This window comes from Trichomycterus rosablanca, chromosome 4 (assembly GCF_030014385.1).
Source record: "Trichomycterus rosablanca isolate fTriRos1 chromosome 4, fTriRos1.hap1, whole genome shotgun sequence".
Taxonomy (NCBI): domain Eukaryota; kingdom Metazoa; phylum Chordata; class Actinopteri; order Siluriformes; family Trichomycteridae; genus Trichomycterus; species Trichomycterus rosablanca.
Window position 1 is genome coordinate 53,426,163 of NC_085991.1, and position 72,089 is coordinate 53,498,251.

General features: G+C 40.9%; 3 protein-coding genes and 1 pseudogene across 7 annotated transcripts; all 4 read left to right on the forward strand.

Moving 5' to 3' along the window:
- Positions 1–2,649: 2,649 nt before the first annotated feature.
- LOC134312534 (nuclear factor 7, ovary-like) lies at positions 2,650–28,285 on the forward strand. Of its 4 annotated transcripts, none has more exons than XM_062994547.1 (6): positions 2,650–3,252; positions 14,238–14,333; positions 14,442–14,675; positions 14,771–14,918; positions 27,610–27,636; positions 27,738–28,285. In XM_062994547.1, the coding sequence occupies exons 1-6, from the start codon at positions 2,671–2,673 to the stop codon at positions 28,283–28,285; spliced, it is 1,635 nt and encodes a 544-aa protein (XP_062850617.1). In that variant the 5' UTR covers positions 2,650–2,670. The 4 variants fall into 4 exon arrangements, with proteins under 4 accessions (XP_062850617.1, XP_062850613.1, XP_062850616.1 ...); XM_062994543.1 differs by having other exon boundaries at positions 2,671–3,252; positions 14,771–14,906; positions 27,607–27,636; XM_062994546.1 differs by having other exon boundaries at positions 2,671–3,252; positions 14,568–14,675; positions 14,771–14,906; positions 27,607–27,636.
- Positions 28,286–43,285: 15,000 nt separating this feature from the next.
- LOC134312015 (E3 ubiquitin-protein ligase TRIM39-like) lies at positions 43,286–45,745 on the forward strand. Its single transcript, XM_062993660.1, is given in 6 exon segments — positions 43,286–43,867; positions 44,190–44,285; positions 44,512–44,637; positions 44,733–44,880; positions 45,067–45,093; positions 45,195–45,745. Coding segments are annotated over 6 exon segments (1,530 nt in total).
- A 9,455-nt stretch (positions 45,746–55,200) lies between these two features.
- On the forward strand, positions 55,201–60,990 carry LOC134311775 (E3 ubiquitin-protein ligase TRIM39-like). 2 transcript variants are annotated; one of them, XM_062993445.1, is made up of 6 exons: positions 55,201–55,794; positions 59,450–59,545; positions 59,625–59,858; positions 59,949–60,096; positions 60,188–60,214; positions 60,313–60,990. In XM_062993445.1, the coding sequence occupies exons 1-6, from the start codon at positions 55,213–55,215 to the stop codon at positions 60,861–60,863; spliced, it is 1,638 nt and encodes a 545-aa protein (XP_062849515.1). In that variant the 5' UTR covers positions 55,201–55,212; the 3' UTR covers positions 60,864–60,990. The 2 variants fall into 2 exon arrangements, with proteins under 2 accessions (XP_062849515.1, XP_062849514.1); XM_062993444.1 differs by having other exon boundaries at positions 55,213–55,794; positions 59,949–60,083; positions 60,166–60,214.
- A 5,914-nt stretch (positions 60,991–66,904) lies between these two features.
- Positions 66,905–70,441, forward strand: LOC134312016 (E3 ubiquitin-protein ligase TRIM39-like; annotated as a pseudogene).
- The last annotated feature ends 1,648 nt before the right edge of the window (positions 70,442–72,089 follow it).

Consider the following 72,089-nt stretch of genomic DNA (forward strand, 5'->3'; position numbering starts at 1 on the left):
ATACTGACACTTTTACCCATTATTACATAATAAAAACCAGATTTTTATTCATAATTTCAACAGCATTTAAAGTATTTATTATATTAATAACTTCAATAGCTTTAAAAATATGCATCAAATTGTTCCAAAACAAGTTGTATTTTATCAAGTGTAACCCACATTACATACTACAACTCTTATACTGACACTTTATTACACTCTTATAATACCCTTTATTACATAATAAAAAAACAGATTTTTATTCATAACTTCAATAGCATTTAAAGTATTTAGTAAATCAATAACTTTAATAGCTTTTAAAATATTCATGAAATTGCTCCAAAACAAAATGTTTTTATCAAGTGTAACCCACATTACATACTACAACTCTTATTTCACTTTTCGTCCATTCAATTGAATTTGATTGATGATGATAAAACAAATAAATGTTTGCATTGATTTTACCTCTGTTTATGTCAGAATTATCACATGAATTGTTTGAATTAGACCATCATAGAAAATGTTATCAGAGTGATTTAGATATTGTTTTTAATGAATGGTAATGTCTGAGGGGGTTGGGGGGTTCAAGACTGTAGTATATTAGAATTGTGTTTGGTGATTTATAACTGTAAGTTAGTTAACGGTTAGAAGGTGGCAGTAAATAGTCTTGAGAATATTAAACTGACAAAAAAATGACAAAATAACGCTGACGGAACGTTCTAATAAAACATTCATACAACCAAAATGGAACGTTAAGGGAACGTTCAGAGAACCTTATTTAAAATGTTCTTAGAACATTCCAAGACAACGTTTCCAGAATGTTAAATTATGGTTGCAAATGAGGTTTAGGTAACATTCTATGAACGTTTTCATAACATTAAAAAAACGTTCTGAGAACATCAAGAAAACTGGACAAAATAACGTTAAGGGAACATTCCAATGCAATGTTCCCACACCCAAAATGGAACGTTTGGGGAATGTTTTCAGAACGCAATTTTGTTAGCTGGGTACAAACTAAATGACGTCTAGTAGAGTTACACCTCATATTTACGTGAACATTCATACCTGTTACGTATAAAACCAGAAAAACCAGAAGAATCATTGTACAGAACACACCCACATTCAAACTAATTGTCATTAGGTGTGTGTGTGTGTGTGTGCGTGTGTGTGTGTGTGTGTGTGTGTGTGTGTGTGTGTGTGTGTGTGTGTGTGTGTGTGTGTGTGTGTGTGTGTGTGTGTGTGTGTGTGTGTGTGTGTGTGTGTGTGTGTGTGTGTGTGTGTGTGTGTGTGTGTGTGTGTGTGTGTGTGTGTGTGTGTGTGTGCGCTCTGTGATAGAATGGTGACCTGTCTGGGGTATTTACTGCCTTTTGCCCAATTAATTTCATCCCAGAATAAGATGGGTGGTTACACAGACAATGAATAAATTAATATATGAATCATTATGGTGTCTCTGTATCTCCTCTATCAGTCATGGCCTCCTCCAGCAGTTTCCTGTCTGAAGATCAGCTCCAGTGCTCCATCTGTCTGAATGTGTTCACTGATCCAGTCTCTACTCCATGTGGACACAACTTCTGCATGATCTGTATCAAAGAGTGCTGGGACACCAGTTCACACTGCCAGTGTCCAGTATGTAAGGAGGAATTTCCCTAAAAGACCTGAACTACATGTTAACACTTTCATCTCTGGACTGGCTGCTCAAGGATTACATCTGTCAGAAACATGAGAGACCTCTGGAGATGTTCTGTAGAGACGACCAGACGTGTGTGTGTCAGAGTTATTGTGAATAACTCTGCTCTTTGTCTTAGAGTCACTTCCATCACTACACATGTAAGAGAGCAGTGAGGGGGCAATTACTTTATCACAGCACTGAATGTGTTTGGGTGAATTTCTGCCACCTGGCGGTTAAAATGTGTAAATGCGGTACAAACAGTGGGCGTGTCCTCATGACGTCACTCAGGTGAAACGAAACTTGTTTTCTTTCAGCAGTTTAAAGTCTCCAGTCTGAAGCTTCTACAGCCTTCAAGCAGCTACAATCACTGCAGGTAAATAATAAAGGGGGTAAAAATGTAAAAAGTGCAGCAGGGGAGGTAAAGTGGAGCAGTGCTATAACCAAGTTTTGGGGAAGTTCCACAGTTTGTTTTCTTTATGTTGGTAGAATGAGGAAACACAGTGTATAGAAATGATCTGCGGTCGTGTCTCATATGTAACTCGATTTAACATCAAGTGCACTAGAATTACAGGGAATTGTTTTATATAGTGCACATTGTAAGGGAAGTGCACACAATTTGGGACAGCGCAGTATTTTGACTGGAAATGTACTTACAAATTTAAAACTTTACTGTAAATAAAACATCTTATAACAAATGTGACGCAGTAAAGTTGAAGATAAAATGTTGATATCAGGGTTTTTATTATCAGTGGTTTATAAACACTTGTACTACAGAAGTGAGACGTAAATATTTTAATCAGGGTTTAATTCTTTTATCAGATATATTTTATTCTTCTTTTTTCTATACATTTGTGTTCTCATATTCTCTGTGCTGTACAATAAATGCAGTAATTAATAACTACTGTCTACAAACTAATTGGCATCTAGTATGGTGAAAACCACGTCAATATTTACGTAAAAGCAAGCAGGGTTATAATGTGTATATGAATCATTATGGTGTCTCTGTATCTTCTTTATCAGTCATGGCTTCCTCCAGCAGTTTCCTGTCTGAAGATCAGCTCCAGTGCTCCATCTGCCTGGATGTGTTCAAGTATCCAGTCTCTACTCCATGTGGACACAACTTCTGCATGACCTGTATCAACAAGTACTGGGACACCAGTTCATACTGTCAGTGTCCAGTATGTAAGAAGAAATTTCCTCGAAGACCTAAACTACAAGTAAATACCTTCATCTCTGGACTGGCTGCTCAATTCAATATGACAGTTCAGATCATATCAAGCAGCACTGCAGGAAAACCTACCAAATCTCAGGTGTTTTGTGAGGTCTGCAGTAAGATGAAATGTAAAGCTCTGAAGTCCTGTCTGATCTGTGTGGCCTCTTACTGCAAGATTCACCTGGAACCTCATCAGATAGTTCCTTTATTAAAGAAACACAAACTAATAGATCCTGTGGAGAACCTGGAGGATTACATCTGTCAGAAACATGAGAGACCTCTGGAGATGTTCTGTAGGGACGACCAGACATGTGTGTGTCCGTTCTGCAGTAACACAGACCACAAGAACCACAACACAGTTCCTATAGAGGAGGAGAGTGCAGAGAAGAAGGTGAGAGCACCCTTTGGCACCTCTGGTAAAGATGATTTTAAAGGCTGAAAATGTTTGTGCTTGATTAATTTAATCTCAGACTAAAACTTAAATAGAAAATCTATTTGGCTTGTTGTTCAAGAAAAAGTGCCCAAGGGGATTTCTCATAACTGGTGCAATAATGACCTCTGTGGGCTGATTTATGGCCCTTCACAGAGACAAGGGATAATATGGACTGAAAAGATGCAGTTGGCTACTGCACACGTGTCGTGGGGGATGTGTGTAAGTCTCAGCTCTTCTAAGTCAGAGTGGCAATTGGATAAAACTAGACTGGGAGAAAATTGGGGGAGAAGTGCAAAAAAAGTTAGATTGAAATGCAAAGTACTGGTGGGATTGAAACAAAGTCTTTAAATATTAAACTATTAAATTTTAAATATTAAGTAAATATTGACAAGTACATGCACTTAGTGTGGCTTTCTGTACACGATACATCTCTGTATGTGAACACAAAACAGGAGGTGATCAGAAGTGACCACAGAATGGACACATGGGGGGGGGGGGGTGATTGATTTGGCTCTTGGAAATGACTGGATTGGCAATAAATTGTTTCTGACTATTACATTGCAGACAGTATGATCCTGAAATATTTCATGTTCTGGTCACATTTATTTTATTTGTTTTTATAAAACTGATAGTTCCGGTCCTAAAATCTGATTGGCTGAGCCGCGTTCGAAGCAGTTGTAAAATTCCCGATATACGCACACCTATGACCATCTCACATAATTCCATATTAATACACCACTGAAAAGAAAAAGTACAAACTTGGTTGAACACTATTTTAAGTCATGTACTATACATGGAAATGTCCAGATGAATATACAGTGGGGCCAAAAAGTATTTAGTCAGCCACTGATTGTGCAAGTTCTCCTACTTAGAAAGATGAGAGAGGTCATCATAGGTACACTTCAACTATGAGAGACAAAATGAGAAAAAAAAAATCCAGGAAATCACATTGTAGGATTTTTAAAGAATTTATTTGTAAATTATGGTGGAAAATAAGTATTTGGTCACCCACAAACAAGCAAGATTTCTGGCTCTCACAGACCTGTAACTTCTTCTTTAAGAAGATCTTCTGTCCTCCACTCGTTACCTGTATTAATGGCACCTGTTTGACCTCGTTATCTGTATAAAAGACACCTGTCCACAGCCTCAAACAGTCAGACTCCAAACTCAACCATGGCCAAGACCAAAGAGCTGTCGAAGGACATTAGGAAGAAAACTGTAGACCTGCACCAGGCTGGGAAGAGTGAATCTACAATAGGCAAGCAGGTTGGTGTGAATAAATCAACTGTGGGAGCAATTGTAAGAAAATGGAAGACATACAAGACCATTGATAATCTCCCTTGGGGTCAAGATCTCATCCCGTGGGGTCAAAATGATCATGAGAACGGTGAGCAAAAATCCCAGAACTACATGGAGGGACCTGATGAATGACCTGCAGAGAGCTGGGACCAAAGTAACAAAGGCTACCATCAGTAACACACTACGCAGAGAGGGACTCAAATCCTGCAGTGCCAGGCGTGTCCCCCTGCTTAAGCCAGTACATGTCCAGGCCCGTCTGAAGTTTGCCAGAGAGCATATGGATGATCCAGAAGAGGATTGGGAGAATATCATGTGGTCAGATGAAACCAAAATGGAACTTTTTGGTAAAAACTCAACTCGTCGTGTTTGGAGGCTGAGTTGCATCCCAAGAACACCATACCTACTGTGAAGCATGGGGGTGGAAACATCATGCTTTGGGGCTGTTTTTCTGCAAAGGGGACAGGACGACTGATCCGTGTTAAGGGAAGAATGAACGGGGCCATGTATCGTGAGATTTTAAGCCAAAACCTCCTTCCATCAGTGAGAGCATTGAAGATGGAACATGGCTGGGTCTTCCAGCATGTCAATGATCCCAAACACACTGCTCGGGCAACGAAGGAGTGGCTCCATAAAAAGCATTTCAAGGTCCTGGAGTGGCCTAGCCAGTCTCCAGACCTCAACCCCATAGAAAATGTGTGGAGTCCGTATTGCCCAGTGACAGCCCCAAAACATCACTGCTCTAGAGGAGATCTGCATGGAGGAATGGGCCAAAATACCAGCTACAGTGTGTGCAAACCTGGTGAAGACTTACAGGAAACGTTTGACCTCTGTCATTGCCAACAAAGGTTATGTTACAAAGTATTGAGTTGAACTTTTGTTATTGACAAAATACTTATTTTCCACCATAATTTACAAATAAATTCTTTAAAAATCCTACAATGTGATTTCCTGAATTTTTTTTCTCATTTTGTCTCTCATAGTTGAAGTGTACCCATGATGAAAATTACAGACCTCTCTCATCTTTCTAAGTAGGAGAACCTGCACAATCAGTGGCTGACTAAATACTTTTTGACCCCACTGTAAACAGTAATCCTAATCATTAAGCGGGTTTTCGTCCAAGAAATATAGTAATGGTGTTTGTGGAGGAATGTTTATTGTGAATGTGCTATTAACAAACTACCTGGGGTCGTGGAAGAATGCTTTTTGTAAGTGTTTTTTGTAAGTAAAAACATTTATAAATTGAACATTGTTGTATTTTATTATATTTTATGTTGACCGCCATTTTATAAAGGCAAAAAGGCGTCTCTCGTGGCTTATTGCTTAAATATTGTCGTGGCGAAAATGCTTTTCCGCGATAATAACCAGACCAGACCAGTTTGCCTTAGGAATTAAGAATACCCTTTATTCTTAAGAACGTAACGCCGGCGGGAAGGCTTCAGAACAGATCTGACAAAACCTTCCCCGAGCTGTTAACACTTGTGTCTTTTATACTTCCAACATGAAATACATTCGGGTTCGTATCTCATTGGCTAATTCCCCATGCATTGTTCAAAAGAATCAAACCCCCCCCCCCCCCCCCCCCCCCCCAGGGTGAAACAGTTGTTAAACTTTAAAAACGAGCCCAGTTGTAAAAAACCTGCCCAGTTGTAAATTCCAGACCCCTCCCATGAGTGTATCCTGTTCTTAGTGTCGTAAACTTCAGTTGTAAACTATTCGCTAGTTCCTAAATTACCCCAGACACATCACAACAATTACAACAAATCTAAAAGCACACAAGTTAATACACACATATATATATATATATATATATATATATATATATATATATATATATATACAAATTATTATTATATACATAAAATCTACCGGGCGGCACGGTGGCTAAGTGGGTAGCACTGTCGCCTCACAGCAAGAAGGTCCTGGGTTCGAACCCCAGGTGGGGCGGTCTGGGTCCTTTCTGTGTGGAGTTTGCATGTTCTCCCCGTGTCTGCGTGGGTTTCCTCCGGGAGCTCCGGTTTCCTCCCACAGTCCAAAGACATGCAAGTGAGGTGAACTGAAGATACTAAATTGTCCATGTCTGTGTCTGATATAACCTTGTGAATCGAATAAACTTGTGTGATGAATAACTACCGTTCCTGTCATGAATGTAACCACTGTGTAAAACATGACGTTAAAATCCTAATAAACATAAAATCTACCCACAAATTCCTCCATTTTTTTATTTTTATTTAGGTAACTAAATGTTACTAAATTTGCTTGGGAAAATAATATGTTGCTCCGTCTTCATTTTCTCTGTTGCATGAATGATGTTAATTAGGACCATCCATAGACAGATGTACACCAACATAGTCATCCTCAGCCACTTCAGTTCAGGTGTGTGAACCTTCCTGCAGTATGAACAGTGAATCCAAGAATCTCTTTTAGCTACTCGAACCGCAGTCTGAGCAGTTAGCAGCACTTGAAATAGTCCTCTCCATCTTTCCACGTTCTACCCGGTTCATCTGAGATAATTCACAATTCACCACTACCCGGTCATCGGTTTCAGGCTATGTAGAAGTCCCTCAGCTGGTTTGGGTAAAGAATAGAAATAGAATAGAAAACAAAGTGACAGTAACCAAGCATTAAATTTTCCTTTTGGCCTGTGTCCAATTGTTCAGAATTATTTGATCCTATGCCTGTGTAGGGGTCATCCAAATAGAATTTCAAAAGGCCTAAAGCCATGTTTCGGTGTTTATCTCATCCTCATCTGCATGAGAATTATTGAAAAAGCCTTTGTCCTCTGTTTGTTAGTTTCAGCACTTGGTCAATTTTATTTTATTTTATTACTATTACTATTATATATATATATTTTTTTTTTTTTTTTAACGGTGCCAATTTCCCTAATCCACAGCTCCTCTAATAGCTGGGTGATAAACACAATGGTGTCTCAGTTCAAAAGGTTTATCAGACCCTACACATGGGTCAATTTGGTATAGTACAGTAAAGTAATTTAGGAAGGCATGTTTTCCCTCTGAATGTATTTCTCCTGTTGGAAAACAGGAGCTGCTTTGTCAGCACTGTCAACTCTGGCATTGTCCTGTGAAATTGGGACAAAAACATTAACATTTACAAACAGTCATTTGTTTGGGCCATAGAACTGCATCCACAAGTTATGCAACAAGGTAATGGTGGGCATTTTTCAAAACTAGTCAAAAACCTCTCTCTCATCAAATACAATTGTGTTCAATTCCTATGAAAACTTTAGTTCATAAACACGTAAGCAGTTTTTTGCTTTCTCTAGTCTATAAGCTGTCATTAAAACCTGTAGTTCAGCAGCTTGAGCCAATAAATTGAATAGGAGGGGCAAATGATATAAAATATCATGTGTTAAAATTTCAGCTAAGCCCACTTGTTTTCCTGTCTGTTGCAGCATCCGTGGAAGCAAATCTATCCACAAACAGCTCCAATTCAGTATTCTAATCAGGCCTAGAAAAAAATAAGATTAGAATAATACAGTCATAAGGTTCACCATCTCCTGCAATTAGTGAAAAGAGTGGTGGGATTAAGCACATTAAGGCATAGGAAAAATAATGTTTATTTTAGGGACTACACTATAGTTTTTACTGTTAAGTTGATAAGTGAAAAGTTCTCCTTTTAGTTAAAAACAAAAACATAATTACCAACAGGGTTTAGATATGCGTAACCCTCATGATCACATGGTATAACTAAAGCCCTTTCTGTAGCAGACAAAGAGAAAGTTTACACAAAAAAAATAAAACTACTAAGTTATCACCATGAAATTGTACAAGGACAAAAACCATGGTCCACCTTTCTTGAACAACCTTTTCAGCTTCAGGTGTTCTTTGAATATGACTATGGGCTTTTAGGTCCAATGTCACATAACAGAGCCTCAAGAACATAAAAATAAAAATATGGCACCAAAAAGAGCACAATGGCACCAAAAAGAGCACATACTCAGAAAAGTATGTCAAGTATGTAAATATCATTTTACCCTGAAAAAATATCATCATCCATAAAAGATTTTTTTTTTTCTTACTTTCTCTTCTTTTTCCCTTTTTTTTTTTTTTTTAATTTCTTTTACAGGTTTCTGAATTTCCCATTTAAACTAAATGCTACTCAAAATTAACTATCCTTGTGCACAGGAATGTTAAAGACCTTAGCTTGACCATTTGCTATCTTTTATGATACCTGACTGAGAATGGTTCACAGATTCTCCAGAGATAATAACAGAATTTACTGCCTGTTTATTGCACTCAGGGATAAGAATCAGGTTCCCCAAGGGCAACAGTTTTTTTTTTTTTTTTTTTTTTTTTTTTTTTTTTAATTTGAAACAATGCTCAGGTTTGATTTGCACCGGTGCAGCCCCTTTTTACAAATTTAAACAATATTCCTCTTGTACCCATTAATAATAGTGTTTCCATCATTGGTGGACATCTTGGGATCTACTAACTTGCGCTCAACATGCACACAGTAAGATAATTTCATTCTTGAAACCCTGCATTCAAGGTGATATTTAAAGACGTCCATCAGCCACATTTAAAATCCAAATAATCACTTCCCTATCTCTTTCCACATTGGTGTAGTCAAAAATGTGGTTAGTGGAATTAGTCATTAACTCAAAACAAACAAAACACAAAAACTGGCCAAACTTCCAAAGCATAAAAAACAATGATTGCTTTAATTTTACTGAGGAAGCAGTACTGACTTTCAATCAGAAAAAAAAAAATGTACATCAAAAATTAGATGTACACTGGTCAATAAACCAGGAGCGCTCAAAAACTTAATCTGGTCCTTTATGCAAATAAGCAGTACAATAAGCAAGCTGTTATCTTTACTGGAAACACAGTTCTTATTCCTTCCAGTAGTCCTCTGACCACATCTCTATAAGCTCCATCGTTGTCCTCTTGAGCCTTTTCCTCAGGCTGGTTAGATGTGTCATTTCATCCCTGATATCAGCAGTAGTCCATAGTCTGTTGATCAAAATCATATTCGCTGGACCAAAACTCCATCTCCAGCAATTGAAGAATCACATTCACCTTTCCCATTTTGTCTGCCCCCACTGGTGAGTTTGTCATCTGCTTCCAAAACTGCAGGCCAGAACGTGTTGCTTATGATGATAACAGCCTCTTTGATCTCTGAGTGGTAACAGGGAGGTGAAGTTTGATTCTGTGGTACCTCAGAATGGAATGCTGGGTACTGACTTCATGGCTTCTCCTGTATTTCCTCTATTTGCTGCTGGTTTCTTTTCCTGGTTCTTTCTCCTTCTAGCAGGGCAGGAGTCCAGATGAGGTTTAACCTGTAACTTTACTTAACACATAACTTGGTTAAGCTTGTCCCTAAACTTGTGTTCCTTCTTATCATTTTTACTTTTCTTTATACTTTTAACTCTTTTAGTTGTCTTTTACTAAAAACCACTTTTTTTTTTCTTAAAACCCACTTTTCTCTGCCCACCTTGCAAAATGTAAAACAGCATTTTTGTCATAGTTTCAACATAAATATAACACTAATGTGTGTACACATAATCTTAATTTAAACATGTATTTGTTTTTCCACAAACTTTTACCTTCCTTTTACTTTTACCCATTGTACTGCCCATTGTACTACCCATTGTTCACCTGGACAGATTATTTAAAATTTTATGTAAAATGTTAGTACAAGGACACACAGTTACAACACAAACAACAAAAGCAACACAAGTATCTAACTCCTCCTACATCTTACTTACTATCAAACATACAGGGGTTGGACAATGAAACTGAAACACCTGGTTTTAGACCACAATAATTTATTAGTATGGTGTAGGGCCTCCTTTTGCGGCCAGTACAGCGTCAATTCGTCTTGGAAATGACATATACAAGTCCTGCACAGTGGTCAGAGGGATTTTAAGCCATTCTTCTTGCAGGATAGTGGCTAGGTCACTACGTGATGCTGGTGGAGGAAAACGTTTCGCTCCTCCAAAACACCCCAAAGTGGCACAATAATATTTAGATCTGGTGACTGTGCAGGCCATGGGAGATGTTCAACTTCACTTTCATGTTCATCAAACCAATCTTTCACCAGTCTTGCTGTGTGTATTGGTGCATTGTCATCCTGATACACGGCACCGCCATTGAATGCACATGGTCCTCCAGAATGGTTCGGTAGTCCTTGGCAGTGACGCGCCCATCTAGCACAAGTATTGGGCCATGGGAATGCCATGATATGGCAGCCCAAACCATCACTGATCCACCCCCATGCTTCACTCTGGGCATGCAACAGTCTGGGTGCTACGCTACTTTGGGGCTTCTCCACACCGTAACTCTCCCGGATGTGGGGAAAACAGTAAAGGTGGACTCATCAGAGAACAATACATGTTTCACATTGTCCACAGCCCAAGATTTGCGCTCCTTGCACCATTGAAACCGACGTTTGGCATTGGCACGAGTGACCAAAGGTTTGGCTATAGCAGCCCGGCCGTGTATATTGACCCTGTGGAGCTCCCGACAGACAGTTCTGGTGGAAACAGGAGAGTTGAGGTGCACATTTAATTCTGCCGTGATTTGGGCAGCCGTGGTTTTATGTTTTTTGGATACAATCCGGGTTAGCACCCGAACATCCCTTTCAGACAGCTTCCTCTTGCGTCCACAGTTAATCCTGTTGGATGTGGTTTGTCCTTCTTGGTGGTATGCTGACATTACCCTGGATACCGTGGCTCTTGATACATCACAAAGACTTGCTGTCTTGGTCACAGATGCGCCAGCAAGACGTGCACCAACAATTTGTCCTCTTTTGAACTCTGGTATGTCACCCATAATGTTGTGTGCATTGCAATATTTTGAGCAAAACTGTGCTCTTACCCTGCTAATTGAACCTTCACACTCTGCTCTTACTGGTGCAATGTGCAATTAATGAAGATTGGCCATCAGACTGGTCCAATTTAGCCATGAAATGTGTTTCAGTTTCATTGTCCAACCCCTGTATATTGCCACATACAACACAGACACACAAACACACCAGTTCAATAAATTGTTCAATCAAGTCACCAATCCCCTTCTCTTTTATATTTTGATTAATAGTAATAGTAATTAATAATATTAATTATATAATATTAATAATAGAGTAATCATTTAGCGCTATTATAAATAATATTAATATCACACCTTTATCATTAGTATCTGGACAGTACTGTAATATTTATGTATTAAGCCAAGACGTGTATATATATATATATATATATATATATATATATATATATATATATATTCCTGAATCTTCAGGTTCCTATGAACCCGGGTCCCTTGTCTTAGAATCTTCGAATTCTTTAATGAATTCGGATCCCTTCACCAATTTTCTAGTTTGCACAGCCCTGAGATATAATTATTCCAAAACCTTGTCTTGGAATCTTCGAATTCGTAACAAATTCGGATCCCTTACTAAATTATTCCAAAACCTTGTCTTGGAATCTTCGAATTCGTAACAAATTCGGATCCCTTACTAAATTATTCCAAAACCTTGTTTTGGAATCTAACTTATTTCAAAACCCTGTCTTGAAATCTTCGAATTTGTAGCGAATTCGGATCCCTTCAAAATCTCTAGCTTAAACAAACATGAAAATGAATTATTCTAAGACCTTCGAGTTAATTTGACTCGGATCCCTTTGATACGGCGTCCCGTATCCCTACCTTAAGATACAGCGTCCTGTATCTTCCTTTATATTCTAAATTCGTAAGGCAACTGTTCTTTAAATTCTCTTACCGGCACCTTGTATCCAGAGGTCTCGGAGTTTACAGTAGAGTGCCTGAATCGACTCAGAATCACTCACACTGAATAATGGCGGTCGCCTGTTGATAATTTAGTCCTGCAGTCCGAGATCTCTGGAAACAAAGGATATAGGCGTCTCGGTGGGACCTCCAAATGTCGTGGCGAAAAATGCTTTTCCGCGATAATAACCAGACCAGACCAGTTTGCCTTAGGAATTAAGAATGCCCTTTATTCTTAAGAACGTAACGCCGGCGGGAAGGTTTCAGAACAGATCTGACCAAACCTTCCCCGAGCTGTTAACACTTGTGTCTTTTATACTTCCAATATGAAATACATTCGGGTTCGTATCTCATTGGCTAATTCCCCATGCATTGTTCAAAAGAATCAAACCCCCCGCCAGGGTGAAACAGTTGTTAAACTTTAAAAACGAGCCCAGTTGTAAAAAACTGCCCAGTTGTAAATTCCAGACCCCTCCCATGAGTGTATCCTGTTCTTAGTGTCGTAAACTTCAGTTGTAAACTATTCGCTAGTTCCTAAATTACCCCAGACACATCACAACAATTACAACAAATGTAAAAGCACACAAGTTAATACACACATATATATATATATACAAATTATTATATACATAAAATCTACCACAATATACATCTATTATTGCATTGCATTTTAATGTTGGGAAAGGGCAATTTAGGACTAGTAATGTAAAAAAAAGTATTTGATGAGCAAAGATAGACAGTGGATTTCCTGTTTGTCAACTAACATGTGGGAAAATTATTAAAATGTTCCTCAAAGATTGGAAGGGATTTGCATATTTCCTCTTATCCAGTGCAAAATATCTTTAAACCATTTAAGGACTCAGGGGAAATTTCAGGGTGTAAAGGCCAAGGAAACAAGCTTATTCTAAACGCTTGTGATCTTCCATCCCTCAGATGGTGCTGCATCAAGAACCTCCACTCAACACTAGCTGATATAACCACATGGGTGAAGGATTAGTTTATCAAACCTTTATCAAGCTCTACAATACAGAGTTACTGCACAAATGATACTTAAAACTTTACTGAGTAAAAAATGAAGCCTTATTTTAACCATGTCCAGATGCGGCGTCGACTTCTCTGGGCTCAAACACACCGGGGTGGACAAATCAGTATTTTTTTTGAAGAAATAGACACTGTGTGCTCCAGACCAAAGATAAAAAGAATCATCCACACTATTAGCAAATCCAGGCTCTGTCCTGGTATGGGGTTGTGTCAGTGCTAGGGTCTGTCCTGGTATGGGGTTGTGTCAGTGCCAGGGTCTGTCCTGGTATGGGGGTGTGTCAGTACCAGGGTCTGTCATGGTATGGGGGCGTGTCAGTACCAGGGTCTGTCCTGGTATGGGGTTGTGTCAGTGCCAGGGTCTGTCATGGTACGGGGTGTCGGTGCCCTTGGCAAAGGTAATTTGCACTTCTGTGATGTCATGTTTTGGAATGGAACTTTTTTTTTATTTGGGAGTGAAGAAGCCTGAAGGGTCTAGAAAGATTCTATATTTAGGAGGAGTAAAGCACTTAACCGTTAATTCTACTGTATTCTGTCACAATTGTTAATTGCTTTGGAATTTGAGTTTCAAATCAGATAGATAGGAAACAACTGACTATTAAAAGGATTTTCTTTAATTCCTTACATGAACAGTTTGACAGCATCTGATGTTATCAGTCTGTGACACCACCACATTTTTATCTTCTTATCTTCTTTTATAACATTAGAGAGCAGCACCCTTTCCACCCTTTCCAGTGGCCCCAAATGTAAACAGCTGTTGGTTAATTTGGTCATTAAGTTCAATATTTACAGTGTAGTTAAAAGATTTTAGTGCCACTTCTGCAAGATTCCGATCATTTCTGAAAACGCAACTTGTATATTTTTCAGACTCAGCTAGAAGCAACACAAGCAGAAGTTGAGCAGATGATCCAGGACCGACTGAAGAAGATCAAGGAAATCAAAGATGCTGTAGAACTTAATAAAGTAAGTAAAGCCTTTCTCTACTCGACTAGTCCTCATTTCTAATGATACATGAGAAGAGCCGCTATTTCTAATAACACTACATAAATGACTTGATGTTTCTCCTGGTAGAAAAACACAGAGAAGGAGAAAGCTGACAGCATGAAGATCTTCAGAGCTCTGATACTCATCATTGACAGAAACCAGGCTGAGTTTCTGAAGGTGATGCAAGAGAATCAGAGAGCAGCAGAGCGTCAGGCTGAAGAGTTCATTAAAGATCTGGAGCAGGAAATCACTGGGCTAAAGAGGAGAAACACTGAGCTGGAGCAGATCTCCAACACTGAGGATCATCTCCACCTCCTACAGGTCAGAGTCCCTCCGTTTCATAATAGTAATGTAGCACATGACAGGACAGCACTGGTCATGCTGAGGGATTTCTCCTCTCTCCTGCTGTACTGTAGATTTACCCGTCCCTGTGCAGACCTCCACCCACCAAGAACTGGTCTGATGTCAGTATTCAGCCTCATCTGGATGTGGAGACTCTGAGGAGAGCTCTGTCTCAGCTTCAGAAATGTGTTGATGAAGTAATGAAGATGAATGTCAGAAGGGGTAAAACTTTTATTTTGTTTCTTTTGAGCCATTCAGAGGTGCTTGTGTGTTTTGGATTGTTGTCCTGTTGCATAAACCAACTGTGTTTGAGCTTTAGGTCACAATCTGATGGGTGGACATTCACCTTTAGGGCTTTTCCACCAAAAAAACATGGTTCTTGAACCGGTTCTGTTTAGGTTTCTTAGAACCTTGGTGTTCTGTAGAGAACCGACGGGCGTTTCCACCAGTTTTTGAGAACCAAGCCTGCGTCATCAACAGTGGGCGTTGCTTAACAAAAGTTAAGAGTAGTAATATCATGGTAATATTGTGTGTAGATTAACTGTGAGCATTTGTGCTGCCATTACAGATGTTAGTTTTTATGTAAAAAGCATCGATCAGCTATCGGTGATAAGAAGACGTTACGTGTTTGTCTCAGTTGTTGTTTTCTTTAGTTCATTGACGTGAGAAGCGGTTTGCGCTTCGCTTTCACCGCGACTCTTGGCACAAATAGCCGCTTTGCTCAGCACTCGACTTGAGAGATAAAACATCATTAAAGTTAGTTTTTCACTTAATCAGGCGAACTTTAAAAGATAAAAATTCAGCGTCACGCTCTATACGAAACACCAGCACAGCGGTTTAGCAGAGCACACAAACCTCTACACTGTGACACGCCCACCAATGGACGAAAAACCAAGTATTCTGTGGGGCCAGATTGGTCCGCTAGTTTGTTGTCTGGAACCTCTTTTTTCGGTGGAAACACGCAGAACCGGTTCAAAGTCAAGTTCGGGAACTGGAACCGATCTGCGTCGGTGGAAAAGGGGTACTTAAGGATGTTGTGATAGAGAGCAGAATTCACAATATGAGGAATTTTTCCTTGCCACTGTTGCAGTGGCAATGGTAGCAGTGGAATAGCTGAAGAACACGTAACAGAACTTTGGTCCTCCCCTACTGCTCTAGTCATATCACATTGGGTGTTGGACTTTGGAACCTCTATTCTGTGCTAACTATTGTTTCTTATGTGCTTACAACACCCGTTTTGCTTATCTCTGTACTTTAGACTTTCAAGCAGCCACATGGCTAAAGATTAAAACTAATATTTAGACAAAATTAAGCATAAAATCAAATTTTCTTCCATAACAGGCATCATTTAGATCAGGGGTCGTTAACCTTTTCGAGACCGAGAGCTACTTCAAGGGTACTGAATAATACGAGGGGCTACTTGTTTGATACAAACTTTCTAAATAACATAAAGTGGCACGATTCACCTTCAATTATATTATTATTTTTTATGAATATTCATATATATGAAGAGTCTGATCATGTTAATGATAAATGTCAAGTCAAGTCAACTTTATTTATATAGCGCTTTTTACAATAGACATTGTCTCAAAGCAACTTTACAAAATCCATAACAACAGATACAAAAACCCCTGTTTAGCAAGCCGAGGGCGACTGTGGCAAGGAAAAACTCCCTGAAAATTACAGGAAGAAACCTTGAGAGGAACCAGACTCAGCAGGGCCCATCCTTCTTGGGTGGTCCGGAGGAAACTTTAAATAAATAGGATTTACACAAATCATACAAACACAGAATTAAATGAACTAAAAGTTATAACTGGCAATAAATAAAGAATTAAATAAATAATAATAATAATAGAGTTATTATTCGGTCTAGTCTTTAATAAAGTCTGTAGTTCTTGTCGTTCTTGGTGCAATTACTCCAGACCCATCACATCCGGCAGGAGCAGCATCGTTGGCACTGCAGTCTTGACTTTAATCCTTAACCTCCGCGGGTAAACAGGTTTCTTGGAGTAAAACAACAGAGAATGTAGTTAATAATGTACAATGCTAGTTGAGTAAAACAGTTTTACAGAGAGTTTTAGACTCCGGCAGCCCTAATTATTACAGCATAACTAAAAGGGAGAGCGAGCAGGTAACAAGGTCATGAAGGCTTTTACAGGACATCAGCGCCCATCTCCCCCACCATCATCAAACCTGAGTGATCGGATAAGAGAGGCAGAACGACAGCAACCCAACATCCCTGATCACCACAAGTTTCTATGACCAAGAACCCCCGAGCTCTGCGCCTTTGTCTATACTAATCAAAAGCCTGAGAAAATAAATATGTTTTCAGTCTAGACTTAAACATTGAGACTGTGTCCGAATCCCGAACAAAGGCAGGAAGATTATTTCAGAGCTGTGGAGCTTTGTAAGAAAATGCTCTTCCACCAGCTGTGGTCTTTTTAATTCTAGGAACTATAAGTAACCCTGCATCTTGTGAACGAAGTGGACGCGCTGGGTTGTAGTGATTAATAAGTTCACTCAGATACTGTGGAGCCAGACCATGTAGCGCTTTATAGGTTAGTAAAAGTATTTTGTAATCGATGCAGAATTTAACTGGCAGCCAGTGAAGAGACGATAGAACTGGACTAATATGATCAAATTTTTTAGTTCTAGTTAGCACTCGAGCTGCTGCATTTTGAACTAACTGGAGTTTGTTTATGGATCTACCAGAGCATCCAGTTAGAAGAGCATTACAATAATCTAACCGAGAAGTTATAAACGCATGGATCAGTTTTTCGGCGTCATTAACAGATAGTATATTTCTTATTTTAGAAATATTACGCAAATGATAGAAAGCAACTCTAGTAATATTATTAACGTGTGTATCAAAGGAAAGATCTGAATCTATTGTGACACCCAAGTTTTTTACATCTGGGCTGGGAGTAACAGAGAAAGTGTTTAGGTTTAGCACCAGGTTACACAACTTGTCTCTTGCAGCTTTAGAGCCAACAAGTAAAACCTCTGTTTTATCTGAATTAAGTAAAAGAAAATTACCTGACATCCAGTTTTTTATGTCGTTTACACAATCTTCTATCTTACTGATTGTGTCAGTATCATTTGGTTTGGCTGATATATACAGCTGTGTGTCATCTGCATAGCAGTGAAAGTTTATGCCATGTTTATGAATAATTTCACCTAGTGGAAGCATATAGAGTGTAAATAATAGCAGCCCCAGTACTGACCCCTGTGGAACCACACTTTACTTTTGTTGTTTCTGAGCATTTATTATTTACATTAACAAATTGAGAGCAGTCAGTCAAATATGATTTGAACCAAGAGAGTGCGAGTCCTTTAACACCTGCTGTATTTTCTAGCCTCTCCAGTAAAATGTTATGATCGACCGTATCAAACGCTGCACTAAGATCTAATAGAACAAGAAAAGAGACACATCCATTATCAGAAGACATTAACAACTCGTGAACTACTCTGATTAATTAATCTGTTCCTGCTCTCATGGAAGGCGGACGCACTGTTCCCCGCTCCCTTATCTTTCCTGCTTGGCTTCTTCTGTATCATATTGTCTCGTCTACTCTACTCTACTTCCCAAACCCTCACCCAACGCCTTCCACTTTAAGCTTAATTCCACCAATACGGCAGGACGGGTCTAGTGCGCGCCGGTTGGTGGAAATCGACTTATGGCTGCGAATCGCTGGACGGCTGCTTGTCGTAGCTTGGTTACGTTTCCGATCCCCACATCCCTAACCCGTGGCTAGTTGTGTGACTATGTTATGTTTGTCATGTTTTATGTGCTTGTGTGCTGAAAGGAGTTTTTTATTTCTCGTGTTACCATAGTGTGCTTCTGAAGGGAGCACAATCTGGTTGCTGGTCTTTTTTTTATCTCCTTCTTTCCCAATGTGTCATTATTTCCTGTTTCTTCCAACAAAGCAATTTCCCTAAGGGGATCAATAAAGTAAAGTCTAAGTCTAATGCGGTTTCGGTACTGTGGTTGGGTCTAAATCCAGATTGAAATTTTTCATGAATACAATTTTCATTCAAATAAGAGCATAACTGTTTGGAAACAACTTTTTCTAATATCTTAGAGACAAAAGGAAGGTTTGAAATTGGTCTATAATTAGCTAGAACGTGTGGATCAAGATTAGTTTTTTTTAATCAGGGGTTTAATAACAGCGCTTTTAAACAATTTAGGTACGTACCCAAGGCTAAGGGTCAAGTCAAGTCAAGTCAACTTTATTTATATAGCGCTTTTTACAATAGACATTGTCTCAAAGCAACTTTACAAAATCCAGGACCAACAGATACAAAAAAACCCCTGTTGAGCAAGCCGAGGGCGACTGTGGCAAGGAAAAACTCCCTGAAAATTACAGGAGTAAACCTTGAGAGGAACCAGACTCAGCAGGGCCCATCCTTCTTGGGTGGCCTGGAGGATACTTTAAATAAATACACGATTTACACAGAGCATACAAACACAGAATTAAATGATCTAAAAGTTATAACTGGTAATAAATAGATAAATAGGTAAATAATAATAGAGTTGTTCTTCGCTCTAGTCTTCAATAAAGTCTGTAGTGATTTCTTGTCATTCTTGGTGCAATTACTCCAGACCCGTCACATCCGGCAGGAGCAGCATAGTTGTCACGGCAGTCTCGACTTTAATCCTTAACCTCGGCGGGTAAACAGGTTTCCATCAGAATGCCTTTGGAGTAAAACAACAGAGAATGTAGTTAATAATGTACAATGCTAGTTGAGTAAAACAGTTTTACAGAGAGTTTTAGACTCCGGCAGCCCTAATTATTACAGCATAACTAAAAGGGAGAGCGAGCAGGTAACAAGGTCATGAAGGCTTTCACAGGACATCAGCGCCCATCTCCCCACCGTCATCAAACCGGAGTGATCGGACAAGAGAGGCAGAACGACAGCAACCCAACATCCCTGATCACCACAAGTTTCTATGACCAAGAACCCCCAAGCTCTGCTCCTCTGTCTATACTAATCAAAAGCCTGAGAAAATAAATATGTTTTCAGTCTAGACTTAAACATTGAGACTGTGTCCGAATCCCGAACAGAGGCAGGAAGATTATTCCAAAGTTGTGGAGCTTTGTAAGAAAATGCTCTTCCACCAGCTGTGGTCTTTTTACTTTTAGGAACTATAAGTAACCCTGCATCTTGTGAACGAAGTGGACGCGCTGGGTTGTAGTGATTAATAAGTTCACTCAGATACTGTGGTACAGACCATGTAGCGCTTTATAGGTTAGTAAAAGTATTTTGTAATCAATGCGGAATTTAACTGGCAGCCAGTGTAGAGATGATAGAACAGGACTAATATGATCAAATTTTTTAGTTCTAGTTAGCACTCGAGCTGCTGCATTTTGAACTAACTGGAGTTTGTTTATGGATCTACCAGAGCATCCAGTTAGAAGAGCATTACAATAATCTAACCGAGAAGTTATAAACGCATGGATCAGTTTTTCAGCGTCATTAACAGATAGTATATTTCTTATTTTAGAGATATTACGCAAATGATAGAAAGCAACTCTAGTAATATTATTAACGTGTGTATCAAAGGAAAGATCTGAATCTATTGTGACACCCAAGATTTTTACATCTGGGCTGGGAGTAACAGAGAACGTGTTTAGGTTTAGCACCAGGTTAGACAACTTGTCTCTTGCAGCTTTAGAGCCAACAAGTAAAACCTCTGTTTTATCTGAATTAAGTAAAAGAAAATTACACGACATCCAGTTTTTTATGTCGTTTACACAATCTTCTATCTTACTGATTGTGTCAGTATCATTTGGTTTGGCTGATATATACAGCTGTGTGTCATCTGCATAGCAGTGAAATTTTATGCCATGTTTATGAATAATTTCACCTAGTGGAAGCATATAGAGTGTAAATAATAGTGGTCCAAGTACCGACCCCTGTGGAACACCACACTTTACTTTAGTAGTTTCCGAGCATTTATTATTTACATAAACAAATTGCGAGCGGTCAGTCAGATATGATTGAAACCAAGAGAGTGCGAGTCCTTTAACACCTACTGTATTTTCTAGCCTCTCCAGTAAAATGTTATGATCAACTGTATCAAACGCTGCACTAAGATCTAATAGAACAAGAAAAGAGACACATCCATTATCAGAAGACATTAACAACTCGTTAACTACTCTAATTAATGCGGTTTCGGTACTATGATTGGGTCTAAATCCTGATTGAAATTTTTCATGAATACAATTTTCATTCAAATAAGAACATAATTGTTTGGAAACGACTTTTTCTAATATTTTAGAGACAAAAGGAAGGTTTGAAATTGGCCTATAATTAGCTAGTACATGTGGATCAAGATTAGGTTTTTTAATCAGGGGTTTAATATCGGCACTTTTAAACAATTTAGGTACATACCCAAGGCTAAGGGATGCATTGATTAATGTAAGCAGGGGCTCTACAATAGCTGGGAGTAAATCTTTAAGTAAACGAGTTGGAACAGGATCGAGTATACACGATGATGACTTAGATGATTTAATCAACACAGTTCATTTTGGGAGATTGGATTAAAGGAATTTAGTTGGATGAACTCGTTACTATTATCACCAATGCTGCTCGGAGTGAGTCCATACTTAACATTGGCAAGTGACACACTTTGACTCTGAAGTCGTATTTTTTCTATCTTGTCATTAAAGAATTTTAAAAAATCATCGCTGGTACAGTCAGGCGGTATATTAGATTCAGTTTCATTGACATTTTTAGTTAATTTGGACACTGTCTCGAAAAGGAATCTGGGATTGTTTTTATTTTTCTCTATTAGGGACGAATAATATAAAGATTTAGCTTTTATAAGCGCATGTTTATACTCAGTTAGAGCATCTTTCCAAGCAATCTTATACACCTCCAGTGTAGTGTGACGCCACTTGCGTTCTAATTTCCGTGCTGCTTGTTTAAGTGCGCATGTGTGGTCATTGTACCAAGGAGCAAGTTTTTTCTCCCTAATCAGTTTAGTTTTGAGTGGGGCTACGTTATCTAAGGTTGTGCGCAATACGGTCTCTAGGTTTTGAGTTGCCTGATCTAGTTCTTTAGGTTCTGATGCTGGTATATTTGGTAATTGTGGTAGGCAGTTTATGAACGCTGCTGCAGTTGCAGATGTAATAGTGCGCTTACATTTAAAACGATGTGGTTGCTGTATATTATTGGACAGGGACACTTCATAAATTAGTAGGGAGTGATCAGAAATTATTCATTCTGTGGTACAATTTCCAGGTTGTCTATGTTTATACCATAAGTAAGTATTAAATCTAAGGTATGTTTACAGCGGTGAGTGGGTCCTGTTACATTTTGGGTGATGCCTAAAGATTCTAAAATAGAATCAAACGCAATTTTGAGTGGATTACACTTATCCTCATAATGAATATTAAAGTCACCAACAATTAAAGCTTTCTTAGTTAATAAGACTAATTTAGAAAGAAAATCGGCAAATTCGTTAAGAAATTCTGAGTAAGGACCAGGGGGTCGATAAACAGTAACCAGCTTAAACATACTAGTTTTATCAGATGAACATTTATTGGTTATGTCAGAGATAAGAACTTCAAACGAGTTTGTTATGGGAGATGATTTTACAGTAAGACCTATGTCTTTATCATAAATTGTGGCTATTCCTCCACCACGACCGCTAAGACGTGGCTTATGTTCATAACTGTAACCCGGAGGAGATGCTTCATTTAAACCTAGATACTCATCGGGTCTAGCCCAGGTCTCGGTTAAACAAAGTGCACTAAGACAGTTATCTGTAATTATTTCATTTACAATTACTGTTTTGCATGCAAGTGACCTGATGTTTAGAAGTCCTAACTTTAGTTTAGCCTTACTAGGGTTTTCATGATGCTCATTTAGATTAATTTTAATGAAGTTATTATGACATACTTTTGTTTTGGCTTACACCTGCCACGGTAAACAGACACAGTCTCAATGGTTTGTGACCTAAGGATTCCAGGTGACGTCCGATGGCGACTCGCAGACAGTTGGTTAGGCCTGTTTGTCTGCTGCCTGGTCTTGGCTCTGGATAGTCATTTAACACTATCTGCCGCTACACTAACGCGGTGGTAAAGCCTGTCACCTATGCTGCAAGAAATGCGAGCAGCACCCTCCCACGTGGGGTGGACACCATTCCGCTTCAAAAGACCAGGCCTTCCCTCAAAGGTGGACCAGTTATCTACAAAATCAATGCAGTTTTCTGAGCACCATTTAGACATCCAGCGGTTCAGCGACAACAACCTGCTGTAGGTTTCGCCACTGGGTCGAATCGGTAAGGGGCCAGAGCACACTACTGCCTCAGACATCGACCTAGCTAACTCACACACCTCTATAACATTACTCTTAGTAACCTCAGACTGCCGTAAGCGAACATCATTAGTGCCGACGTGGATAACAATCTTCGAAAATCTACGATTAGCATTAGCCAGCACTTTTAGATTTGCTCTGATGTCAGGCGCCCTGGCCCCCGGAATACAAGTGACTATGGTTGCTGGTGTCTCTATGGGGGTTGCAATACGCACGTGTCGGAGCTGAGAATCTCCTATAACCAGAGCACTTACATTAACAGGCTTCTCAGCGGGTGGGTCACTGAGTGGGGAAAACCTGTTGGACACGTGCAACTGAGATGGTCGGTGCTTTGCCCTACGACTATGTCGCCGAAACGTCACCCAGTCGCCCCGCTGTGAGGGCTCTAATGCCGGAGTCTGGGGTTCTGTACCTGAACTGCTGGCATTCGGGACTGCTACAGCTGAATCTAAGCCCTCACTACTAGTAGTCTGTTCTAACGCCCGAATGCGCCCCTCTAACACTGAGATCTTCTCCGTCAGACTAACAACTAATCTACACTTATCACATGTAAAGTTATCACTAAACACGGAGAAGGAATAACTGAACATGTTGCACTCGGAACATGGATATAACGCTCCTGCTGGGGCCATAATAACAGTACTTAGCTTTAGAAGATGAGTTGAAGTTGATGTTTATGTTGGTTTCACCGGCGCTTCTGCTGGTAGTCACAGAAAAACGGCTTTTATTCCGGACGAAACAGGCGTTGATAAGCTGAAATACAAAAACCAACAACCAAACAACACAAACGCGCTTCGTTCGGACAAAACGGCTGTAATTCTAAAGGAAAACGGTGTTTATGCGCTCGTGTACAAAACAAATAAACAAAACGTGGTTCCTACAGACAGAAAACGGTTTTAACTCCCCACAAAACAAAGGTGTTTAAGCGCTGAAGTACAAAAACAAACAAACACAAACGCGCTTTGTTTCCGACAAAACCGGCTGTAATTCTAAAGGAGGGATTGAATTCTAATGTAAGCAGGGGCTCTACAATAGCTGGGAGTAAATCTTTAAGTAAACAAGTTGGAACAGGATCGAGTATACACGATGATGACTTTGATGATTTAATCAACACAGTTAGTTCATTTTGGGAGATTGGATTAAAGGAATTTAGTTGGATTAACTCGTTTCTATTATCATCACTGTTCTCACCAATGCTGCTCAGAGTGAGTCCATACTTAACATTGGCAGGTGACACACTTTGACTCAGAAGTCGTATTTTTTCTATCTTATCGTTAAAGAATTTTAAAAAATCATCGCTGGTACAGTCGAGTGGTATATTAGATTCAGTTTCATTGACGTTTTTAGTTAATTTGGACACTGTCTCAAAAAGGAATCTAGGATTGTTCTTATTTTTCTCTATTAGGGAGGAATAATAATAAGATTTAGCTTTTATAAGTGCATGTTTGTACTCAGTTAGAGCATCTTTCCAAGCAATCTTATACACTTCCAGTGTAGTGTGACGCCACTTGCGTTCTAATTTCCGTGCTGCTTGTTTAAGTGCGCATGTGTGGTCATTGTACCAAGGAGCAAGCTTTTTCTTCCTAATCAGTTTGTTTTTGAGTGGGGCTACGTTATCTAAGGTTGTGCGCAGTACGGTCTCTAGGTTTTGAGTTGCCTGATCTAGTTCTTTAGGTTCTGATGCTGATATAAATGAAAAATTATTAACAATGATTTACCATGGTAGGAAACATATATTTTAGCATGTAACATTATTTATCTCTATTAATCTAAATCTGTTTCAATATTTGAAAGTCAGAGTTATCACATCTCTGATATTTTTGTAAATATTGTTCCTGATGGTTTTGTATGATTGAGCAGATTTGTAGCATTTTGATCAAAATCACACCTTTTTTTTTTTTTTTTTTTTACAGATTATCACTTCTGTAGCATTTTTTAAGGAAATCATTAACAGTCCCATCTTCAAATCATGTCCTGTGTTTTTGTGACACATACTGAAGTCTCTCCACGTTCCTCAGAATCATTGTGAAAATATTATATTTTCTTTTGCGTTTCTTGTGTGTTTTTTCATTATTATTTTTCGGGGTAAAACCCGCTTCTCGCTCTGCATTGCAGCTGTGCATGGGTAGCTTTCTTGTCTCAGCGTTACGTGCACGATATAAAACTCCGCAACAAGACAAGATCAGAGCTCGTATAAACACCCAACATTTTCAAATCTACATCAGCTCAAGTGTTATTGATTCAAAAAGAACAGCAACACAACATTTTTTGGCAAATGTGAGACAAGCCTTTGTGTTCTTTTAGGTCAGGGGTGTCAAACTCATTTTCACCGAGGGCCACATCAGCATTATGTTGGCCCTCAAAGGGCTGATTGTAACGGATCCTGCTGTGATTGCAGTCTGTTGTTTTTCTTGGAGGCTGAATTCTGCATTTATATTGTCCTCCTTTACCACAGACACGGCCTCATAACACAAGAGACGCACCGGTTTTTCTTCCTGAAGCACAAACTTGTTTTCACTTTCATTACATTTCCTCCTTATGCTTAATTTTCTTAATTATCTTTTTGTACATTTTGGGATCATGTGTAAATATGTGTAACATCATCTACTGGTGGGATGTGTCACTTTGCAGGTCACAAAATCAGCATGCATTTTGAAAGATGCAGTTTGTTTAGGATTTTACAGTGTATTTTTAAGACAATCATTCTGCCCTCAGTTTATCCCCCTTTCTCAGCTGGACAGACAGACAGACAGCTCCCTTCAGAATACAGTCGGTTTATTTGCTTCCCAGCTGTGTGATACACTGTGTGCATCAAAATGAAGTAAAAATACAAACAATACAAACAATAAAGAACTTAATACAGTAAAAGCACACAGCTGTAGTCAAGTGTTACATCTGGTACAATATGAGATTTACCCAAATGTAAAATAGCGCTAACGAGTTAAGATTGTGTGTAAAGAAACTAATTGCTATAGTAACAGTAACAACAGTATTTAATTACGGTAAATTTGTAACTAAAACGCTGTGATATACTCACTAAACATTTACTAATAACTGAGAATACAAACGCCACTACTTACAGACGATGCTTCTGTAGATAGATAGATAGATAGATAGATAGATAGATAGATAGATAGATAGATAGATAGATAGATAGATAGATAGATAGATAGATAGATAGATAGATAGATAGATTCAACTTTATTGTCATTGCTTAGTACAGGTACAAGGCAACGAAATGTAGTATTATACTGCAAGATAATTATTTGTATTTAATATTATTGTTTACATTACTGACTACGCTACTTCGCGTTCTCTTTGCAGTAAAAGTCACATGGCTTCTTAGCGAAGGTTAAAGTTAGTTGCCATGACTACGATGTCACGGTTGTCTCTTACAGGTGCAGGAGTCCCATTAAATTATAAGCATGTCTCAGTAACGACTCGAACCGTCACAACAATCATACATCGTTAAACCTCTCGCGGGCCACATAAAATGACGTGGCGGGCCGGATCTGGGCCGCGGGCCGTGAGTTTGACACCCATGTTTTAGCTTTAGCTAGTTGCAGCTCTCTCATGAACACTATTTTTCTTTTTTATATATAGGGTGTCCCAAAATGAGTTGACATTTAAATTTTTTAATAAAACACATTTTTTACTTCAACATTAATAATGTTTTTGCTTTATTTGAAAGGAAAGACATGGAGTTTATGTATGAAACAAAACATCTGACAAATGACCGCCTCGACCCTGGCAGCACATGTTCACTCTTTTGATGAAATTTTTCATGACACACTGACATAATTGCTGAGAAATTTCCTCAATGGATTGTGGTTTGTTGGTGTACACTTTATCCTTAAGATAACCCCAAAGAAAGAAATCTAATGGCGTTAAGTCACATGATCTTGGCAACAATTCACATCACTGTTTTTAAAGTGATTTTTTACAATTTCTATGAGTTGTTCGATTGTGTACCTTTTCATGATTTAACCACAACGTTTACTTATGACAGCAATTTAAAAATCTCTAACTCTTTGCCATGAAAAAATGGCGGCAAATTTTAAATGTCAGTTCATTTTGGGACACCCTGTATATGTGGTCTATAATGTGTAATCTTGTACAATCAAGACTTTTTCTTTAAATCTGTACTTGAATCTCTTTAGAATGAGGCATCATGAGCGACTGCACACTGTCAGAAAGGTTCTATTTAAGTGATGTTTAGATTCACCAGGTCTGGAAGTAATCATGCCTGGGTACGGCCAAGTAGAGCTGAACAGCAATTTTCTTTCAATAAATATAATCATCGTGTAAAATGCATTTTGTGTTTACCTGGGTCTTTGTTTAAAGTAGTTTGATGATCTGAAACGTAAGTGTGAGAGAAATGCAGTAGAGATTGTGAAGGGGCAAATACTTTTTCACAGTACTGTAGATCTTTCTACTGTACTATTGAAGCTCCTATGATTGTTGGTCACCACACTGTGTGTTGGTTAATGTTCATGTTCCCGCTTCATATTGTGCTTTATAATCATCACTTTAAAATAATCCAGTTTCTAACAGTAAATAATTTTGTTCTTTATTTTATTCCAACCAGAACTAAAGAGAATTCAACAATATGCAGGTTTGTGAGCTCTCACTCATCACATGATGAAATCTAGATTTCTTTATTAATACACACTGTGTAACAATAAAATGGGTGTAAATTGTGTCTCTTTCTCTCAGTGGACGTGATTCTATATCCTGATACAGCTCATCCTGAACTCATCCTGTCTGATAATGGAAAACAAGTTAAACATGGAAACAAACGACAGAATCTTCCTAATAATCCAGAGAGATTTGACCAATGTCCCTGTGTGCTGGGAAAGGAGGGATTCTCCTCAGGGAGATTTTACTATGAGGTTCAACTTGAAAGGAAGACTGAGTGGGATTTAGGAGTGGTTAGAGAGTCTAGTAACAGGAAGGGAAAGATTACAGTAAGTCCTGAAGGAGAATGGTCTGTGTGGTTGAGAAATAAGACTGAATATTTGGCTCTGGATTCTCCTCGTGTCCCCCTCTTCTTGAAACAGGCTCCTCAGAAGGTGGGGGTGTTTGTGGATTATGAGGAGGGTTTGGTCTCCTTCTATGATATTGAGAATGAGTCTCATATCTACTCTTTCACTGGTCAGACTTTCACTGAGAAACTTTATCCAGTATTCAGTCCTGAGCTCAATGATGAAGGTAAAAATTCAGCACCACTGATCATCTGCCCTGTTAGTCAAGTGCAGTCCTAATTAGTAAATGCAATCCAATGTGCAACACTGTCTAATTTAAAAATATTATAAATGTTACAGCCTCCCGCGAAGTGATGAAGCGTCGCTCCCTACTTAAAATGGTTGAATACCCTACGTAGTGCACTTCACAGTAACAGATAATGTGAATGGAACGCTCCTACACAATTGGCGCTAATGATTGAAAAAAAAAAACGCTTTCTGAACCATCAGAGCTTCTGATTGTAATTGTTAGTAAGAAATGCTGTTATTTGCATTTATTCAGTTTGCGTCACACAGATGACGTGGTAATGAAACGCTCGATCAGCTTTGTAACGACTTCCTGTTTTACTTCACAACCGGGAAAAGTTTGGAGGTTTTTAATTATAAGCACATTTACAAAATAACGGATTCTATTCCTAATGGGACACACGCTTATAAATGTAATAGCATCTGGAAGAACAGAAGCTAAGGTAAGCAGTATTATGGATTTTTTGCTGTTTGGGATTTTGGCTGCTGTTCAGTAATTTGCAATGACAACAAAATGTCAGTTTAAGCTTTTAACTGGTACCCAGGAAAGTAAAGGCACGAAGTAAAACGGCTAAATACACTCGCTAATCTGTTGTTGTTTTTTATCTGAACTTACAGATGATTTGTTTATTTCTGTGCTACACTTGCAATGTATGTTTTGTGTATAATACAGTATATTGACTTGTGACTTGACTCGGACTCTAGTCTAAAGACTCGTGACTTGACTCGGACTCGTATTTTGTGACTTGGCGTGAAAATACAACCACCTAGCATCACAATAGCAACTTACTCTGTATGTGTGGTTCATTTTTTTAAGGCTTCATTTTGTTGGCTGTAAACACTACACTAGTAAGCATCACCAGAGAGCTCTACTTTGGTTTGATCTGTTTATAGAACTCTTTCCAAGAAGGACTGTAGTTTGTCTAAGTACATTTTTGGCAAAGTTCAGTCACTAATTTTTATGCCTTTCTTTAAGTCGTGGGTCCTCATTGGACTTCATGTCATTACTGACAAGGTGGGTACATGCGAATCTAATTTCTGATTATTTACAGTTTAGTCTGATTTTGTCCTTTTGTTTCAAATAAAACAAAGTGTTCCATTAATCATGTACTGGCTTTGTTTTCAGTTTTGTCTCTTCTGTTTTGTTATTTTTATGTCTTGTGCTTGTTTTTTTTTTTTACCCCCTTTTCTCCCACATTAGTGCATCCAATTTCTACCCGTCAATCATCCTCTCACTAATGCTGATCCTTGCTCCTGATTGGGGAGGACGAGGCTGCTCCACGCCCCCTCCAACACGTGCACAGCAATCGAACATCTTATCACCTACACTTGACGAGTGCAGTGCGGTACAGCGCTGTGCACAGAGGGCCACACCCCCTACCGCACTCCTTCCCCATCTCCGTGCAGGCACCACCAACCAGCCAGCAAAGGTCGTAATCGCACTAGTCTGAGAGAGAGTCCCCATCCGGCTTAGTCCCGCCCCTTATCTGAACAACAGGCCAATTGTTGTTCATGTAGCCACACAGCCTCAGCCGGCAAGGCAGAGCCGAGATTCGATACAATGTATTCGAGATCTCAGTTCTGGTGAACAGTGTGTGTTATACTGCTGCACCAGTACTTGTGCTTTTTCTGAACTTTGAGTTTAGCAATCTCATATGATACCACACCAGTCAGCTAGCAAATCTCTTGCAACCATGTAGAATACCATAGCAACCGCCTAGCAGCACAGTCACAATTACTAGAAATATCTTACCAACCATCGTAAATATATTAGCAATCACCAAGAACCATAACAATTACAAAAACTCAAAACATACCTGTTTTCTCCATATTTTCATCAATTCCCGCCTGACAAAGTTTTCACCTTAAGTATGAGAGAGGCGCTATATGAATCCAATTTATTATTATTACATAGCAACACCATGCAAATACCAGCAAATTTTACTTCACAGAGTAATTTTTTTTGTTCCTAAAGAGCCAGTTCTTTTTCATGAAAGCTGTTAAATTATGTTGGTATTATAGAGAGTTTATCATTTATTTACTTATTTATAAGTGTAGAAAAACTTTAAAAAAAGTCTTTTGTGCTAGCCTTATGACATTTGATATATTGTCTGTATATTTTCTGCACATCTGTCTGTGTATAAACTATAAATAAAAAATAATATGCATGTAAAACACTCATAGAAGCAGCTGGTACCTGGAAAGTAAGAGGTAATTGTACTGGTATAATCGCTACACTACCATAGTTGCTACACTCCCAGTTTAACTTACCAGGGAGCTTTATTACCATGTGTTAATCAGCGCCTGGTTCAAATATTTAAAAACCTTAGACTAAGCATGGGTAAAATTGTAGTACATGAAGTTAAATAACAGGCGGAATCTGATGAGTTTATGGCTGAGTTTTACAACCCCAAATCAGAAAAAGTTGGGACAGCTCTCTGAGTTTCTTACATGTACATTTAAGGCAGCACATGTTGCTCTAAGATCCCAATGTACTTTACTGCATTAATGCTGCATCACAGAGTGAAAATGACCTTTACCAAGGGCACTGACACGCCCCCATACCAAGATACACCCTGATACTGACACACCCCATACCATGATACACCCTGGTACTGACACTCCCCCATACCATGACAGACCCTGGCACTGACACGCCCCCCATACCAAGATACACCCTGATACTGACACACCCCATACCATGATACACCCTGGTACTGACACTCCCCCATACCATGACAGACCCTGGCACTGACACGCCCCCCATACCATGATACACCCTGGTACTGACACACCCCCATACCATGACAGACCCTGGTACTGACACCAGGGTCTGTCATGGTAGGGCTAAGCTTAGTATAAAATTAAAGCTCCAGCCATTGAATTAATCAGTGCTTGTAAATTTTATAGTGTTCATTTGTATTCCTGGGTAAGGTAAGCTTCTGGTTAAAGTGTATATTTTTGCTGTAACTTGTTCTAGACTATCTTTGTAACTTTGATTATTAACATTGCTAGAATTGAAGTAGCATTTAACTATTGTTAAAAGCAACTAAGCTAGTCTGTTGATGCATTAATCTGTGTTTCGCTGATTGGTTAAAGAGATTTCAGGTGTCTTTTGTTAGAGGCCTAGGTGTGAATTGAGGGGCAGGGCTAAGCTTAGTATAAAATTAAAGCTGGTCTTCGCTATCACTAGATTTTAATGTCTGTCTGGATTGTTTAATCTATTTAACTTTCTACTTTCTCCTAATCAAAATTAACTTGGGTAAGTACTTTCAGTCTCTGACATTGTTTAATCTATCAAACTTTTCTCAGCATGTGCTACTCAATCATTCCTGTGCTTATATCTCACAGACCCTCCAGACATCAGAGGTCACATTACAGGAACAGCAACGCCAGCAACCTCATCTACCCTCAACTGTTTCAACAGTCTCAAACAGTGGTGGTAGGTGGGGTCTGGAACTGTCAGTCAGCCGTCCAGAAAGCTGACTTCATCTCAGCTTTTGCACTTTCTCACAGCCTTGACTTCCTGGCACTGACTGAGACATGGATCACCACCGAGAACTCAGCAACACCAGCAGCCTTATCATCTGCCTACACCTTCTCTCATACACCAAGAGGATCTGGCAGGGGTGGTGGTACAGGTTTGCTCCTGACCAGGAAATGGCAATTCACTACTATGAATCTTTCTCACCTTAACATTTCATCCTTTGAATTCCATGCTATTACTGTTACTTTTCCAATTACTCTTCATATCATTGTCATCTACAGACCACCTGGCTCACTGGGAGACTTCATAGAAGAGCTAGATGTTCTTCTGAGTTTCTTCCCTTCAGATGGAACTCCTCTGACTCTTCTTGGTGACTTTAATCTCCCTACAGACAAACTTCAGTCCTCCTGTCTTCTTCCTCTTCTTTCATCTTTCGACCTCCTCTTTAATCACAGCCCTCCGACACACAAAGGACGCAATCTTCTGGACCTGGTCTTCAGCCGTCCAGCTTCTGTTCTGGACCTCACTGTCATCCCACTGCACCTCTCCGATCATCACTTTGTGTCCTTCTCTTTCTGTCTCCCAACTCTTCCTACCTCCAACCACACTTTCACCCTTACAACACGCCCCAATCTTCACTCTTTATCTTCCTCCCTGTTGATCTCCAACATCCTAACTTCACTACCTAACCCTGACATTCTTGCTACCCTTCCACTCAACTCTGCTACTAATACTGTACTCTCTTCTCTTTCAACATCCCTCGATCAGCTCTGTCCTCTTACCCTCAAACGAGGAAAACCTTCTCACCCTGCTCCTTGGCTTTCAGATGCATTGCGCAGCAACAGAAGAGAACTAAGGGCAGCTGAGAGAAAGTGGAGGAAATCTAAGCTTGGTGTTGATCTCCACTCCTACCACGATCTGCTGTCCAGGTTCTCATCTGATGTGACTGCTGCAAAAACATCTTTCTACAAAGCCAAGCTTGAACAATCTGCTGCTGACCCACGTAAGCTTCATGCTATCTTTTCCTCTCTTCTGAACCCTCCTCCCCCTCCCCCATCTGTCTCTCTCACTGCTACTGACTTTGCAACATTCTTTCAGGACAAGATTGACAAAATCAATCAATCCTTCTCACCGACTGACCCACTTTCAACTGACCCTCAACTCACCAACACACTCACCAGCTTCACCCCACTCACCATGGATGAGGTTACACAGCTCCTCTCATCCAGCAATCCCACTACATGCACACTTGACCCTATACCATCCACCATCCTCAAAAACATCTCACCGGACCTAATCCCCTTCATCACACCCATCATCAACAACTCCCTGACATCAGGTGTTGTCCCTACTGCTTTTAAGAAGGCTCAGGTCATTCCCCTTCTTAAGAAACCTACACTAGACACTACAGACATTAACAACTACAGACCTGTCTCACTCCTCTCTTTTCTATCCAAAATTCTTGAACGTGCTGTCTATAACCAACTATCTGCCTTTCTTACTCAGAATGACCTCCACGATCCGTACCAGTCTGGCTTCAAGGCAGCACATTCTATGGAAACAGCACTTGTAGCGGTTACTGAGAAGCTTCATGCAGCCAAAGCAGCCAAACTGTCATCTGTCCTTATTCTTCTTGACCTCTCTGCAGCCTTCGACACAGTGAATCACAGCATTCTCCTGACCACTCTCTCCAACCTTGGAGTAACAGGTTCAGCATGGCAATGGATGGCCTCCTACCTGGAAGGGCGCTCCTACCAAGTGTCATGGAGGGGATCCATATCTCCCCCATGCACTCTCTCAACCGGTGTTCCTCAGGGCTCTGTACTCGGCCCACTTCTTTTCTCTATCTACACCCGCTCTCTGGGCAAGGTCATAGCCTCCCATGGCTTCTCCTACCACTCCTATGCAGATGACACTCAGCTCGTTCTGTCATTTCCTCCTTCAGACACACAAGTCTCAGCTCGCATCTCAGCATGTCTGCGAGATATCTCACAATGGATGTCGGCTCATCATCTAAAACTTAATCCCAGCAAGACAGAGATGTTGCTCATTCCTGGAGATCAGTCTCCAACCCAGGACCTAGTCATTTCTTTGGATGACTCCCAGATCAGACCATCTGATAAGGTAAGAAGTCTTGGTGTTGTCCTTGATAACCAGCTGACATTCTCTCCTTATATAGCCAACATGACGAGATCGTGCCGGTTCCTCCTGTACAACATCAGGAAGATTCGTCCATTTCTCTCCAGGGAAGCTACCCAGATTCTGGTGCAATCACTTGTAATCTCATGGTTGGACTACTGCAGCTCCCTTCTGGCTGGAGCTCCCATGTCCACGATTAAACCCTTACAGCTCATTTTGTTCCATTCTTTTCCTTTTTTTTTTTTTGGAAATGGAAAAGAATGGAACAAAATGTTAGTAAATAAGTACAAGTCAGCCTAAGTGTTTAGTAAAAAGGTGGGTTTTTAATCGTTTTTTACATGGGACATGGGAGCTCCAGCCAGAAGGGAGTTGCAGTAGTCCAACCGTGAGATTACAAGTGATTGCACCAGAATCTGGGTAGCTTCCCTGGAGAGAAATGGACGAATCTTCCTGATGTTGTACAGGAGGAACCGACACGATCTTGTCATGTTGGCTATATGAGGAGAGAATGTCAGCTGGTTATCAAGGACAACACCAAGACTTCTTACCTTATCAGATGGTCTGATCTGGGAGTCATCCAGAGAAATGACTAGGTCCTGGGTTGGAGACTGATCTCCAGGAATGAGCAACATCTCTGTCTTGCTGGGATTAAGTTTTATATGATGAGCCGACATCCATTGTGAGCTATCTCGCAGACATTCTGAGATGCGAGCTGAGACTTGTGTGTCTGAAGGAGGAAATGACAGAACGAGCTGAGTGTCATCTGCATAGGAGTGGTAGGAGAAGCCATGGGAGGCTATGACCTTGCCCAGAGAGCGGGTGTAGATAGAGAAAAGAAGTGGGCCGAGTACAGAGCCCTGAGGAACACCGGTTGAGAGAGTGCATGGGGGAGATATGGATCCCCTCCATGACACTTGGTAGGAGCGCCCTTCCAGGTAGGAGGCCATCCATTGCCATGCTGAACCTGTTACTCCAAGGTTGGAGAGAGTGGTCAGGAGAATGCTGTGATTCACTGTGTCGAAGGCTGCAGAGAGGTCAAGAAGAATAAGGACAGATGACAGTTTGGCTGCTTTGGCTGCATGAAGCTTCTCAGTAACCGCTACAAGTGCTGTTTCCGTAGAATGTGCTGCCTTGAAACCAGACTGGTACGGATCGTGGAGGTCATTCTGAGTAAGAAAGGCAGATAGTTGGTTATAGACAGCACGTTCAAGAATTTTGGATAGAAAAGAGAGGAGTGAGACAGGTCTGTAGTTGTTAATGTCTGTAGTGTCTAGTGTAGGTTTCTTAAGAAGGGGAATGACCTGAGCCTTCTTAAAAGCAGTAGGGACAACACCTGATGTCAGGGAGTTGTTGATGATGGGTGTGATGAAGGGGATTAGGTCCGGTGAGATGTCTTTGAGGATGGTGGATGGTATAGGGTCAAGTGTGCATGTAGTGGGATTGCTGGATGAGAGGAGCTGTGTAACCTCATCCATGGTGAGTGGGGTGAAGCTGGTGAGTGTGTTGGTGAGTTGAGGGTCAGTTGAAAGTGGGTCAGTCGGTGAGAAGGATTGATTGATTTTGTCAATCTTGTCCTGAAAGAATGTTGCAAAGTCAGTAGCAGTGAGAGAGACAGATGGGGGAGGGGGAGGAGGGTTCAGAAGAGAGGAAAAGATAGCATGAAGCTTACGTGGGTCAGCAGCAGATTGTTCAAGCTTGGCTTTGTAGAAAGATGTTTTTGCAGCAGTCACGTCGGATGAGAACCTAGACAGCAGATTGTGGTAGGAGTGGAGATCAACACCAAGCTTAGATTTCCTCCACTTTCTCTCAGCTGCCCTTAGTTCTCTTCTGTTGCTGCGCAGTGCATCTGAAAGCCAAGGAGCAGGGTGAGAAGGTTTTCCTCGTTTGAGGGTAAGAGGACAGAGCTGATCGAGGGATGTTGAAAGAGAAGAGAGTAGAGTATTAGTAGCAGAGTTGAGTGGAAGGGTAGCAAGAATGTCAGGGTTAGGTAGTGAAGTTAGGATGTTGGAGATCAACAGGGAGGAAGATAAAGAGTGAAGATTGGGGCGTGTTGTAAGGGTGAAAGTGTGGTTGGAGGTAGGAAGAGTTGGGAGACAGAAAGAGAAGGACACAAAGTGATGATCGGAGAGGTGCAGTGGGATGACAGTGAGGTCCAGAACAGAAGCTGGACGGCTGAAGACCAGGTCCAGAAGATTGCGTCCTTTGTGTGTCGGAGGGCTGTGATTAAAGAGGAGGTCGAAAGATGAAAGAAGAGGAAGAAGACAGGAGGACTGAAGTTTGTCTGTAGGGAGATTAAAGTCACCAAGAAGAGTCAGAGGAGTTCCATCTGAAGGGAAGAAACTCAGAAGAACATCTAGCTCTTCTATGAAGTCTCCCAGTGAGCCAGGTGGTCTGTAGATGACAATGATATGAAGAGTAATTGGAAAAGTAACAGTAATAGCATGGAACTCAAAGGATGAAATGTTAAGGTGAGAAAGATTCATAGTAGTGAATTGCCATTTCCTGGTCAAGAGCAAACCTGTACCACCACCCCTGCCAGATCCTCTTGGTGTATGAGAGAAGGTGTAGGCAGATGATAAGGCTGCTGGTGTTGCTGAGTTCTCTGTGGTGATCCATGTCTCAGTCAGTGCCAGGAAGTCAAGGCTGTGAGAAAGTGCAAAAGCTGAGATGAAGTCAGCTTTCTGGACGGCTGACTGACAGTTCCAGACCCCACCTACCACCACTGTTTGAGACTGTTGCAACAGTTGAGGGTAGATGAGGTTGCTGGCATTGCTGTTCCTGTAATGTGACCTCTGATGTCTGGAGGGTCTGTGAGATATAAGCACAGGAATGATTGAGTAGAACATGCTGAAAAAAGTTTGATAGATTAAACAATGTCAGAGACTGAAAGTACTTACCCAAGTTAGTTTAGATTAGGAGAAAGTTAAATAGATTAAACAATCCAGACAGACATTAAAATCTAGTGATAGCGAAGACCAGCTTTAATTTTATACTAAGCTTAGCCATGACACACCCTGGTACTGACACACCCCCATACCATGACAGACCCTGGTACTGACACGCCCCCCATACCATGACACACCCTGCTACTGACACACCCCCATACCATGACAGACCCTGGTACTGACACCCCCCCCATACCATGACAGACCCTGGTACTGACACGCCCCCCATACCGTGACACACCCCCATACCATGACAGACCCTGGTACTGACACACCCCCATACCATGACAGACCCTGGTACTGACACACCCCCCATACCATGACAGACCCTGGTACTGACACGCCCCCCATACCGTGACACACCCTGGTACTGACACACCCCCATACCATGACAGACCCTGGTACTGACACGCCCCCCATACCATGACAGACCCTGGTACTGACACGCCCCCCATACCATGACACACCCTGGTACTGACACACCCCCATACCATGACAGACCCTGGTACTGACACGCCCCCCATACCATGACAGACCCTGGTACTGACACGCCCCCATACCATGACAGACCCTGGTACTGACACGCCCCATACCATGACAGACCCTGGTAATGACACACCCCATACCATGACAGACCCTGGCACTGACACACCCCCATACCATGACAGACCCTAGTACTGACACACCCCCATACCATGACACACCCTGGTACTGACACACCCCCATACCATTACACACCCTGGTACTGACACACCCCCATACCATGACAGACCCTGGCACTGACAAACCCCCATACCATGACAGACCCTGGTACTGACATACCCCCATACCATGACAGACCCTGGTACTGACACGCCCCTATACCACCCTGGTCCTGACACACCCCATACCATGACAGACCCTGGTACTGACACACCCCCATACCATGACACACCCTGGTACTAACACACCCCTATACCATGACACACCCTGGTACTGACACACCCCTGTACCATGACAGACCCTGGTACTGACACACCCCCATACCATGACACACCCTGGTACTGACACACCCTGGTACTGACACACCCCTATACCATGACAGACCCTGGTACTGACACACCCCTATACCATGACAGACCCTGCTACTGACACACCCCCATACCATGACACACCCTGGTACTGACACGCCCCCCATACCATGACAGACCCTGGTACTGACACACCCCCATACCATGACAGACCCTGGTACTGACACGCCCCCATACGTACTGAAACCCCCCATACCAACACCTCAATAGTGAAGTTGTGTTTGTTTTAAACACAGAAGTTTACTGAGGACTAAATTAATCATGGGGGCTCACTGGGTAACACTGTTGCCTCACATTGAGAAGGCTCTGGGCTCGATTCCCAAGTGGAGCAAGTGTGGAGTCTGCGTGGTCTTTTGTAGGTGCCCCAGTTTCCTCCTAAAGACCTGCATTCAAACTAAGATAAGATAAGATCTGATAAAATAAGATAAAATAAGATAAGATAATATAAAATAAGATAGATTTTATTGTCATTCTAGTTATACAACAAAACTTTGTTTGGTAGCTCTCAGCAGCAATAATAAAATAAACATGAGATAAAAATATTAAAATATATAAAAAAGTACAAAAAATATTTAAAAAAACTTGGTACAGCACAAACAAGTAGTAATTATAATTATTATTGCACAAATAGAGTATATACTGATCAGCCATAACATTAAAACCACCTCCTTGTTTCTACACTCACTGTCCATTTTATCAGCTCCACTTACCATATAGAAGCACTTTGTAGTTCTACAATTACTGACTGTAGTCCATCTGTTTCTCTGCATGCTTTGTTAGCCCCGTTTCATGCTGTTCTTCAATGGTCAGGACCACCACAAGAGCAGGTATTATTTAGGTGGTGGATCATTCTCAGCACTGCGGTGACACTGACATGGTGGTGGTGTGTTTGTGTGTTTTGTGCTGGTATGAGTGGATCAGACACAGCAGGGCTGCTGGAGTTTTTAAACACAGTGTCCACTCACTGTCCACTCTATTAGACGCTCCTACCTAGTTGGTCCACCTTGTAGATGTAAAGTCAGAGATGATCGCTCATCTACTGCTGCTGTTTGAGTTGGTCATCTTCTAGACCTTCATCAGTAATCAGAGGATGCTGTTGGCTGGATATTTTTGGTTGGTGGACTATTCTCAGTCCAGCAGTGACAGTGAGGTCTTTAAAAACTCCAGCAGCGCTGCTGTGTCTGATCCACTCATACTAGCACAACACACACTAACATACAACCACCATGTCAGTGTCACTGCAGTGCTGAGAATGATCCACCACCTAAATAATACCTGCTCTGTGGGGGTTCTGTGGGGGTCCTGACCATTGAAGAACAGGGTGAAAGGAGCTAACAAAGCATGTGGAGAAACAGATGGACTACAGTCAGTAATTGTAGAACTACAAAGTGCTTCTACATGGTAAGTGGAGCTAATGAAATGGACAGTGAGTGTAGAAACAAGGAGGTGGTTTCAATGGCTAATCGGTGTATATAGTAATAGTAATATGTACAGGGGTGCACATAACATATAAGTTGTTGCTTGGTGCTCACCTTGTACAATGCATGAATATCCTACAAGTGCTCATCATCACTTCCCTCCTGACTGCTCTCCTCACTTTTTTCCTCTCCTTCAAACATGGTGGATGATGATGAAGGCTTCTTTCTCCCTGGTTGAGCCTGCGATGAGCTGTTTGCATCCACAGATCAACAGCTGGCTTTGGGTCAAAAGTCTCTGAGACAAGTGAATGTGCATCAGGCATGAGCGGCGAAAGTCTGACAGGCGTGATCTGTACTTGTTTTTTATCTTATTTAGATGTGAAAATCCCCTCTCACATGCCGAACTGCTCAAGGGCAGTGTAAGGGACAACAGAATGACTTTGTGAATGTTGGAGTAACTATCTGGAGTGCCTGTCTTCACTATGTTGACCAGGTCATACACAGAGGAGGTTGCCAAACGCTTCCCTGACTGTTTTAAACGCAGCCATTCTCTTAGAGTGCCATCCCTGTCAACAGACAAGCTGGCATCATATTTCTGGAGCATGTTAGTCGGCACTGTTGCCAAAACTGTGGAGCTGTTGCATTTTTTGAGGCCAAGTTAAAAGATCAAAAATTAAAAACTGATCACATTACTTGAGGAATTCATATCTGCTTTCAAACTAGTGTATTAAACCTCTCAATATATTCTCGGCACATAGTAACTTTACAATGGAGCGAGTAAATGTCTCACAATACAGAACCATGCAATCAGCTGACTTGGGCAGTTTTCCAGGGTGTGGGCGGTACACAGAATATGCACAAGGGAATCCCCAATCGCAACCATCTGACGCAATTTGGCTATGTGACCCCAAAGCTCGAAACATTTTGGTACGCAAATGCGCTTCTCGTTGTAATGCATGCTGCGCATCGTTCATTTTGACCACGCATGTGCACTTGCGCACCACTTATGTGCATCCCTAAATATGTAATAGTATATATACAGTAAGGAAAATAAGTATTTGATACACCGATACACCATATTGAAGGGGGGATGGATGGGGACATGTATAGCGAGATTTTGGCCAACAACCTCCTTCCCTCAGTAAGATCATTGAAGATGGGTCGTGGCTGGGTCTTCCAGCATGACATTGACCCGAAACACACAGCCAGGGCAACTAAGGAGTGGCTCCGTAAGAAGCATTTCATGGTCCTGGTCCTAGCCAGTCTCCAGACCTGAACCCAATAGAAAATCTTTGGAGGAAGCTGAATCTCAATGTTGCCCAGCGACAGCCCCGAAACCTGAAAGATCTGGAGAAGATCTGTATGGAGGAGTGGGCCAAAATCCCTGCTGCAGTGTGTGCAAACTTGGTCAAGAACTACAGGAAACGTCTGACCTCTGTAAAGGTTTCTGTACCAAATATTAAGTTCTGTTTTTCCATTGTATCAAATACTTATTTCATGCAATAAAATGCAAATTAATTATTTAAAAATCATACAATGTGATTATCTGGATTTTTTAAATTAGATTCTGTCTCTCACAGTTGAAGTGTACCTACGATAAAAATTACAGGCCTCTCCATTCTTTGTAGGTGGGAAAACTTGCAAAATCAGCAGTGTATCAAATACTTCTTTTCCTCACTGTATGTAGAGTATATATAGTAATAGTAATATGTAATAGTATAGATGTAAAGTGATCTGTGCATTAAATAGCAGCTTGGGGAGGGCAGGGTTAAAAACAGTTTGATTTGCTTACTCAGTAGCTGTGGGTGTGTGTGTCTGGGTGTGAGTGTGTGGGTGTGGGGTGTAATAGAGGCTGTATGATATTTAAATAATAATTTTGCATTTTATTGCATGAAATAAGTATTTGATCACCTACCAACCAGCAAGAATTCTGGCTCTCACAGACCTGTTAGTTTTCCTTTAAGAAGCTCCTCCTATTCTGCACTCATTACCTGTATTTATTCCACCTGTTTGAACTCGTAACCTGTATAAAAGACACCTGTCCACACACTCAATCAATCACACTTCAACCTCTCCACTATGGCCAAGACCAAAGAGCTGTCTAAGGACACCAGGGACAAAATTGTAGACCTGCACAAGGCTGGGATGGGCTACAGGACAATAGCAAGCAGCTTGGTAAGAAGGCAACAACTGTTGGCACAATTATTAGAAAATGGAAGAAACACAAGATGACTGTCAATCTTCCTCGGTCTGCTGCTCCATGCAAGATCTCACCTTGTGGGGTAAGGATGATCCTGAGAAAGGTCAGGAATCAGCCTAGAATCACATGGGAGGACCTGGTCAATGACCTGAAGAGAGCTGGGATCACAGTCTCAACGATTACCGTTAGTAACACACTACGCCGCCATGGATTAAAATCCTACAGGGAACGCAAGGTCCCCCTGCTCACGCCAGCACATGTCCAGGCCCGTTTAAAGTTTTCCAATGACCATCTGGATGATCCAGAGGAGGCATGGGAGAAGGTCATGTGGTCAGATGAGACCAAAATAGAGCTTTTTGGTATCAACTCCACTCGCCATGTTTGGAGGAAGAAGCAGGATAAGTACAACCGTCCCAACCGTGAAGCATGGGGGTGGAAACATACTTTGGGGGTGCTTTTCTGCAAAAGGGACAGGACAACTGCACCATATTGAGGGGGGATGGATGGGGTCATGTATAGCGAGATTTTGGCCAACAACCTCCTTCCCTCAGTAAGAGCATTGAAGATGGGTCGTGGCTGGGTCTTCCAGCATGACAATGACCCGAAACACACAGCCAGGGCAACTAAGGAGTGGCTCTGTAAGAAGCATTTCAAGGTCCTGGAGTGGGCTAGCCAGTCTCCAGACCTGAACCCAATAGAAAATCTTTGAAGCAAGCTGAAACTCAATGTTGCCCAGCGACAGCCCCGAAACATCCCTGGCCAACATCCCTGCTGCAGTGTGTGCAAACTTGGTCAAGAACTACAGGAAACGTCTGATCTCTGTAAAGGTTTCTGTACCAAATATTAAGTTCTGTTTTTCCATTGTATCAAATACTTATTTCATGCAATAAAATGCAAATTAATTATTTTAAAATCATACAATGTGATTTTCTGGATTTTTTTTAGATTCTCTCTCTCACAGTTGAAGTGTACCTACGATAAAAATTACAGGCCTCTCCATTCATTGTAGGTGGGAAAACTTGCAAAATCAGCAGTGTATCAAATACTTCTTTTCCTCACTGTATGTAGAGTATATATAGTAATAGTAATATGTAATAGTATAGATGTAAAGTGATCTGTGCATTAAATAGCAGCTTGGGGAGGGCAGGGTTAAAAACAGTTTGATTTGCTGTCTCAGTTGCTATGGGTGTGAGTGTGTGGGTGTGGGCTGTAATAGAGGCTACAGCTCTGGGATAAAAGCTTCTTAAGTTCCTCTGTCTGTTTGTTCGGGTCTTAATTGTTCTGAATCTTTTTCCTGATGAGAGGGGGACAAACAGTCTGTGACGTGGGTGGGTTGAGTCTGATGATGTTCCTAGCCCTCTTATGTAGGCGACTGGTATAAACTGTGTCCAATTTTGGGAGCTTAGTACCCACAATCCTCTGTGCAGTCCTAACTATACGGTCCAATTCCTCCTGTTCTCGGCTGTACAGCTGGTTTACCACACTGTCACACAGTAACAAAGCTAACTATTTGCTGTTAGGTGTGTGTGTGTGTGTGTGTGTGTGTGTGTGTGTGTGTGTGTGTGTGTGTGTTTGCTTGCTCTGTAATAGACTGGTGACCTGTCTGGGGTGTTTATTTACCTTTTGCCCAGTTAATTGTACCCACTGTGACCCAGAATAGGATGGGTGGTAAAATAGACAATGAATAAATGAATATATGAATCATTATGGTGTCTCTGTATCTCCTCTATCAGTCATGGCTTCATCCAGCAGTTTCCTGTCTGAAGATCAGCTCCAGTGCTCCATCTGTCTGGATGTGTTCACTGATCCAGTCACTACTCCATGTGGACACAACTTCTGCATGATCTGTATCAAAGAGTGCTGGGACACCAGTTCACACTGCCAGTGTCCAGTATGTAAGGAGAAATTTCCTCGAAGACCTGAACTACGAGTAAATACCTTCATCTCTGGACTGGCTGCTCAATTCAGGAAGCCAGTTCAGGTCAAATCAAGCAGCACTGCAGGAGAACCTACCAAATCTCTGGTGTTCTGTGACTTCTGCAGTGAGAAGAAACATGAAGGTCTGAAGTCCTGCCTGATCTGTATGGCCTTTTACTGCAAGACTCACCTGGAACCTCATGAGAAAGTTTCTTCATTCAAGAAACACAAACTAATAGATCCTGTGGAGAACCTGGAGGATTACATCTGTCAGAAACATGAGAGACCTCTGGAGATGTTCTGTAGAGACGACCAGATGTGTGTCTGTCAGGTCTGCACTTTAGATGATCACAAGAACCACAACACAGTTCCTATAGAGGAGGAGAGTGCAGAGGAAAAGGTGAGAGATCTTATAGATTGAGCTGCAGAATTATTTGTGCGGTTGGCTGGATATTTTTGGTTGGTGGACGATTCTCAGTCCAGCAGCGACAGTGAGGTGTTTAAAAACTCCAGCAGCGCTGCTGTGTCTGATCCACTCATACCAGCACAACACACATTAACACACCACCACCATGTCAGTGTCACTGCAGTGCTGAGAATGATCCACCACCCAAATAATACCTGCTCTATGGTGGTCCTGTGGGGGTCCTGTATAATTATATTAGCACCACTTCTGCAGAATTCCAATTAATTTCTGTAAACACCACTTGTACATTTTACAGACTCAGCTGGGAGCAACACAAGCAGAAGTTAAGCAAATGATCCAGGATCGACTGAAGAAGGTCGAAGAAATTAAACTTTCCATAGAACTTAATAAAGTAAGAAGAATTTGTCTCTACTTTTTTTTTTTTTTTTTTTTTTCTCGACTAGTCATCGTTTCCAAACATACATGAGAAGAACTGCTATTTCTAATAACACTACATAAGTAATGTTTCTTTTGGTAGAAAAACACAGAGAAGGAGAAAGCTGACAGCATGGAGATCTTCAGAGCTCTGATACGCAGCATTGAGGGAAACCAGGCTGAGCAGCTGAAGGTGATGGAAGAGAAGCAGAGAGCAGCAGAGCGTCAGGCTGAAGAGTTCATTAAAGATCTGGAGCACTGAGCTAAAGAGCAGAACCACTGAGCTGGAGCAGATCTCAAACACTGAGGATCATCTCCACCTCCTACAGGTCTGAGTCCCTCCGTTTCATAATAGTAATGAAGCACATGACAGGACAGCACTGGTCATGCTGAGGGATTTCTCCTCTCTCCTGCTGTACTGTAGATTTACCCGTCCCTGTGCAGACCTCCACCCACCAACAACTGGACTGATGTCAGTATTCAGGCTCATCTGTATGTGGAGACTCTGAGGAGAGCTCGGTCTCAGCTTCAGGAATGTGTTGATTAAGAAATGAAGAAGGTTGTCAGTATGGGTAAGTGATTATTATCTGTAAGATTGTGCAGAGAAATTACTTATGAGTGTTGGTCACCACACTGGGTTAATGTTCATGTTCCAGCTTCATATTGTGCTTTATAATCATCACTTTAAAATAATCCAGTTTCTAACAAAAATGATTTCTAGCAGTAAATAATTTTGTTTTTTATTTTATTCCAACCAGAACTGAAGAGAATTCAACAATATGCAGGTTTGTGAGCTCTCACTCATCACATGATAAAATCTAGATTTCTTTATTAATACACACTGTGTAACGATAAAATGGGTGTAAATTGTGTCTCTTTCTCTCAGTGGACGTGATTCTGGATCCTGATACAGCAAATCACTACCTGATCCTGTCTGATGATGGAAAACAAGTTACATGTGGAGACAAACGACTGAATCTTCCTGATAATCCAGAGAGATTTGATTTCTGTGCTTGTGTGCTGGGAAAGGAGGGATTCTCCTCAGGAAGATTTTACTATGAGGTTCAGGTTAAAGGGAAGACTGACTGGAATTTAGGAGTGACCAGAGAGTCCAGTAACAGGAAGGGAGAGCTTACACTCAGTCCTAATGATGGATATTGGTCTGTATGGCTGAAAAATAAAACTGAATATGAGGCTCTGGATTTTCCTTGTGTCCCCCTCTTCTTGAAACAGGTTTCTCAGAAGGTGGGGGTGTTTGTGGATTATGAGGAGGGTTTGGTCTCCTTCTATGATGTTGAGAATGAGTCTCATATCTACTCTTTCACTGGTCCGTCTTTCACTGAGAAAATCTATCCAGTATTTAGTCCCTGTGTCAATGATGATGGTGAAAATTAAGCACCACTGATCATCTGCCCTGTCAGTCAAGTTCTGTACTGAATAAAAATATAAACACAACACTTTTGTTTTTGCTCCGATTTTTCATGAGCTGAACTCAAAGATCTAAGACTTTGTCTATGTACACAAAAGGCCTTATTCTCTCAAATATTGTTCACAAATTTGTCTAAATCTGTGTTAGTGAGCACTTCTCCTTTGCGGAGATAATCCATCCACCTCACAGGTGTGGCATATAAAGATGCTGATTAGGCAGCTGCTGCAACAATCAGTTTGCATAACCAAAGAATTTCTGCACAAACTGTCAGAAACCGTCTCAGGGAAGCTCATCTGCATGCTCGTCATCCTCATCGGGGTCTCCACCTGACTGCAGTTCGTCGTTGTAACCGACTTGAGTGGGCAAATGCTCACATTCAATGGCATCTGGCACGTTGGAGAGGAGTTCTCTTCACAGGATGAATCCTGGTTTTCACTGTACAGGGCAGATGGCGTGTATGGCGTTGTTTGGGTGAGCGGTTTGCTGATGTCAACGTTGTGAATCGAGTGGCCCATGGTGGCAGTGGGGTTATGATATGGGCAGGCGTATTTTATGGACAACGAACACAGGTGCATTTTATTGATGGCATTTTGAATGCACAGAGATTCCGTGATGAGATCCTGAGGCCCATTGTTGTGCCGTTCATCCACGACCATCACCTCATGTTGCAGCATGATAATGCACGGCCCCGTATTGCAAGGTTCTGTACACAATTCCTGGAAGCTGAAAACATCCCAGTTCTTGCATGGCCAACATACTCACCGGACATGTCACCTATTGAGCATGTTTGGGATGCTCTGGATCGGCATATACGACGGCGTGTTCCAGTTCCTGCCAATATCCAGCAACTTCGCACAGCCATTGAAGAGGAGTGGACCAACATTTCACAGGCCACAATCAACAACCTGATCAACTCTATGCGAAGGAGATGTGGTCAAATGGTGGTCACACCAGATACTGACTGGTTTTCTGACACCCCCCCCCCCCCCCCCCCCCCCCCCCCCAAACAGTAAAACTGCACATTTTAGAGTGGCCTTTTATTGTGGCCAGCCTAAGGCACACCTGTACAATCATCATGCTGTCTAATCAGCATCTTGATATGCCACACCTGTGAGGTGGTTGGATTATCTCGACAAAGGAGAAGTGCTCACTAACACAGATTTAGATGAATTTGTGAACAATATTTGAGAGAAAAAGGCCTTTTGTGTAGATCTTTGAGTTCAGCTCATAAAAAATGGGAGCAAAAACAAAACAGTTGCATTTATATTTTTGTTCAGTATAAAACGTTTTAATTTCACCATGTATATAATGAAGGTTCTCGACTGTCTATTGAGGAATCGTGACTTGTGCTGTTAGACATTTTTGTAATTTCTACAGTTATTAACCACATACCACACAGTAAAATACTGTAAATAGTTTTTACAGTACATAACAGTATTTTCCACTGCATCGTGACAATTTTGCCTGATGCCAAATACTGAATACAGAGATTTACTGTATTTTTTACATTGAGGTAAATTACTGTAATTACCTTTGGCGCCAAATGATTTTATTGACAAGATTCAACCTAATTTTCACCTGTGAGAGTTTTGAACTGACATTGTTTGCCTAACGGTTCAGCTTCGGAACCACCACATTATCTCAGGTTTTGCAGGAAGGGGTTCAGGCGAGCCGCGCACACAGAAACAGTTCAGCGGCTCGGCTATGATTCTATGGATGGATGAAGCCGCAATGGAGCAGCATAGGTGCTGATCCTTGAAGAGGACTTTTTACACCAAAACTGGGAACCAGCAAAAATGTTACGACAGTTACGACAATAAATTAACACCAGTCACACAGAGCCTCTGTAAGGCCTGCGACGCTGTAAACTGTGACTTTGTTTAACAGTCGCCGCAGGATCCTTACAAAACATTGTAATTTTCAGAAAGATTAGATTTATTTTGGGGATACTGTATTGAATTGCATAGAACTGTTAAGATGATCTTTCTGTGATTACAGGTGAACAATGCTGAATGGATTGTTAAGGGAAAAGAACAAAGCAGGTTGCAGGTTGAGAAGTGGTTTACCTCGCTACGCTTGCTACCTAGGGTCTACCTAGGAACACGGTTCATTTCATGTTAAGTCGGGTATGTGAGTCGACAGTGTTGAGTGGAGTTTTATACCAAAACTACTGTGTTTCTGTAACCCTGCATTTCTGAAGCTCTTGTGTTATTTCTAATGTAACTTTATCTAGATTCATTGTTCATTGTTGTACTATGCATTCAATACTGAATTATTTAACGGTAAAAGTGTTTTTCTGTAATATGAATTAACATGAATTTTGTACATGTTAAGTTAATGCACATTGTGTTATTTTAAATGTGTTGTTTTAAATGCATTTTGAAAGTTGCGTGGATTAAAGTAAGAATGTTTTTAAGGAAATTCTGTATTTTTACACGTTTTTGTTGAAAGTGCTTTAAGCATTTGCAGGGATTTAAATAAACAATTTGATATGTTGCAATAATGGTCTGTGTGTATTTAATATTAGTATTGTGTAAGATATAAGTAAAATAAGTACAATTTACAGAGTTTCTAAAATTTAAAATTAAATAATAAGAATTCAACAAATAATTACAGTACTGTACAGTTAACCTATGTTTTTACTGTGGTGTTACTGTAAAGTGCAATTACAGTAACATCAAGTTACTGTAAAAGTAAAATACAGTTATGGTACTGTAAATTTGAATTACGGTAACTTGTGTTACCAGAAAGTAACCGTAAAAACCCTTTGAAATGTCTAACAGTGTGGTATATGTGTATATACAGTACAGTTACAGTATACAATCTGAGCAATTGAGGTTTAAGGGCCTTGCTCAAGGGCCCAACTGCAGCAACCTCACAGTGGTGAGGCTTGAACCAGCAACCTTTTGATTACTAGTCCAGTACCCTAACCACTAGGCTATGGCTTGCCCCCCAGCTTGTTCTAAGCTGCCCACACACCTTAATAATATAGAACTTTACTGGCCACCAAATGAATCATCTAGTTGCTGTTTTGACCCAACAAATTGTGTCATATTTTCAGGAAACCCAGAGTCAAGTTATGAAAGCAACAAGTATGGAGCAAGCAGATACACTATATTGCCAAAAGTATTTGCTTGCCTGCCGTCACGCGCATATAAACTTCAGTTCATCCTGAAAAACTTGCCATAGAAAAGCACTTTGTAGTTCTACAATTACTGACTGTAGTCCATCTGTTTCTCTACATACTTGAAGGTCTAGAGAGTCGGACATCTTCTAGACCAGTGGTTCCCAAACTTTTTCTGTCGCACCCCCCTTTGGAAGATGAAAATCTGCCATGCACCCAAACCCCCCCCCCCGTCCCAACAAAATGCTGACAAAAATAGGCCAATTTTAACTTTTTGTGTATACTATGTACCACTTTTTGACATCACTGGACTGCTCCTTCAATCAGTCTGTTATTTAAAAAAAAAAAAAAAAAAAAAAAAAAAGTTCAATCGGTGCCAATTTGTGAGAGTTCAAGTCTTATCAGTGTATTAGTGGCTGTTTTTCTAGACCAGGGGTTTACACACTTTCATGGTTTGAGATCTACTGTTTCAGTCTACAGGTCATCACCATCTACTTTTTAAGGTTGGTCTCATCATTTTTTCAAAAAAGCTTTGAAACTTTTTTAAATTCACTTTAGTTCCTGTATTGATGTTCAGCTTTACAGGGCAAGTGACTGAATAATCACTGACCTTATTCTGATGATTTGCTCTAAATGGTATCAGTCAGGTTTATGTATCTGGACAGGGGCTGCTGATGCACAAGCAGTTTTTCAGGTGTTTATCAGTAAGGATGGACCCATATTTACACTTCATTATTTTATTTTCATGTGAGAAAAGGCTGATTCACAGATGTAGGTTGATCTGAACCAGCTGTCAAATTTGTGGAAGTTTCAAAATGTCCAGCAGAGGCCCTGGACTTCATATAAATGTCAGATTGCTGGATTAAAATTTCTCCATCAGAAAACGTTATGGGTTCGCTGCTTTATGCGGGATGAGGTGTGGTCATGGTAACAAACCGCAAATTAAACAAACAATGGCCACATTTCATGTCAGTCCCGCTGAGCTGTTTGAATGAGGAGCTATCCCAGCGTGTACTGAGCGATAGATGTATTGAGCTCCCCGATCTAGACTCGCTGAGACTTTCACCTGAAAACACGGTTTGTTTGTCGTGCACCCTAAAAAGAAATCCGACGTTAGAACATTGGTTCCGCGTTAGAACATTGGTTCCGTGTCCTCCCGGTCATGCTTCTGCGCCCCCCAAAGGGGGCGCGCCCCCCACTTTCGGAACCGCTGTTCTAGACCTTCATCAGTGGTCACAGGACGCTGTTGGCTGGATGTTTTTGGTTGGTGGACGATTCTCAGTCCAGCAGTGAGTAGTTTAAAAACTCCAGTAGCGCTGCTGTGTCTGATCCACTCATACCTCCACAACACACACTAACACACCACCACCATGTCAGTGTCACTGCAGTGCTGAGAATGATCCACCACCTAAATAATACCTGCTCTGTGGTGGTCCTGTGGGGGTCCTGACCATTGAAGAACAGCATAAAAGGAGCTAACAATACATGTAGAGAAACAGATGGACTACAGTCAGTAATTGTAGAACTACAAAGTGCTTCTATATGGTAAGTAGAGCTGATAAAATAAAGGAGGTGGTTTTAATGTTATGACTGATGGGTGTAACAGAAATCATGACTACACTTTGGTGTCAGCATTATTTATTTCAGTCGGTGGATGTAGAGTTGTGCTGTGGTGAGACCTGAAATCAACAGTAAATGTAGCTGCTAAATCTCATCATAGTGATAATAAACACTAAACTCAGATTATACAAACTGCTTCCATTTACTGCAGGTAAAAGTGGGTGAATTTCTGCTATCTGGTGGTTAAAGTGTGTAACTGCTGTACAAACTGAGGGGCGTGTTTTCATGACGTCACTAAGCAGAAACGATAGTAAAGTGGAAACGTGTTTCCTGATCAGAAGTGACTTTGTTTCAGCAGCTCAAAATCTCCAGTTTGAAGCTTCTACAGCCTTCAATCAACTAAATAAGCAGGTAAATAATAAAGGGGCAATACAAGGGGCAAACAGGGGGGTAAAGTGGAACTGTGCTATAAGGAAATGTTGGGGAAGTTCCACATGATGCGTCTCAGAAGATGGAAGAATGAAATGTTTATTAAGTGTTAATACTGATACAGATGATTGTACAGCTAGAATTACAAACAATTCAGTTACTAAATAAACTAACCGAGACAGCAGGACAGTAAACAAGCAGCATGTTTGTCTTCATTTTATTTCCCAGCATAAAAAAATATTATGTGGTCGTGTCTCATATCTCACATGATTTAACATCTGGTGCACTAGAGCCACTGTGAATTACTTTCTATATAGTGCGTTTGGAAAGGGAAGTGGTCATGATTTGAGACACAGCAGTGTGAGCTCAACAACAAGGCTTGTAAATCATGTAAATAAAACATCTTATAACAAATGTGACGCAGTAAAGTTGATGATAAAATGTTGATTTCTAGATGTTTATAATCAGTGGTTTATAAGCTCTTGTAATACAGAAGCTCAGTTTAGAACAGTTCAGTCTGATTGATTACATTAGAGTTTCACTTTCACTGGCTCTGTGTGTTTCTACCACCAAGTGAAATGGAAATAATAGTTTAAATCAGTTTTTTATCCAATATATTTTATTCTTTATTTTTCCTGTTTGTTCTTGTTACCTGTTGTTCTCTGTGCTCTATAATAAATGCATTCATACCTGTTATGTATACAGTAAAAGTTAGAGAAACCAGAGACATCATATCACAGAGCACATCCACACATCCTGATGTACAATCTGTAAGTTCATCAATGTAAGTGTTTGGTTTTCACTTTGCTTACAGAAGCTCACTCTGTAAGTACTGGACTAGTAATCAGAAGGTTGCCGGTTCAAGCCACACCTCTGCCAGGTTGCTACTGTTGGGCCCTTAAACAAGGCCGTTGACCCTCAATTGCTTAGGTTGTATACTGTCACAAATGTCACATTGGATAAAAGCATCAGCTAAATGCCGGACATGTAAATGTACAGCGCCGTAAATTAACAGCAAAATATCGATTATGCCTCGTAACACGGTTCAGTCGTCTGAAGTGCAGTTTTCTCACCACCCCAATAGTGAAGTTGTGTTTGTTTTAAACACAGAAGTTTACTGAGGATTAAATTAATCATGGGGGGCTCGCTGGGTAGCACTGTTGCCTCACATTTACCCCTTTTCCACCGACGCGGAACGGGGGCTGTTCTGGCCGTGTTTCCACCGAAAAAAAGAGGTGCCAGACAGTGTACTAGCGTTCTAATCTGGCACCACAGAATACTTGGTTTTTCAGCCCGAACCATGACGTCCATCTGTGGGCGTCATGTTGTACAACATAGCGTTAGCAACAATGGCATCAACTGGTGTCTCGTATGGAGCTAGATGCTGAATTTTTATCTTTTAAACTTCACCTGATTACATTTTGAACCAGTTTGCCGCTGATATTTTCAAAGCGCCTTTTAAAAGATGAATTGTGTGATATGAAGTGATAAAAGTGACCCGGACAGAACGAAAAACGCTTAACGTGAAAAATAAAGCGTGAAGCTTTTTCAATTCCCCGAGCTGCATCAACACACGTGAAGTAAATCCAGCTAAACACAGATACATGTGGTATTTTAGAGTAGATTTGATGTTTATTTCACACAGATGGAAGTTTGTGTTGTGGAACTTTGATGATGTTTCACTGCTCAAGCCGAGCGCTGAGTAAACCGGCATTTTGCGCCGAGGGTCGCGGTGAAAGCGAAGCACAAAACGCTTCTCACGTCAATAAACTAAAGAAAATAACAACTGAGACAAACACGTCTATGTCTTCTTATCACCGATAGCTGATCGATGCTTTTTGCATGAAAATGAACATCTGTAACAGCAACACAAATGGTCGCACAATATACACACTCTACCATGATATTACTACTCTTAACTTTATTAAGTAACGCCCACTGTTAATGACGCTGCATGGTTCTCAAAATCTGGTGGAAACGTGCGTCGGTTCTCTACAGAACACCAAGGTTCTGAGAAACCTGAACAGAACCGGTTCAAGAACCATGTTTTTTTTGGTGGAAAAGGGGTAATTGAGAAGGCTCTGGGCTCGATTCCCAAGTGGTGCAAGCTTGGTGTTTGCATGGTCTTTTGTAGGTGAACCAGTTTCCCCCTAAAGACCTGCATTCAAACTAAGATAGGATAAGATGAGATAGACTTTATTGTCATTGTAGTTAAACAACAACTCTTTGTTTGGTAGCTCTCAGCAGCAATAATCAAATAAAAATAAGATATTTATAAAAAAATTAAAAATATAAAAAAATTATTTAAAAAAATTGGTATAACACAAACAAGTAGTAATAATAATTATTATTATTGCACAAATAGTATATATGTAAAGTATATATAGTAATAGTACATATGTAATAGTATATATGTAGAGTATATATAGTAATAGTAATATGTAATAGTATATACAGTATATAAGTGATCTGTGCATTAAATAGCAGCTTGGGGAGGGCAGAGTTCAAAACAGTTTGATTTGCTGTCTCAACAGCTATGGGTATGAGTGTCTGGGTGTGAGGTGGGGGGGGGTGAGGTGTAATAAAGGCTACAGCTCTGGTAAAAATCTTCTTAAGTTCCTCAGTCTGTTTGTTCGGGTCTTAATTGTTCTGAATCTTTTTCCTGATGGAGGGGGACAAACAGTCTGTGACGTGGGTGGGTTGAGTCTTTGATGATGTTCTTAGCCCTCTTATGTAGGGAGATAGTATAAACTGTGTCCAGTTTTGGGAGCTTGGTACCCACAATTCTCTGTGCAGTCCAATTTACGGTCCAATTCCTTCTGTTCTCGGCTGTACAGCTGGTTTACCACACTGTCACAGAGTAACAAAGCTAACTATTTGCTGTTAGGGGTGTGTGTGTGTGTGTGTCAGAGTCAGAGTCAGAGAGGTTTTATTGTCATTTCAGCTACATACAAGTACATATTGAAACGAAACAGCGTTCCTCTAGGATCACGGTGTAACACGGTACAAAAAGTGCAAGACAATACAAAACAGTGTAAATACAACAATAAATACAAAAAATCCTATAATAAATAACTACAAAAGATTAATTATCCCTAATCTAAACAAGTAATTAGAAGACGGGACTAAAGACAAGTGTTAGTACATGGTGGTGAATAGATGGTACAATGGTCCATGAGGTAGTGACATGTTGTACATTAGCAGCGTAAAATTAGCAATGCTGATAAGGTGCCTAACAAGTAAATAAGGTGCAAAAATACAAGTAAGGTGCAGAAATTACTTGTGCAGTTCCAAAAGGTGTGCAAAAAAATGCAAGTAACATAGTCAATACAGTTTAGTGTGTGGCAGCAGAAAATTTCCGGAGGAAATTGTTATAGTACTGAATTGAGGAGTCTGATTGCCTGAGGGATAAAACTGTTCGGATGCTGCGGTATCGTCTCCCAGACGGGAGCAGAGTAAAAAGTCCATGTGATGGATGGGTTGGATCGTCCACAATGCTGACAGCTTTGCGGATGCAGCGGGTGTTAAAAATGTCCGTGAGAGATGGAAGAGCGACCCCGATGATCTTTTCAGCTGTCCTCACTACTCGCTGGAGAGTCCTGCGGTCCGACGCAGTACAATTTCCGAACCAGACAGTGATGCAGCCGCTCAGGATGCTCTCGATTGTTCCTCTGTAGAACGTGGTGAGAATGGGGGGTGGCAGATGAGCTTTCCTCAGTCTTCTCAAAAAGTAGAGACGCTGCTGGGCTTTCTTGGTGATGGAACTGGTGTTGAGGGTCCAGGTGAGATTCTCCTCCAGATGAACACCGAGAAATTTGGTGCTCTTGACAATCTCAACAGATGAGCCGTCGATGTGCAGTGGGGAGTGGTCCCTTAGTGTCTTTCTAAAGTCAATGACCATCTCTTTGGTTTTATCCACGTTCAGAGACAGGTTGTTGACTTGGCACCAGTCCGTTAGATGTTGTACCTCCTCTCTGTACGCTGACTCATCGTTGTTGCTGATGAGGCCCACCACAGTTGTGTCGTCTGCAAACTTAACGATGGAATTCGAGCTGTGCATTGCTGTACAGTCGTGCGTAAGCAGAGTAAACAGCAGTGGACTGAGCACACAGCCTTGGGGAGCGCCGGTGCTCAGTGTGGTGGTGCTGGAGGTGTTCTTACCGATCCGGACGGACTGAGTGTGTGTGTGTGTGTGTCTGTTTGCTTGCCCTGTAATGGACTGGTGACCTGTCTGGGGTGTTTCCTACCTTTTGCCCAGTTAATTGTACCCACTGTTACCCAGAATAGGATGGGTGGTTAAATAGACAATAAATAAATGAATATATGAATCATTATGGTGTCTCTGTATCTTCTCTGTCAGTCATGGCTTCCTCCAGCAGTTTCCTGTCTGAAGATCAGCTCCAGTGCTCCATCTGTCTGGATGTGTTCACTGATCCAGTCTCTACTCCATGTGGACACAACTTCTGCATGATCTGTATCAAAGAGTGCTGGGACACCAGTTCACACTTACAGTGTCCAATATGTAAGATGGATTTTCCCAGAAGACCTGAACTACATGTTAACACCTTCATCTCTGGACTGGCTGCTCAATTCAGGAAGCCAGTTCAGGTAAAATCAAGCAGCACTGCTGGAAAACCTACCAAATCTCAGGTGTTCTGTGAGGTCTGCAGTGAAAAGAAACGTGAAGCTCTGAAGTCCTGTCTGATCTGTATGGCCTCTTACTGCAAGACTCACCTGGAACCTCATGAGAAAGTTTCTTCATTCATCAAACACAAACTAATAGATCCTGTGGAGAACCTGGAGGATTACATCTGTCAGAAACATGAGAGACCTCTGGAGATGTTCTGTAGAGACGAACAGACGTGTGTGTGTCAGGTCTGCACTTTAGATGACCACAAGAACCACAACACAGTTCCTATAGTGGAGGAGAGTGCAGAGAAGAAGGTGAGAGACCTTCTTTTTAGGGACATTTTTAACAAGGGTACGGGTACAGGAGTGGCCTGCCTGCAGTCCCGACCTGTCTCTGTCCTGTACCGTACTGTCATGTGCTGATACACTCCAGTCTGGATTCCAGTTCCGGGCCACGGTGTGCGCGTATTTGGCTGCCACTTCCAGCTTGGACTTTTGTTTTGTTTTTTATCTCTGTTTCTCTTTCTTTGCAATCTAACTTTTTCGCCATCTCGCATACTTTCATGGACTAATGTGTGCTTGGCGACGTGCATTTTGGCTGCAACATTTTATTTTCACCTTTGGATCCTTTGAAATGCTATGGACAAACCACCTTAGCAACTGTGTTTACCTTCGTCTGCCTTGTTTTAGAGCCATGCACTGCCGGTGTGTCTGCCTGAGCTAGCTTTGAGCCTTCTTCACTGTTCTAGATACCATTTTGGTTTCATCTGACCACATGATATTCTCCCAATCCTCTTCTGGATCATCCATATGCTCTCTGGCAAACTTCAGACGGGCCTGGACATTTACTGGCTTAAGCAGGGGGACACGCCTGGCACTGCAGGATTTTAGTCCCTCTCGGCGTAGTGTGTTACTGATGGAAGCCTTTGTTACTTTGGTCCCTGCTCTCTGCAGGTCATTCATCAGGTCCCTCTGTGTAGTTCTGGGATTTTTGCTCACAGTTCTCATGATCATTTTGACCCCACGGGATGAGATCTTGCATGGGGCCCCATATCGAGGGAGATTATCAATGGTCTTGTATGTCTTCCATTTTCTTACAATTTCTCCCACAGTTGATTTATTCACACCAACCTGCTTGCCTATTGTAGATTCACTCTTCCCAGCCTGGTGCAGGTCTACAATTTTTTTCCTGGTGTCCTTTGACAGCTCTTTGGTCTTGGCCATGGTTGAGTTTGGAGTCTGACTGTTTGAGGCTGTGGACAGGTGTCTTTTATACAGATAACGAGGTCAAACAGGTGCCATTAATACAGGTAACGAGTGGAGGACAGAAGAGCTTCTTAAAGAAGAAGTTACAGGTCTGTTAGAGCCAGAAATCTTGCTTGTTTGTGGGTGACCAAATACTTATTTTCCACCATAATTTACGTAAATTCTTAAAAAAACCTACAATGTGATTTCTCTCATTGTTGAAGTGTACCTATGATGAAAATTACAGACCTCTCTCATCTTTCTAAGTAAGAGAACTTGCACAATCAGTGGCTGACTAAATACTTTTTGGCCCCACTGTACCTCAACTGCTGATTTTATTTAACTTTTAAACTGTTTTGACTTACTTCAACACATCACATTTCCCACCCATAATCGTGGTCACACCCTAGATCTTCTCTGTTCTACTTCTAATCTCATCAGAAATACCTCTGGTTTTTCCATACCTATCTCTGACCACAAGCTCATTATCTCATCTCTCTCTCTCTCCTTAGGTTCCTAAGCCTATGTCTAAAACTTGCCATCTTATCGCCGAACCTCATCTATTGACCCATTGTCTTTTTTTGCTTCCCTAGAAACATCTCTGCCTAGGCTTCTTGAGCTCCGCTCTCTTGATAAAATAGTTACATAAAACTGTGTCTACTACTCTTGACTCCTTTTGCACCTGTTATAAATGTGGTTGTCCCTTCTACCCATTCCTCGCCTTGGTTTGGTTTGGTTCACCCCTGAACTTCGCTCTTTAAAGACTGTTGATTGACTGCTGTGTTGAACGCCTCCATAGAAAATTGAAATTACATGTTCATTTATTAGCTTACTCTGACCACATTTCAAAATACAAAACTGCTCTTAACACTACTCGTTCTTATTACTTTTCCTCTTGCATTCAAGCTTCAGGTCAAAATCATCGTCAGCTGTTCAACACTGTAAACAAGCTCTTGCGTCCCCCCTCTAAACAGAGGTCTGACTCTTCTGAACTCTGTGATTCTTTTCTTCAATTTCACACAGACAAAGTGTCCACAATCTATCATGAACTTCTTCATTCTTCCTTCTGCCTAAAACCCTGCCCTCCTGCTGTTTATCTACTTTTTCTGCTGTCAATGCCAAATACATTGCTAAAATTATTTCTGGTCTTTCATCATCTACCTCTTCTCTCGATCCTGCTCCTTCTTCCCTCCTTAAGTCATATGCTCCTGTCCTCTCTCCTGTTAGCTGCCATGTTGTTAATAATTCCCTGTCCCCTGGTTATGTACCCCCACCCTAAAGCTTGCCTCTCTAATGCCTGTTCTCAAAAAACAGGATCTTGATAACACTATTTTGCCCCATTTCCAATCTGCCATTTCTTTCTAAGATTCTCGAATGTGTCATGGCCTCTTAGCTACTTGACTATCTTAATTGAAAAAATCTCTTCGAAACTTTCCAGTCTGATTTTCGCTTGCAGCATAGCACTGAAACTGCACTTCTCTATGTTCTCAATGATCTTCTCACTGCTTCTGCGCTTATTCTTCTTGATCTTTCTTCTGCTTTTGATATTATCAATCATAACATATAATTAACCCGTCTTTCTGAAATACGTCTTTCTGGTACAGTCTTAACCTGGTTTATATCCTACTTCACTGATAGACTACACTTTGTACGTATTAGTAAATCAACATCTGCTACTGCCAAAATTGAACACGGTGTCCCTCAGGGCTCTGTTCTTGGTCCACTCTTAATTCTGTACATCTTACCTCTTGGCTCTATTATACAACACCATGGACTTAGTTATCATTTTTATGCTGATGACACTCAACTTTACCTCAATTTCAAACCCTCCTCTTCCCCACTGGCCCGCTTCTCTTACTAGCTGTATTCAACATATCAAGTCTTGGCTGCATTCCAACTTTCTAAAGTAAAATCCCCAGAGGACTGAATTTCCCTCCAAATCCATGGTTTCCTCTCTTTCCCCCTCATCTCTTCCTATTGCTGGTGTTTCTATCTCCCCATTCCTTACTGTGTGTAACCCTGGTGTCAAAGCACTTCATGCTCTCGGTCCAATATACTTACGTAATCTACTACATCCATACACTCCCTCACACTCTTTACGGTCTGCTGATGCTGGTCTCCTGACTGTCCCCAGCTTCAGGCTCTCTACCATGGGTGGAAGATCCTTTTCTGTCTTTGCTCCTCTACTTTGGAACTCTCTTCCTTTTTCCCTGCGCTCTACTTCTTCTTTTACTGAATTCAAATCCTTACTTAAAACTCATCTGTTTACTCAACATTTCTCTAAGTCTCATTAGTTAATTTAAATTATGTCTTTCTTAAGTGTGTTGTTCTTCTTCTCTTGTATCCTGTTGAGTCTTATTATTTGTGTTTCTCATGTATTTGTTTCTTTTATTGTATCTCAATGTATTGCTTTATTTTGTAAAGCGTCCAACTTAAGCGTAAGTCCAACTTATTATTATTATTATTATTTATCATTAATTGAGAATGTGTAGAATTTTGCAAAAAAAATGTGGCAGAGAAAACTGTTGCATATTTCAAGACATGTTTGCAGGAAGAATGGGACAAAATAAAATCTGAAACACTAAATCACTAGGTCTCCTCGGTGCAAAACATTTTTTAAATGTTGTGAGAAGGAATGGGAATAGATTTAAATTATATTAGTACTATATTAGCACTTCCGAAGGATTTCAATTTATTCTGGAAATACAACTTGTATATTTTACAGACTCAGCTGGGAGCAACACAAGCAGAAGTTGAGCAGATGATCCAGGACCGACTGAAGAAGATCAAGAAAATCAAAGATTATGTAGAATTTAATAAAGTAAGAAAATCTTGATTTCTAGGGACATAAGTAAAACTGCTTTGTTTAATAACACTACATAAATGACTTCTCCTGGTAGAAAAACAATGAAAAGGAGAAAGCTGACAGCATGGAGATCTTCAGATCTCTGATACGCAGCATTGAGAGAAACCAGGCTGAGATGCTGAAGGTGATGGAGGAGAAGCAGAGAGCAGCAGAGCGTCAGGCTGAAGAGTTCATTAAAGATCTGGAGCAGGAAATCACTGAGCTAAAGAAGAGAAACACAAAGCTGATGAAGATCTTCAACACTGAGGATAATTTCCATCTCCTACAGGTCAGAGTCCCTCTGTTTCATAATAGTAATGCAGCACATGACAGGACTGGTCATGCTGAGGGATTTCTCCTCTCTCCTGCTGTACTGTAGATTTACCCGTCCCTGTGCAGACCTCCACCCACCAACAACTGGACTGATGTCAGTATTCAGCCTCATCTGAATGTGGAGACTCTGAGGAGAGCTCTGTCTCAGCTTCAGGAATGTGTTGATGAGGAAATGAAGAAGGTTTTCAGTATGGGTAAGTGTTTACTATCTAAGATCTTGTTAGTTTGAGCAGAGAAATTGCTTATGACAGTAAATAATTTAGTTCTTTATTTTATTCCAACCAGAACTGAAGAGCATTCAACAATATGCAGGTTTGTGAGCTCTTACTCATCACATGATGAAATCTAGATTTCTTCATTAATACACACTGTGTAACGATAAAATGGGTGTAAATTGTGTCTTTTCTCAGTGGACGTGATTCTGGATCCTGATACAGCAAATCCTCACCTGATCCTGTCTGATGATGGAAAACAAGTTACATGTGGAGACACAGAACAGAATCTTTCTGATAATCCAAAAAGATTTGATGAATGTCCCTGTGTGCTGGGAAAGGAGGGATTCTCCTCAGGGCGATTTTATTATGAGATTCAAGTTAAAGGGAAGACTAACTGGTATTTAGGAGTGACCAGAGAGTCCAGTAACAGGAAGGGTGATTTTACAGAAAGTCCTGAAGATGGGTATTGGTCTTTGTGTCTGGAAAATGAGACTGAATACGAGGCTCTGGATTCTCCCTCTGCCCCCCTGTCACTGAAACAGGCTTCTCAGAAGGTGGGGGTGTTTGTGGATTATGAGGAGGGTTTGGTCTCCTTCTATGATGTTGAGAATGAGTCTCATATCTACTCTTTCACTGGTCAGCCTTTCACTGAGAAACTCTATCCATACTTCTGTCCCTGTGACAATGATGAAGGTAAAAATTCAGCACCACTGATCATCTGCCCTGTTAGTCAAGTTCAATCCTAATAAGTGAATGCAATGCAATGTGCAACACCACTGTCTGATTTATATTTTTCTTCTTTCTCTTATTTATATTTTATTTGTATTTTTTTTTAATAAATCAATTAAAATTATTTTTTTGCAAAATAACAACCAAATAGGAGAAACCTACCAACTAACTGGATCACCTTAGTAATCACCTAAAATACAATGGCAACCAGCTAATAACAGTATTTCAACCATGTGGCATATTAAAACAACATAGTAACTGTTAGGTATTAATATTTGTTAGGTAGTTTCTCTAATTTACTGAAAGTCCTGTCCCTTAAATTAGACTAGACTAGAACTGAACCAGGAGAAGAATCATTCGTTGAATCTCGTGCACGAGGGAAGCACCCAGACCAGACATCAAAGTCAAAGTATGAATGCCTTAGTTTATTGAAAGAAAACAGAGTTTTAATAAAGACCAGAAAAGTATGTGTGTGTGAGAGAGTGTCTAAATATGTGTGTGTGTGTGTGTGTGTGTGTGTGTGTGTGTGTGTGTGTGTGTAAATGTGTGTGTGTGAAGGCTAAACTACATGAGAAGGTTTTAGAGAGAAGGACAGTTTTGATCAACAAGAAAACAACCTTCGAACCTTCGAACTGCATTCTCAGCTCATCAGCTCATAAGCGATGAGAAGAGCAGAAATACTAGTCATACCATAAGTATATCGACATAAGTGTAACTAAGATCTAACAGTTCCCCTCTTTCAGGCCAAAAAATGCCTGACCTAAATAAAAAAATTATCATGGGATCTAGGAACAAGATTCATCACAGAATTCTGTACACAACGTAAAATGCACGGTCCAAAAAGCAGAACACATAAGACAACAAGAAAAAAATGGAATAATGGATGACAAAATCCATGGTCCCCAGCCTCCAAGCAGATCTACAAACCACTGATACCATGAGTCATCTGCAGGAGCTGGCACAGAAATACTGTCCCTCATATGTTGGATTATGTCAGAAATATTCTGATAGTAATTAGGGACCAGAAAACAACAGGAGGAATTAAGAACCTTACACACACCTCCTTTTTCAGCTAAAAGCAGATCTAAGGCCAATCTATTTTGCAGGACTGCTTGTCTGAGAGAGGACATTTCCTCATTAATAAGACTCAGAGCTTTTTCAGTTTGATTTGCCAAAGCCAATATTTGCCATGCAACAGCATTGGTTTTCCGAACTGATGAAGTGACACCTAAATTAGAAATAATTGACAAACCTATACCCTCACCAGGAGATGTCCATGGATTGGTGAGGCGATAGCCATTAAAATCATTTGGTAGAGCATTGCCTACAGCCCGCTTTACTTTATAAGGGATGTGAGGGATAACCTTAACCACACGATATACTGAGACACCAGGCATAACTACTGCTGGGGTGCAGCACCCATGCCATAAATGTCAAACAGTACCATCTTTGGTTTTAGTGGGAAGCTGCAGATTGGCATTATTTCCACAGACCCACATGGCTGTGGAGACCCTGAATGCCGGGGGAACTTCCACATGCGGAGTTCCAGCAAATTTACCTGAGGCATGACGTAGCCTGGTCCACCCTGTGTCTGAAATTGTCCTTTCACATCCACTGATCCTGCACACACCTCACCAGGTCAGACACATCCTACACAACATACAGACACAGCACATGATGTAGATCAGGCTATGAAGTCATCCTCTGTTCCACTGAGAACCTCACCATTAAATCGCTGTCCTCAGCCACTTCTCCTGCTCGACTGCTTCAAGATTTATTGCAGCAATCTGGCAGTGAAGTGGATACTGATCATGATTGTTTGGCGTCCATTCATGAGTCTTCTAGCATCAGACCTGACTTGTCTCCTACTCCTCTGCAAAAGGGGACATGTGTTTGTTGATGGTTCTTGTTCAAAACCTAATGATTCCACTTTTCTTTGTGGATATGCTGTGTGTAAGCTGCCAAATATTGTGGTTGAGGCTTCCTCCCTTCCTTACAAATCAGCTCAAGCAGCTGAATTGGTTGCACTCACTTGTGCTTGCACTATTTTTCAGGGCAACCTGTTACTATTTACACTGATTCAAGATATGCATTTGGCGTGGCCCATGATTTTGGAAAAATCTGGTCTACCAGATATTAGGGTGCCTGCATCTGGTGGTGAACTTACCCCGGGTTCTCGCCAGCGTAGGCATTACAGAACGAAGCAAACCAAGGCCTCAAATAGCAGGCCTTCTAATTAGGGCTGATTCCCAATTGGACAGATTGACAATGTGGGAGATGGGAACAGATAAAGTAGAACAGCAGAGTTTGAGAAGGGCAGTAGGAGCAGGGTCAAGGAAAGAGGTGACAGATTTTGATGAAGATATAATTCTCTCAATGGTACCAGCGTCAACAGTGGAGAAGCACGGAAATGAGCAAGAGGAAGGAGAAATGTAGGAACCAGATATTGTGGAGACAGATTCCGAAGTAGAAAGTTCACTATATATGCCTGACACTTTATCTTGAAAATAAGTGAGAAAAGAGTTACAGAGATCCAACGACGCAGTGACAGAGTTAGATGGGGGACACAGAATCTTATTAACAATAGAAAAAAAAGCTTTTTTAAACTCAGAAGTAAGGTAGCTAGATCGGGCAGCATTTAAAGCCACTTTATAATTGGCCAAGTAGTCCGCGAGTGCCAAGGCATGAACCTGCAGCGACGTTTTTTTAAACAGACGTTCAAGCCGGCGGCCCTGGGTTTTTAGGGTTCGAAGCTCAGGAGTATACCAGGGAGAGGAGTGAGAGGCGGGGACAACCCTAGTTTTAACAGGAGCAAGGACCTCAAAAGTATTTGTGAGAGACTGATTATATATTTTCACAGCCTGATTAACAGAGTGCTGAGACGTGACAGAGACAAAGTTCGAGGTTAGTCGGGTAGCAGAGAAGGACAATGGGTTAACAAGAGGTCCCGGTAGGTGATTACAGTCTTAGTTGAATGAGCGAGGGCAGGCAGTGAGAGACTCGAAGTTATAAACAAATGATCTGAAACACCAATGTTGTGTCCTTGAAGATTACTGATAGTATTAGTGGTGGAACAGATGAGGTCCAGGATGTGACCATGTTTATGAGTAGGAAAAGTTACATATTGTTGTAAATCAAAGCAGTTAATTAATGACAGACATTCAGTAGAGTTTGAGGTATTGGAGTCTAGGTGAATGTTGAAGTCACCCAGCAAAACTACAGACGAAGTTAGACCACACACAGACGTCAGAACTTCAGACAAATCAGACAAAAAATCAGTAAAGGTATTCTTAGGTGGCCGGTAGAGGAGTATAAAGAGAGTAGGACTAGGGCACAAGATCCTAACCACCATGTATTCAAAAGAAGAAACCTTAGGGGAGTTACAGATACAGAGATTAATAGCCTGGGAGAAGAGCACAGCCAAGCCGCCACCTCTCCCAGAGGTCCTAGGGGACGAAAGATGCTTAAATCCCGCCGGAGCAGCGGTGTTTAGATGGATATAGTCATTAGGATGTTGCCAGGTTTCAGTCAGAAAAAGAAGGTCAATGTTATTATGAATAATGTGATCACTGAGTAGAGCAGCCTTGTCAGTGAGTGAGTGACAGTTAAATAGTGCCATGGTGAGCAAGCGATTATGAGAAGACCGAATCAGAGCAGGTGGGCTGTTGGTACGAGGAATCGCACACTGTACGCCAGGATCAGCGCCGCAAGGATGCCAGGTAGAACGCTTCCTGGGACGACGATCAGTAGACCAGATGACAGGGATTGCTGAGGCTGATGCTTGATAGATGAGGATGGGATGAGAAGGATGATGGGCATAACGCCGACTCCTGCGACCACGATGAACATACCATGGACGATGAGAGACGCCAGCATTACGACAGAGGTTGTAAGTCGCCGAGTCAAGATGATAAAAAGTTCTTAGGTCACGCAGATCAGCAGAAGTATAGTGTAGACAAGGGGAATTGGCATTATCCACGCCACGCGAGGGGCCACAAGTAGCATTCATGATCCCAATTAGTCCAAAAATTACAGTACACAGGAGAAGCAAGCTGGAAAAATTCATAATTGGAAGCTAGCTATAGGAACACAACCACACACACCATCAAGGATCAGTTAGCAGGAAGCTAAAAGCTATGCTATGCTATGCTACGTTAGCCAACCAAAAGCAAGCAGCCCACAGACAGTCAAGCGGCAAACGATAAATAAGCCGGGTGAAAGGCAGAACAGCAGATACTGAGCACAGGAGAGGTAACTCACTTACCACAGCAGAGCTGAAATGGGGAGCAAACCAGTTGGAGCGGGCTCGCAGACAGCCAGAAGCACCAATAGCGGTGGGACGGTTACTGAAACAGCTAGCGTAACCAGCCGATGCCGGTAAGAAAAACAAAAGCAGCAGATGTCAATATGATCAAAAGCAATCCTCCGCATTTCAGAAGTAAGGACGAAAGTAGCAAAACAGCAATAATATCGTTGGAAAAGAAAAACAGACCGGAGTGGAGCGGCAACCATAACAACCGGCGCGCATCGTTCCCAAACTGGAAGACCATGTAAACGTAAATATAAACGTAAATATTTAAATGTAATATATCAAAAGCATTACACTAACACTTGTGTAATATTATAGTTAAATGTAAACATAAATATAACTCATAAGTGATACTTTTCCATGGCACAAACAACAGAAGGGAATGATGGGATAGCTGGAGCTGTAAGCTGATCACATGACATGTAACATCTAATACTTTTCCTGATCACACTATGAACTATAATCTGGCCACGTCATATTAATAAACTAACCAATCAAAATAATAACTGAAATTAAAGAAGAAAATAATGAATTACTCTAAAACACCAGTAGAGGGAAGAAAAGTTCCATAAATAAAGGAAAGTTCTTACAGAACATGACACTGGTCTTTATCTTAGAGTCACTTCCATCACTACATATGTACAATAACAGAGAGCAGTGAGGGGGCAATTACTTTATCACAGCACTGTATGTGTTTGGGTAAATTTCTGCCACCTGGTGGTTAAAATGTGTAAATGTGGTACAAACAGTGGGCGTGTCTTTATGACGTCACTCAGGTGAAACGAAACTCATTTTCTTTCAGCAGCTTAAAGTCTCCAGTTTGAAGCTTCTACAGCCTTCAAGCAGCTACAATCACTGCAGGTAAATAATAAAGGGGGTAAAAAGGTAAAAAGTGCAGCAAGGGAGGTAAAGTGGAGCAGTGCTATAACCAAGTTCCACAGTTTGTTTTCTTTATGTTGGTAGAATGAAGAAACACAGCGTATAGAAATCTGCGGTCGTGTCTCATATGTAACTCGATTTAACATCAAGTGCACTAGAATTACAGGGAATTGTTTTATACAGTGCAAAAACAATGAAAAACAGCAAGACTTTACTGTAAATAAAACATCTTATAACAAATGTGACGCAGTAAAGTTGATGATAAAATGTTGATTTCTTGATGTTTATAATCAGTGGTTTATAAAGACTTGTAATACAGAAACTCTCTCTGTCTAGAACAGTCTGATTAAATTATTTTTTACTGGTACTACCAGGTGGGACATAAATAATAGTTTTAATTAGGTTTTATTTCACCAAATATATTTTATTCTTTATTTTTCATTACAATTTGTGTTGCCTTATTCTCTAAACTTTACAATAAATGCAGCAATTAAGAACTAACGTCTACAAACTAAATGACGTCTAGTAGAGTTACACCTCATATTTACGTGAACATTCATACCTGTTATGTATAAAACCAGAAAAACCAGAAGAATGATTGTACAGAACACACCCACACAGCCTGATGTACAATCTGTCATTACAGCAAGCGGGTTCTTCTGTGTGGAGTTTGCAGGTTCTTTTCTGGTGATCCAGTTTCCTCCCACAGTACAAACACCTGCATTCAAACTAACTAGGTGTGTGAGAGTGTGTGTGTGTGTGTGTGTTTGTGTGTGTGTGTGTTTGTGTTTGCTTGCTCTGTGGATGGGTGGTAAAATAGACAATAAATATATGAATCATTATGGTGTCTCTGTATCTTCTCTATCAGTCATGGCTTCCTCCAGCAGTTTCCTCTCTGAAGATCAGCTCCAGTGCTCCATCTGTCTGGATGTGTTCTCTTATCCAGTCACGACTTCATGTGGACACAACTTCTGCATGACCTGTCTCAAAGAGTTCTGGGACACCAGTTCACACTGTCAGTGTCCAGTATGTAAGATGGATTTTCCCAGAAGACCTGAACTACATGTTAACACCTTCATCTCTGGACTGGCGGCTCAGTTCAGGAAACCGGTTCAGGTCAAATCAAGCAGCACTGCAGGAGAACCTATCAAGTCTCTGGTGTTCTGTGAGGTCTGCAGTGAGAAGAAACGTGAAGCTCTTAAGTCCTGTCATTTGTGTGGTCTCTTACTGCAAGACTCACCTGGAACCTCATGAGAAAGCTTCTGCATTAAAGAAACACAAACTAATAGATCCTGTGGAGAACTTGGAGGATTACATCTGTCAGAAACATGAGAGACCTCTGGAGATGTTCTGTAGAGACGACCAGACGTGTGTGTGTCAGTTCTGCAACTTAGATGACCACAGGAACCACAACATAGTTCCTATAGAGGAGGAGAGTGCAGAGAAGAAGGTGAGAGACCTAATAGATTGAGCTTCAGATTTATTTGAACCTCTGGTAAAGAGGATTTAAAAAGCTTCTGAGTGTACTAGGCGGATGAATATGCAGATCAGCTTTGTGCATGGGCGATTTAATGCACTGGCTTACCTGGGCTTCAGCCCAGGGGCCCCGAATAATTGAGGGCCCCGGTTGGCTGTTTTATTTTTTATTTATTTTGTTAGTTATTTTGGTTAATAACAATAGGGAAGCTTGATTTGTGGTTTCAGTTAAGCAACGTGAACGTTAGCGCTAATATGTATGTGACATTCAGCTCAGCCAATCAGAGTGCAGCACCCGGTTTATACATGTGCGTTCCGACGTTCTGCAGTTAGTTTTGTATATGAGTCTTACCTTATGGTCCCAGCATTGAAGTTCGGGTTCTGGAACTAGGCCGTAAAAAGTGCTGTAACGCTCATTAAAGTCCTGACTAAACAGTTAAAGTGACTCTACCTTGAGGTGTGCCTTTATTCCCACACCTCCACCACCGCACGCAGCAAAAGACCTGTAGCATCCCCGCCAGACAGCGGCTAGGTGAGCCAACCCTCTAGTAGCAAGTGGCTAATGCTAGCGGTAAAGTGCCGCTATAGCGAAGTGGATTACACAGTGCTATACACAGTGAGTGGATTACATTATATTACATGAGGGATTTTGGGAATCTTTGTAACTTGCTTAACGTAACTAGACCTATATATATACATATATATATATACAGGGGGGCCAAAATTATTTTTGCACTGGGGCCCATGAGCTCCTAGTTATGCCACTAAACTGTTGTCTTGCGTTGTGTACTGATTTTATGAAAACTATACATGGGGCCCACAACCAGCCGTAGCCCCTGGGCCCACAGGCAGGTTAAATTGCCTCTGGCTTTGTGTATGGAGAGCCACACCCTGACCTACACACTCTTTCCCCGTCTCTGAGCAGGTGCCATCAATCAGCCAGCAGAGATCATAATTGCATCAGCCATGAGAGAGTCCTTTATTCGGCTCCCATTTGTATGAACAACAGCCAATCATTGTTCATGTGGCAAAGCTGAGTTTCAAACTGTTGAGTGTAAAATGTCAACTCTGGTGCACTAGCGTGTTTTACCGCTGCACCACCTGAGCGCCTAATATTTTTTATTCTAGATTTTTCTAACTCTTTAATCCAGTAAACCATTTTATACGAAAAGTGAGTGCAGTTTAGAAGTATAATTATATTAGTACCACTTCTGCAGAATTCCAATCATTTCTGTAAACACAACTTGTATATTTTACAGACTCAGCTGGGAGCAACACAAGCAGAAGTTGAGCAGAAGATCCAGGACCGACTGAAGAAGATTAAAGAAATCAAACATTCTGTAGAACTTAATAAAGTAAGTAAAGTCTTTCTCTACTCGACTAGTCCTCGTTTCCAAACATACATAAGAAGAACTGATATTTATAATAACACTACATAAATGACATGATGTTTCTCCTGATAGAAAAACACAGAGAAGGAGAAAGCTGACAGCATGGAGATCTTCAGAGCTCTGATACGCAGCATTAAGAGAAACCAGGCTGAGATGCTGAAGGTGATGGAAGAGAAGCAGAGAGCAGCAGAGCGTCAGGCTGAAGAGTTCATTAAAGATCTGGAGCAGGAAATCACTGAGCTAAAGAGGAGAAACACTGAGCTGGAGCAGATCTCCAACACTGAGGATCATCTCCACCTCCTACAGGTCAGAGTCCCTCTGTTTCTCAATAGCAATGCAGCACATGAAAGGACAGCACTGGTCATGCTGAGGGATTTCTCCTCTCTCCTGCTGTACTGTAGATTTACCCGTCCCTGTGCAGACCTCCACCCACCAACAACTGGACTGATGTCAGTATTCAGCCTCATCTGGATGTGGAGACTCTGAGGAGAGCTCTGTCTCAGCTTCAGGAATGTGTTGATGAAGAAATGAAAAAGGTTGTCAGTATGGGTAAGTGTTTACTATCTAAGATCTTGTGAGTTTGAGCAGAGAAATTACTTATGACTTACATTTATTCGGTAATAGTTTAACCATAAGTTGAAGCAGCTGTGATCTTTAATTTTTTATTGAAGCTCCTATGAATATTGGTTACTGTGTTGGTTAATGTACATGTTCCAGCTTCATATTGTGCTTTATAATCATCACTTTAAAATAATCCAGTTTCTAACAGAAATGATTTCTAACAGTAAATAATTTTGTTCTTTATTTTATTCCAACCAGAACTGAAGAGAATTCAACAATATGCAGGTTTGTGAGCTCTCACTCATCACATGATGAAATCTAGATTTCTTCATTAATACACACTGTGTAACGATAAAATGGGTGTAAATTGTGTCTCTATTTATCAGTGGACGTAACTCTGGATTCTGATACAGCTTATCCTAACCTGATCCTGTCTGATGATGGAAAACAAGTTACATGTGGAGACAAACGACAGAATCTTCCTGATAATCCAGAGAGATTTGATTACTGTGTGTTTGTGCTGGGAAAGGAGGGATTCTCCTCAGGGAGATTTTACTATGAGGTTCAGGTTAAAGGGAAGACTAAGTGGAATTTAGGAGTGACCAGAGAGTCCAGTAACCGGAAGGGGATGATTACACTCAGTACTGAAAATGGATATTGGTCTGTGTGGCTGAGAAATGAAACTGAATATAAGGCTCTGGATTCTCCTCGTGTCCTCCTCTCCTTAAAACAGGATCCTCAGACGATGGGGGTGTTTGTGGATTATGAGGAGGGTTTGGTCTCCTTCTATGATGTTGAGAATGAGTCTCATATCTACTCTTTCACTGGTCAGTCTTTCACTGAGAAACTTTATCCAGTATTTAGTCCCTGTGTCAATGATAAAGGTAAAAATTCAGCACCACTGATCATCTGCCCTGTTAGTCAAGTTCAGTCCTATTTAGTGAATGCAATGCAATGTGCAACACTACTGTCTGATTAATATTGTTTTACTACAACTTTTTTTTCTTCCTATTAAGAACAGGGGACATCATAGCAACCACCTACAATACCATAGCAACCCTCTAGAACAGGGGTATTCAACTAAAATTTAAAGAGGTCCAGTTAGAGGAAATTTCTTGAAGCAAGGGTCCGGAATGTTTAACTATATGTGTGTGTGTGTGTATATATATATATACAGTACAGGCCAAAAGTTTGGACACACCAGTCAAAAGTTTGGACACACCTTCTCTTCAATGTTTTTTCTTGATTATTTTTATTTTCTACATTGTAGATTAATACTGAAGACATCCAAACTATGAAGAATTATGTAGTGAACCAAAACGTGTTAAACAAACCAGAATATGTTTTATATTTTACCAACTCTACCTCTGCACAACACAACTGATGGTCTCAAACACATTAAAAAAGCAACAAATTCCAAAAATTCACTCTAGACAAGGCGCAAACATTCATTGAAAACCGTTCCAGGTGGAGACCTAATAAAGCTGGTTGAGAAAAATTTCAGAGTGTGCAAATCTGTCATCAGAGCAAAAGATGCTACTTTGAAGAATCTAAAATATAAAACATATTCTGGTTTGTTTAACACTTTTTTGTTTACTACATAATTCCATATGTGTTCCTTCATAGTTTGGATGTGTTTAGTATTAATGTACAATGTAGAAAATGTAAAAAAAATTAAGAAAAACCACAGGAATGAGAAGGTGTGTCCAAACTTTTGGCCTGTACTGTATATATTATTTATGTTTTCAGCATTTAGCAGACGCCTTTATCCAAAGCGACTTACACAATGAGCTGAACACAATGAGTAACTGAGGGTTAAGGGCCTTGCTCAGGGACCCAACAGTGGCAACTTGGTGGTGGCAGGGCTTGAACCAGCAACCTTCTGTTTACTAGTCCAGTACCTTTACCACTGAGCTATCACTGCTATATATATATTATAACATATATATAGTTGTATCAACATCTGCATGTAATCAATAACTGACTGTCAAATCAAATGTTTGTTTATTAGGATTTTAACGTCATGTTTTACACTTTGGTTACATTCATGACAGAAACAGTAGTTACTCATTACACAAGATTCATCAGGTCACAAGTTTATATCGAACATAATCATGGACAATTTAGTATCTTCAATTCACCTCACTTGCATGTTTTTGGACTGTGGGACGAAACCGGAGCACCGAAGGAAACCCATGCGGACACGGGGAGAACATGCAAACTCCACACAGAGAGGACCTGGACCGCCCCACCTTATCAAACCTTTCTCTTATCAAACTAAGGGACAATAAAAATAAATTGTGCTCCAGTGGGAAGTAAGAACAGAAATGAGTTTCTCCATCACGGATTAAATGCTGTATTTTAGCTGTACACTTTTCTTTTAAGGAGAGCGCCATTTGTCTCCTGTCTCACTCGTCTTTTTCTCAACTTTCTCCTGCACAGTCGTCTGTATCTCTTCCTTCGTTTTTTCTACGTTCGCTATCTTTATTTTTCTTTCCACAGTCTTTTCACATGTAACTCGCCTCTAACTCTCTCATCTGTCTGCACTGTAGAGTCGCAGTGTTTACTGGCTGGAATGCACAGACTTGATTGGCTGAGTGGTGTCACGTGGTCTGTGCGTTTTCTCG

What these genes read in the sequence shown, in the direction of transcription:
- LOC134312534 (XM_062994547.1), top strand. Translation starts at nt 2,671, where the DNA reads ATGGCTTCCTCCAGCAGTTTCCTGTCTGAAGATCAGCTCCAGTGCTCC. An exon ending in ATCATCTCCACCTCCTACAG is followed by an intron (nt 14,676 to 14,770) that starts GTCAGAGTCCCT and finishes GCTGTACTGTAG; the next exon opens with ATTTACCCGTCCCTGTGCAG. An exon ending in GAAGATGAATGTCAGAAGGG is followed by an intron (nt 14,919 to 27,609) that starts GTAAAACTTTTA and finishes TATTCCAACCAG; the next exon opens with AACTAAAGAGAATTCAACAA.
- LOC134311775 (XM_062993444.1), top strand. Translation starts at nt 55,213, where the DNA reads ATGGCTTCCTCCAGCAGTTTCCTGTCTGAAGATCAGCTCCAGTGCTCC. An exon ending in TTGATGAGGAAATGAAGAAG is followed by an intron (nt 60,084 to 60,165) that starts GTTTTCAGTATG and finishes TAAATAATTTAG; the next exon opens with TTCTTTATTTTATTCCAACC. An exon ending in GAGCATTCAACAATATGCAG is followed by an intron (nt 60,215 to 60,312) that starts GTTTGTGAGCTC and finishes GTCTTTTCTCAG; the next exon opens with TGGACGTGATTCTGGATCCT.